The sequence below is a fragment of the Eubalaena glacialis genome, chromosome 6 (assembly GCF_028564815.1).
Source record: "Eubalaena glacialis isolate mEubGla1 chromosome 6, mEubGla1.1.hap2.+ XY, whole genome shotgun sequence".
Lineage (NCBI taxonomy): Eukaryota > Metazoa > Chordata > Mammalia > Artiodactyla > Balaenidae > Eubalaena > Eubalaena glacialis.
This window is the reverse complement of record NC_083721.1, coordinates 2,638,906-2,708,300: the sequence shown is the minus strand read 5'-3', so window position 1 is coordinate 2,708,300 and position 69,395 is coordinate 2,638,906. Positions and strand designations below refer to the sequence as shown.

Genomic DNA, 69,395 nt, shown 5'->3' with positions numbered 1-69,395 from the left:
GGGCTGGAGGGGAGCCTGGTGGAGTCCTCCCTGCCCCATGAATAATTCATGCCATGGAGGATTCCCAGGCCTGGCGCCAGCCCCTCCACCAGCCCAGCCCCAGTTCTGAAGGCCAAGTAACAGCCAAGGGGAGGGGGAGGCAGGGGGAGGCAGGGGGAGGCAGGGGGAGGCAGGGGGAGGCAGGGGGAGGCAGGGGGAGAGGGGACCGAGCAGATAGTGTCTCGAGGAGGACACCGAGGGTCAGGGTGGCCCCTGGTCTGACCTGGTTGGGGGTGGACGGACTGCTATGCCAGTGGATCTCCATGGCAACTGGCCAAGATGCCACTGATGAAGAGTGAGGACCCCAAGGCTGTCTGGACCCTCCCGGGTAAGAGGCCCTTGGCTCACGGCACGCAGCCGGAACCCCGCTCAGGGACTCTAGAACTGGGCACTGCCCTTGTTCAGGGCAGACTGGTTGCGTTTCCTGTGCGTGAAAGGCTGTGCTGGGGGCAGCGGGGGCCGCCCATAGCCCCCAGACCCCTGCCTGGGTCTCCAGCAGACGCGGCCCAGGGCTGAGCCGCAAGCCGAGGCCCCGCCCACCACCCAGGATGCCCTCCTCAGATTTTTTTTCTGTTTTTCCTGTTCTTGGCTGCTTTCATTGTCTCAAGTCGACTGCCTCATTTATAAAGTCTAAACTATGGAGACAGGGAAAACTCAGTGATTGACAGGGGTTGGGGGGCGGAAGGGATGAACAGCGGGAGCACAGAGGATTTCCAGGGCAGGGGAACTACTCTGTATGACCCTTCAGTGGTGGATGCCGGTCCAAACCCACTGAATGCACAACACCAGGAGTGAACCCTGATGTACGCTCAGGACTTTGGGTGAGGCTGACGTGTCCGTGCAGGACCGTCGGTTGTGACGAAGGCCCCACTCTGGTGGGGATGCTGACAGTGGGAGGCTGTGTGTATGTAGGGGCAGCGGAAATGGGAAATCTCTGTACTCTCTGCACAGTTTTTCTGGGAACCTAGAATTGCTCTAAAAAATAAAGTCTCTTTTAAAAAAAGCATATGCCTGAAAGTTCTTCATCTTTCCCCAAAATTCAAATGTATGTTCATTAACAAAATACTGTGTGTTTATTTTAATTTTTCAATCTTCGCAAACATCCCTCTAGCGATTGTATGATTTGTTCTCATTCTGTTCAAGACAGCGAAAAGCATCTCAGGGGCGGGTGTCCCTCCCTGCCCCTCCCTGCCCCTCCCTGCCCCTCATGACCTCCAGGGAGAGAGAGGCCCGGGGAGAGCACAGGAGGGGTTCCCCCAAGCCTAGAAGAAGTGCCCCAAGCCTCCACCTGGCTCAGCTTCCTGGAGACTCTCCCCAGCACCCTCTTCTCTCACTCCACTTTCCATCCTTCCAGAAGCTTCCCTGACTCTGCCCCACCACCCAGGGCCTGGCAGAGGCAGGTCCAGGTTTTCTGGGCCTGATGCTTACACATTTTAAGGCATGACTTTAAGAAAAAGAATACAAAATTATATCCACGTGATGTAGGCGCAAAAGTGACTATTTAGAATGAGAAAACAATCACAGCAAAGGACAAATTTTAAATGCCACACTGAGGACAAAATCCAAAAATATGACAAACTTTCATCAGTTAATCGACAGATCTGTATAATTCCCTTTTTTTCTACATTTTCAACTGGATCCTGTGATTGTCTTTTCGTGTGACAAGGACATTATAATATTTCCTATAAAGAGAGTAAAAAGATAATTCAGTCTTTCCTATCACATGGTTGATCAGAATTTTTTTCTAACTAGTAGAAAAGTTTCTTTACTGATGATGTCAAGCATGTTTTTAGCATCATCAAATTTAGGAAAACCTCTGCCGAGGTGTTCTGTCCTGTCTTTATATGAGCTGTCAGATTTGGAGGAACATTCCATAGACAAGCTCTGGCTGTGTTCCCAAGCCCTGTCTCTCCTGTGCTGTGCACAGACTTCTGGGACCCAGAACCGCCGGACGTGCTGGGGTCCAGATCCGACCTCTGACCCTGCAGCCTGTGTGTCATGGCCACTGCGGCTGGGACACCAGGGGTAGAAAGCTGACAACTGAGGTGTACCCTGCAGACCATCAGTACAGACATCCCACTACACCCCAGCAAGGCGTGGCCCCAGCTCTGCCCCCCATACACCTGGGCCTCCTGCAAGGCTCCAGAGAGGACACGCCTGGGGTGGGGAGGGGTCCAGAGTGGAGGAGTGAGGTCATAACCGATTGTCCTGGAGCATCTCACACCTGCAAACTTTATGCCAACCCGGGAGGGCCCAGGGCCCACACTTCCCCTGTCCAAGGCCCTGCCTGTGCCTCATTCGGGGAGCATCGCCCAGAAACAGCACCTGCCGCTAAGGGAGGCTCCCTGGATGTGCGGACAGGCCAGCGGGAAACCGCCACCAGTGGGCAAAGGCTTTGTTCTCTTCAGCTCCAGCGGATTTTGCTCCCAGCTCTTCAAGGAAAGCCCAGCCCGGGTCTGCAGGTGGTGCATAGTAGGTGTGTCTGGATCTGGAGACCGTGGTCCGCGGGCAGTGGATGGGTCCCCTCCCCGGCCTCCCTTGAATGAGGGTGACAGTCGCCCATGCAGAGCGTGAGAGGCACCCCCTGGAGAGCAGTGCCCCCCACCGCACAGCAGGGTGAGCAGGGAGAGATGGGAGCGGGCGTTGAGTGGGGCTGTGCCATGGGGCCTGTCACACGCAGCTCGGGGACAGCGTCTGGGCCGGGAAAGGAGGAGTCAAGGCGGGGTCCCTGAGTGCAGGAAGGGACGACCAGCCGAGGGCGCCCTGCGCTCTGCCCGCATCCTCCTGAAGGCTAATGGCTAATGGGATTGAGAGGCAGGGAGGCCAGCCCAGGCGTCAGCAGCGAGGTGACCGGGCGTCCGGGTGGTGAGAGCCCTGGGCTTCCGTCCCCGTGACTTTGCCGGGTCGGGGGGAGGGAGAGGAGGGACCAGGATGCGCTTCTGCTTCTAGAACAACAGTGGAGGGGGGGAGGGGCCTTCATCAGTCACAACAGGCAAGGCCAGGCTGAGGTAACAAGCAGCCCCGAGGTCTCCGAAGCTTAAGGCCTCCCGATTTCTGTCTCCCTCCTGGGACACACCCATCACGGTGGACACTCCCGGAACACGGGGTCACCACGGCAGGAAGACAAGGGAGACTTGGAGGTGGGGTGCAGGGCCCCTAAAGGCCGCTGCCCACCCCCCCCCAGGAAGTCTCATGTCACCCGGCTCAGTTCCACGGGCCAGACAGGTTGCATGGCCAGGCGGAAGGGGACCCACTCCTGCCCAGTGTGGACGGAGAGCCCGGAGCATCTGGGGGCTGCTTCAGGAAGGCGGCTGGGTGGGTGCGACCTGAGTCTGTTTGGGGTACGGGGGCGGCGCTGAGGCGCTGAGTGGACCAACCCCATGGAGGCCGGGCTGAGCTGCGGACCCGCTGGTCTGGGGGTGATGGTCGCCCAAGAAGGGGAACAGGTCCCAGAGGGGTTCGCTCCTGGCCCCGACAGCGACAGCCCCAGCCACACGGAGGGGCAGCGCCATCCAGAAAAAAGAGCAGAAAGTGCCCCCGGGGCCAGGCTTGCCCTGCGTCCCCCTCTTACTGGGTGTCCCACAGGGAGCGAAATAATTCCAGTGATCTCTTAATTGGGGTTTAAGGCCAGTTTTAAAATAGCTGTTTATCCCACGAGCTGGAAAACAATTGCTTTTCCTCACGTTGCAGCCACTTCACACACTTACCTCATGTCCACCTGAGGCCTGGGGAGCAGGGCTCCGGGCCACCCCTCCCTGCCCCAGCCCAGCTCCCTAAGCTCTGCTCCTGGTCTCCCCACCACCCAGGACCTCCCCCCTCACTCACACACCGTCTCCTGCCTGACACACCTCTCCCCTTCCTCCCCTGACAAGTATTGCGTGTTCCTCCAGACACATCACCAATGTCACCTCCTCCGGGAAGTCTGCTGAGCCTGCCGCACCAGACTCAGCTCCGTTATCTTCCACCAGAGGTGCTGGCAGGCCTCACAGTGCCACCACAGCTCCCCCTGTACCCCATGGGCCTCCACAGCCTAAGGCCAGGCCTGTCCCACCCACCCTGAATCCCCAGACCTGGTCCACATCCTCAAGTTAAGTGGTCACCATGAGGTGACCTGGCAGGGCTCCACAAAGGGACAAGACCTGTGACAACTGATAAGGCCGATGTAGAGGTTTGGGGCCCCCTTTGGACACCAAACCCCCAGCAGAGAGCCTGGCCTCTGGCCGCCACGTGCACTTGGACAGTTAGTTTCCTTGGGCGCCTCCCAGGGCCGTGTCCGCCCCAGTCAGGGCACCCCTCCCACACACAGGCCGGGCCTCGGGGCGCTGGTATTGGGGTGAGGGTGGGCGGGGCAGGAGGTGGGGAGCACTGAGGCAGCCTAGGAGGGAGCTGTTTCTATGGTGACGACAGCCCCTCCTGCTCTGGGGGCCTTGCCAGGCTGGGGGACCAGGGCAGGGCGTGCATGAATGCAAAAGCTCTCTTTTCCAGAAAACGCACCCAAATGTTCAAGGCTGACCCTCTGGGCGATCGGATCTTGCGTTGTATTCATTTTCTTCGTTTTGGCGAATCTGAGACTGTCAGATTTTCTCAGCCACCTTTGCCTTGGGGAAGGTATCTGTCAGGGTCTTGTCTTGGCCGCTTCGGGCCCTGTGGGCTCGCCCCTCACCCAGCCCGGTCCCGCCTCAGCCCCCGTCCCAGGACAGCAGGGTCCTTCTTCCAGACAGAGCCCTCACCCTTGAGGAGGGGCCGAGGAGGCGGCCGCCAGGGACCAGGGCGCTGTCCCCTTTTTCGATGAGCCCCCCAAAGTCTCCGCCTCCTGGAAGCCCAGCTTCTTCATTTGTAAAATGTGAGCTGATCTTCCCCCGCCCTGTCCCAGGCTTGCTACGAGGATTAAATCCTGCTGTTCTGGGACACGACGGTGCTGTCTGGTGTAAGGACCCCAGCAGCAGCAATGATGAGGGCTTCACAAGCTCCAGGAAGCACAGTGGCAGGAGGCCCACCGGAGGGCACAGGCTGGCATGAGGGGACAGCACCTGCTGTGTGCAGGGTCCAGGGGAGCTGAGCCCCACCAGCCTCCTCCATCTTCCTTGTTAGCAGATTTCCAGTGCAAACAATGGGAGGCGACCCAGCCTGAGTCTTACGCACGACAGGTCTAGGCCGGCCATGGTAACCCCACCTCCCTTTGGCAGTAACTGGAGGAGGGGTGGGCCCAGAACTCAGTTCTGGCTGAGTCATAAGGGAAAGTCATCAGGGGATGTCAGTGTCTGGGAATGGTCTCCTCTGATAAAAGGAGCTACTCAAGGAGAAACTCTTCTTTCCTTTCTGTTGTGTGAGGATGTGATACTTGGAGCTGTGGCAGCCGTTTTGTGATCAGTAGGGAAAACCAGAAGAATTGCTGAGAAATGGCTCCAATGCTGAGCTGCCGAGGTAACCAACCCTGGAACCTCTCACCCCAGGCTTGTCAACTGAACCATGCTGACTCAAATATTCTGTTGTTTGTAGCCACAGGCCTTCTAAGGGACACTGTGCATTAGAAGGTACTTGGAAAGCACTGTGATGGAGGTCTGAGAGGAATACAGCCAGAGGTCAGGGCAGGCAGTGAGCTGTGGCTATGGTATCGTCTCCTCAGTGGGCGTGAGAGTGAATCCCACACGACCTGACTTCTCTGGTCCTCTCCATCCCCCGAGCTGTGTTCTGGGTGAATTTCCAGACTGCCTTCACCAAGTGCCTCTCCAACTGTATCCCAGGCTGGTGCTTATCCCACTGATTGAGGGTTTGGTGTCCATGGTGGCATCCATGATGGCTTGATGGCTTACACTTAGCAGACCATGCTGGGTGCTTTCCTTGTGTCAACCCCCTTCTCCCCACCCCACGGAGGAGGAGATGTGAGCTGCAGGGAGGGGGCGAGACCGCTCAGGTCACATTGCAGGGAAGTGCCGTCCATCTGCCACCTGACGCCCAGAGACCAGGGCCTGCTTCTAGAGACCCTCTGAAAGATGCTTTCTTCCATTCTCCTGGTCTCCACTCAGACCTGCCCACTCTTGTTCCACGGCTCCTGTCTGTTTCAGATGGGCCTTTTTCCTTCCCTTTGCCTCTCTGGGGACCTGAATCGTGAGTATAGACACAGCCAGTCAGATTGGCCTGCTCGATCCATTTCCTGGAGAGCAAGTACTCCATCACGCTCATTTTCCTCCAGTGCTTTGAAAACACTGTGTGTGTGTGGCAGGGGGGCGGGGGCTGGGCGAGGAAGAAGGGCATTTTCTTTTTTCTTTCCCTCCTCATGTATTAGGTTTCCGTGGCTGCAATAACAAAGTACATCATCATTTGTCACCATCATCCCAGAGCTGAGGTGATAAGTGCCTGGATTCAGGTTGTAGCAGCAAAACTGGGCAAAAAGGGACAAATTTGAGAGATAGTATGACAGAATAATGTACAGACTTAGAGAGGAAATAAATGCTGAGGAGGAAAAAGAAAAGGGGAGTTGGAGATGGCCATGTGGTACCCAGATTAGGTGACTGGGGAAAAGAGAGAAGATTCAGGGGCGGCATCCACAGAGGCTGGAGGCCTGGGAAAGTGGGGCGGGGCAGAGCGGGGCGTGGGATGTGAACGTGGGCAGGAGAGGCTGGAGCCACAAGGGTGACCGAGGGACTGTTGATGGGGAAGAGCAGAGGGTCAGGAACGGAGACTCTGTGCTCAAGATTAGGCCGAGGATTTGAGTCAGAGAAAGATTCAGAGGAGGAGAAAAGCAGGAAACGGGAAACCAGAAGAGGAGACCTGGAGTTTTGTTCTTTTGTTGTTTTGGGGTCGATGTTGATTTGTTGTTGTTTTTAGGATAAAGAAGGCCTTCACCTGAGTCAACCAAAGTGATCAGCCCCTCATTTTTCTAACAGAGGAAAGAGGGGGCCCCCTCTGGGGGAAAGTAATCTTTACTCCAGTGTCTGCAGTTCTTTTAAATACAATGTGCAGAAGACAATCAGAAATTATGTGACACGAAAAGAAGGAGAAAAATGTGACCCTCCATCAAGAGAAATTTGGAGATAGAAACTGAGTCGTACACAGCTCAGATGTGAAAGTTATTGAACAAGGACTTTAAAATAGCTATTAATATTAAATTATTATTGTTAAAGAATTTGGAGGAACATATAAAATAAATTAAGAGATGGAGAATTTCAACAGAGAAGTGGAAACTGAAAGAGAACCACTGGGCATCCTACAACTGAGAGCTCAGGGTATGAACTGAGGGATTTGTTGCATGGGCTACACAGCAGGCTGCACACAGCAGAATAAAGGAGAGTAAGACAAAGAAAAGCCCAGACCGGGGCTTAAGCAAGAAAGATGAATGAACACAGGGCCATCACATCATCTATGTGTTCGATTTATGTGAATTCAAACAATATATTTTGGGCAAACACAGGTCAATAGAAATTATCCGAAGTGAAACAGAGAGAGAAAAGAAATGAGGGGAAAAAGAACAGACTTTTAGAGACATGTGACATAATAACAAATAGTCTATCACACAGACATGTAATTGAAGTCCCAGAAGGAGAAGAGAGTGAGGCTGGGACATAATAAATATTTGAAGAGAATTTTTCAAAATTGATAAAAGATATCACCCCAAAGACTTAAGAAGCCTAGATAATCCCAAGGAGGATAAAGACAAAGAAAACCACACCCAGACACATCCAAGTGAAGCTGCTAAAAACTAAAGATACAGAGAAAACCCTGGAAGCAGCTAGAGAAAAATGACACATCGCCTCAGAGGAATCACAATTAGGAACGAGGGAACCCAGGGACAATCAATCCAACATCAAAGTACTGATGGAGGGAGCTTCTAACCTAGGATTCCACACCCAGTGACAACACCCTTCCAAAATGAACGCAAAACAAAGATATTTTCAGACAAACAAAACTGAAAGAATTTATCACCAGTAGCCCCACACAACAAAAACAGGACCAAAGGAAGTTCTTCAGGCTGAAGGAAAGTGTTCCCAGATGTGAACACAGACCTTCAGAAAAGAAGAGAGGGCACCAGAAAAGTCCAGAAAGTAGGAGGAAAGGATGAAACAGGAAGTGGGACAAATGGAAAAACAATAGCAGACGAAGACTTGAACCCAACTATAACAAGTCATTACATTACATGTAAATGGACTAAACATTCCACTGAAAAGACAGAGCTCATCAGACTGGATAAGAAAATCACGACTCCACCATAAGCTGTTACCAAGGGACACAGTTTAACTATCAGGACATGAATAGATGGAAATTTTTTAAAAAGGGAGAGATAAACCATGCAAACTCTAGCCATAAGAAAGCTGATAATACAAGACAAAGTGGACACGCCTCCTCCTCCTCTCCCAGGCCTGCTGGGGGCTTTCTGGTGCTGGGCTCTGCTCTCTCCGAGTGGACAGCCTTGCTGGGGAAACTGCAGGCTAGGGGCCGGCTCTTCAGGACAAACGGCGGCCTGATGCCCCGACAGCTGGCCCCTGGCCGCACGTGCAGGCTGCCTTCCATCCGGGTGAGCGGTGTTCTCTGGACAACCCTGAGCCGGGTCAGCCACGCAGAAAGCTGGGATGTGTGTGTGTGTGGGGGGGGGGTGGTTCCCTGGGGACCCCACAGGCTCAGTCCGCCGCCTCGGGCACCAGGGTGCCTGCTTGTTGCTGTGTCCTCGTGGAGACCACCTGCCTGCCTGCGTGCTTCCTTTCCGTCTGCCACCTGGGCCGTCCCAGGACTCAGGGTTGGGGAGAACATGCAGGTGCGATGGGGAGAAAGTGACGCCTGTGCTCTGCACACCTGGGATCAGATCCGTTCGTGGACCAGCTTCCAAACACAGTGTTCGTACTGACACTCAGAACGTGACTCAGGGAGACATGGGCACCAGAAAACAGGGCAGAGGCGTGTTCTTCATCTCCGACAGGCAGGGAGGGAGCTTCAAAAGCAGACGGGGCTGTCCTGATTCTAGAGGAGTCCAGACCCTTGGCAGGGCCAGGTGGGATGAGGCGCCGCTGTGGCCGTGCTGGGGCCCCTGACCCTCTTCGGGGAGGACTCACCCCAGCCCTCAGGCTTTTCCTGCCTCAGAAGCCCCCAGCCATCACTGCCCCGGGCAGCGGCCAGCAGGGGACAAGCAGGCTTGTCGTGGCTGCTCTGTGTCCCTCTGGGCTGCCCTCCTGTCCTCTAGGTCAGGCCCCTGAAGTATACTGTTTACAGGCGCTGACACAGGGCTCCAGTGGGGAACAAACCCTCGGGGGTTCAGTCTCTGCGGGAGACGGCCCTATGCAGATGACCAAGGGGACCCAGGCTCTCGTTGGTCCCAGTCTTGCTCTCAGAGCCCACCTCAGCCCTGTGTGTCCCATCACCCAAGGATGGAAACCAGACCCCGGGACAGGCCTTAAGGGGAGGTGCTAAAAACTCACTAATCAAGATGGGTACTATTCCAGGGCAATACTTTTTTTTAAACTGAAGCATAGCTGATTTACAATGCTGTGTTAATTTCTGCTGCACGGCAAAGTGATTCAGTTATACGTACATATATATACACCTTATTTTTTTAATATATATTCTTTACCATTACGGTTTATCATAAGATACTGTGCTCTACAGTAGGACCTTGTTGTTTATCCATCCTATATATACTAGTTTGCATCTGCTGGCCCCAAACTCCCACTCCATCCCTCCCCCAACCCCCTCCCCCTTAGCAACCACAAGTCTGTTCTCTATGCCTGTGAGTCTGTTTCTGTTCCGTAGATAGGTTCATTTGTGTCATATTTCAGATTCCACATATAAGTGGTACCATATGGTATTTGTCTTTCTCCTTCTGACTTACTTCACTTAGTATGATAATCTCTAGTTGCATCCATGTTGCTGCAAATGGCATTATTCCATTCTTTTTTATGGCTGAGTAATAGTCCATTGTATATATGTACCACATCTTCTTTATCCATTCCTCTGTCGATGGACATTTAGGTTTTTTCCATGTCTTGGCTATTGTGAATAGTGCTGGTATGAACATTGGGGTGCATGTATCTTTTCGAATTATAGTTTTGTCTGGGTGTATGCCCAGGAGTGAGATTGCTGGATCATATGGTGACTTTATTTTTAGTTTTCTGAGGAACCTCCCTACAGTTTTCCATAGTGGCTGCACCAACTTACATTCCCCCCAACAGCGTAGGAGGGTTTAGGACAACACTTTTAAAAATCAAAATGTTCATGATGAACAAAACATTCAAGCTTTTAAACAAAGGCAGGCTCCAGCCCTGGCCCAGGTCGCCGGGGCCCCCGGCTGGTGCTGCCCCGGATTCCACGGGGACCAGCCCAGGTGTGTGAGCTGGCAGTTCAGGGCTCTGACACTGGGACGGGGAATCCCTGCCAGGAAGAGACTTGGCTTCCTGGGCTTCCTGCGGAGGGAAAACACTATTCCAGAGATGCAGCGAGGAAATCCCTGCTCCCGGGGAATTTCCCAGAGTGTGGGCGGGTGAATCCAACCTCCACACAATGGGAAGGCGGCCAGGGCGTCCCTGGAGCCCTCAGACCTCTCTCTCCAGGGGCTCCTGGATCCCCGAGACCATGTTTCCCACACACAGAGGAGAGGCTGAGTGGGTGACTATTGAACTGAGCAGGGTTTTCTAACACGCTGCCCTGCGATAATTATTTATGGAGGTTGACCACTAGTAATGAGAACATAAAAAGCATTGGCATCTGAATGCATTTTATTAAAAGTTCTTACCGGTTGCCGATGCTACTGAGGATAAATCTGAGGGAAAAGTGAAAGTTGCTTCCAGATTTCTCCAACTGGGAAAGGCCTGGGAAAGTCCTTTCTGATGGCCATTGGCTGTGTCTTTATGGCGGCTGCGGGTGGGATCCAGGTGTGGGCCTGACAGGAAATAGATGTTACCATCAAATTGGGACATTTGAGGAGCGTTTAATAAAGGGACAACTTGCAAAAGTGTAGACAAGCCTTAGGAAGCAAGACAGGGATGGGCAGTGTCCACCCCTAGACCTGGGGGAGGGGAGGAGCAGGGCTGACCTTGTGGGACTTTGCTGGCCACGGGTTCTGACTTGGGGGCCAGCAATGTGATAACAGTGAGAAGGGCCTCAGGGGCAGGGAGAGCCTGCCCACCCACTCTTCCACCAGTCAATCCTGCTGCCAAGTTCAGTGCTTCAGCCTGGGGCACCAGAGCAGGAAGAGCCAAGACCTGGAGGCCGAGAGGCTCCCCACAATTTCCCCAGAGCCCACACTCTCCCCTTGCTCTGGCCACACAGCCCCTATGGGCAGGAGTGGCCAGTCACTAAAGATTGTACCCACCCATACGCCACCAGGCATTGTGCGAGGGGCCGGGGGTACAGAGACACCTAAAATGCACAACCCTTCTGCCAGGAACGCATCCATTCTGCTGGGGGTGTGGACACTGCCCAGTCTCCTCCCCTCTGCCAGGCACAAACCTCTCTTTTCTATGGGGCTGACCCTACTGAATAGACAGACAGACACCTACCCCACCCTCTAGCCACAGTGGTTGGTTCTGGGATGCTCACGTGACCCAAGTCACATCATACGAACCCCCTCTGGGACTTATCTACAGAGTGATGGGAGAAAAATCAGCCTGTTCCCACCGGGGCTGCTAATTCAGTAGGAGGCAAATGTGGCATTGCCAAAGGCCACCTCCACTCCGTGGGGAGAGAGTTGACACCCAGAGTGAAGTCAGCCAAAAACAAGCAAAACCAAGACATGAAGAGAGAGGCAGAGCCTTGAGGCCATCATTTGGGGTCCCGGATCCAGCCATGCCTAAAGCGGCTCCCAGGTGATATAGTTAATGTAAGCTAATAAATCTCCTTTTTACTTACATTCATTTGAATTGGGATTCTGCACCAAGAGTGTTCTACCTAAAACAGAGAGACCAGGAACACCAGGTTAACATACTAGGCACTCAGGCAGGCATGTGCACAGGTACCGTGGAAACAAGGGAAGGGCAGGGCTGGATCTTGAAGGACACACGCAGCTACCCAGGCAAAGGCCTGTAGAGCATCCCAATGAGGGAGCTGCATGAAATCAGAGAGGATGGGGGCAGGGGCTACACACGATTCCAGATGTCCGTGAAGGGCCAGGTACAGGCAAGGAATGGCAGGTGTTGAGGCCGGGTGCCGCAGAGCAGTGAGGTGGGCAGTCTGTGGATGGCACCACCCCTTTCTATCCTGGATCAGTGAGGTGATTAAGTATACTCACAGCAACCAAACAAAATTTGCAAATAAATTGTTGGCCTGCATTTTCTTCCGGCAGCATGGCTGAATTCCTGGACCATAGCATCTCTTCCTAAAACCCCCGTGTTCCTCCCGTTCAATCCTGCCCAGCGGAAACGACAATTCCTCACCCAACCCCCCCAGTTTAACCACAAATGGATCTCTCCTCCCCTCTCCCTCCACCACTCTGTCTCCCCTCCACCACCTTGCATCAGGGGGCCCATTAAAGGTCTTTGGGCAGCACCCTCAGCCCCCAGGCTGGGAACGCTCGACCGCAGGCCCCCGTGGGCTTCACAGGTGTGACCCACACAGGTGCCCAGGCCCCTCACCTGCTGTTGCTGCCTTGATTGTCTCGGTCGTTTTGGACAACGGCTGCCTCGTTTTCCCTCTGTACTGGGCACCACAAGTAGTGTCGCCGGCTGACTCCCCCCTCCCCCGACCCTCCGCCCCCGCAGTGCCACCTTGCATCTCAAGCCAGACCTCGCCTAGGGAGCCCGAGCGTACGGAATGTGGGCTCCAGGCCTGAGCCACCACCCTGCCCTGGGTCCAGGGGCTGGTTCACACCCAGGGACACCCAGGGACAGCGGAAGGCCTTGCCTCAGAGCCCCGGGAAGGCTGAGAGGGGCTCCCGGCGCCCAGAGCCAGGCCAGGAGCTTGTCACGGCCCTTAGTTTAGGGTGGATGCAGTGACAGAGTGGGCCTTGCCTGGACAAGCCAGTTGGATGTTCTTGACCCAGGGTCACGAGCAGAGTACAGCCAGAGTGAGGAAGGACGCTTCTCAAGGGCTCTACTGCTTGCATGAGTCACCCCGAAAGCACTTGTCCCAGGTGCCTCCCTGCCAACCCCAATCCATCCCCACCTGGACTAGACCTCAGGTGAGAAGGCCGGGAGGGAGCTCCTGCAGGAGCTGTTCTGGAGGCTTCCAGACCTCCTGAGTGGGTTGGGTTGGGGCCTTCGCTGAGCCGGGGCCAAGGGGAAGGGGGGCACCTCCACCACAGCAGCCCCAGGGGGCTGAGACCACTCTTCCAGGTCCCAAGACAGGGACCCTGGGAGGGGCCTCCCAGCAGGGAGGGCCTCAGGGACCAACAGGCCACCGCCTCTGACATCCAGAAGGATCTTGTCCAAGGGAATTCAGTGCCAAGGCTGCTGGGTCTCTGCATTTGGCTCTGAGTCTACTCCCCAAAATAAGCAAAGAGATGTCACCTAAGTTTCAAAGTCAAGGATGAAATGCCCCCGAAGGGGACCCATGTTTACGCAATACTTAGAGTAACATGTGTGCAGAAAATCAGGCGAGCTCACACCCGGCAAGTGACTCAGCTCTGCGCCGAGGCCAAGGCCGGCTCCACAGGACAGGGAGGCGTGAGCGGGTGGCCAAAACCCCAGCTGCCGGGTCGAGGGGGAGATTCTCAGAGCCCCACACTGGACGGAGCTGGCCCTGCGCACACCGGCTGCCCTGCTTGCCGCCAGCGCCAGCCCAGGCCCTCCCACGAGGGCCTTCTTTGAGGCAGGTCTTTATAGTAATATTTGACAACAAACTAAGGCTCCAGGGAACCCAGTTTGCAGTAAACTTCCACTTCCTTCTGCCTGGTGCGCAGGGTTCCAGTGGACCAGGAAAGGGAAAACCCGCTTTGTGTTTTCTGGAGCAAAGGTGGTGCTGGCCTCAGCGGTCACGTGTGACACAGACCTTCGCCCGGCTCGGCCTGCAGCCCCTCCAAGAAACTTTGCACTCTTGTGACCATGTTGCATTTTCCCCGTGACAGCAGAGGTCTCAGACTCAGGCGCACACACCTGCGAGCACACGTGGACGCACGCACACACGCACACGTGCTCATGCACACGCACAGGCAGGCAGCTTTCTGTACACGGAGCCTTCCTTCGTCTCGGGCACGCGCAGCCCTGCCTGGCTGGTGGTTGGCACGGGTGACGTCAGCAGCTCGGGGTCTCACGAGCGGTCCTGACCATGGGGCGCGGTGGGGCGAGGGGGCAGGCGCCCTTGCTGAGGGCGGGACCCCTGGCCCAGCAGCAGAGGGTCTCTGAGGCGCTGAGGATTCTGGGCTGTGGTAGCCGGGCAGCCCCACGCCAGCCACGGGGCCAGAGGCACAGGGCCTGCTGACCATGGCCTCCCCGTGCCCTTTTCCCGGGGGCTCTGCTCCCTCGTCCTGCTCTGCAGGGTGGGCGCTGCTCCCCCTGGGTCCTTCTCCCCTGACAGTCACCTCTCCCTGCGGTCACCCCTCCCCTGAGGTCTCCTATCTCCAAGGTCACCTCTCCTGTGGTTACCTCTCCCCTGTGGTGACTTTTCCCCTTGAGGCCACCTCTCCCCGTGGTCACTTCTCCCCCTGTGGTGACTTCTCCCCCCGAGGCCACCTCTCCCCGTGGTCACTGCTCCCCCTGTGGTGACTTCTCCCCCCGAGGTCACCTCTCCTCCTGCAGTCATGCTGACCAACATGAGACGCCCTTCTCCTGCCAGGACCTCGCCCGCCCAGCCCGCAGGGTCAACAGCGCTGTCCCCGGACTCTCGGGCACCTGACCTGGAGTCACAGCGGCCAGTGCCAGCTGATGAGCCCGCCTCTGCCTGAGTCACTGAACCTCCCAAACCTCAGCTTCCTCCCCGGCAGCACGGGGTCCAAACATTTGCTTTCAAGCCTGTTTTGGTGACCAAGTCAGAACAAGTAGGAACACGGTTTCTGTGCCCGTGTGCGCCCAGGTCCGTGCACGTGAGAGCCAAGGTGTGCAAACGCACACATAACAGAGTGGCCCGCTGGGTTAAATCCTACACAGCCTCTGCCACCCTATCCTGTCCCCTGGCCTTCTCAGAAAAGGCGGTTGAGCGTGCGCCTCCCACTCAAGGTGAAGCGAGAGGATTCGGGGGGGCCAGGAGAAGTGGTGAGCCCCGGGGGCGCAGGCACAGCCCAGAGCCCTCCTTCCGCTTTCTGCAGCCGAACCCTGGGACCAGCTTCCTCATCTGGGCACCGGGGACACGAGTGGCCATGAGGGTGAGTGACCGTGAGTGGCAGCCGGCACAGCAGCCCTGCACGGGGTCCTGCACCCTGCTCACCGCGGGGCTGCAGAGCCCGCTGACCATACCCAGCACTGGGCTTGTCACCCGCAGGCGGGGACGCCGGCGCCATCCCTGAGGATCCCGGCTATGGTGGCCCTGCTTCGGCTCCTCCTCTGGCCTCAGTTTCCTGCCAGCTCCCCACAGGCCTTTCTGGGGGCATCTCCTGCTGTCCCCTGGCCTGTGGACACGGGTCCACGCCCCTGCCACCTCTGGAGAGGTGTCTCCAGCCGTCCTGAGCTCGGGGAAGACTCTCCTTACGGAGGGATCACTGTGTCCCTGAGAGCAGACAGGGCCCCTGAGGCACCAGGGCCACAATGCTGCGTCACACTTCTGTCACCTCTGCCCGAGTCCCACCCCGTGTGAACTGTGGGAGCAGGAGTGGGATGTAATCCTGGCCCCCCCCCCCCGGGCAGCATTGCTACCCTGCAGGCCTTCACTTGCTGCTCTGGAGGGGCCCTACCCCAAAGGGGGAGCCTGGAAGCCGCGGGCAGCGGAGGCGGGTGATCAGAGGGTGCTGCCCGACAGTTTCCGCGCGCCTCCGGGGTTCTGCCTGCAAGTGGGCAGGGGGCCCAGTGCTCCTCCCTGGGGGCCCCTGAGGTTCTAGAACCAAGACCAGCCCAGCGCCCGCTGCCCGCCTCGCCACCTTGTGACTTTCTGTCCTGCACTGGCTCGGCTGCCTGGGGCCGCCCACTTCCCTCTGTGCTTTCATTTCCCTTTTTCCCACCGGCCCCCGGCCCAGGACCGGCCCTCACCCAGGACAGCAGCAGATCCAGGCTTGGGGGGCGGGGCTCAGAGTGGGCCTGGGGCACCCAGGGGCAGCGGGGAGTTTGGGGACTCGGCGTCCTTCTTAAATTCATGGAGGGAGAGGCACCAGCTGCCCCAGAGGGGACAGGACTCAGGGCCGTCGTCGGGGCCCACAAGTCTGGCTGTAGGGAGCAGCCCTGGAGCAAGGCCAGGGAGACAGCAGGGCGCATGCCTCCCGCCCGCGGCATCCCTCCCTCAGCCTCCCCACCAGGAGGCCGCCCTGCTCTTGCCATCCCCAGGCCACCCCAACACGTCTGCTGGGGTCCCCACCGCCCTGCTCCCAGCCCGGGCAGACCAAGACGAGCACCCCCAGCAACCTGGGCCCCCGTGCCGAGAGGCGGGATGGGGCTCTGTGGCCAGGACAGGCGGGGCGCGTGCGGGGGGAGCCCCTCTGCAGCCCCCTGCTCACAAGCCCCACAGCAGCCCTGCTCTAGCCACTGGCCGCGGTGCTGGCCCCTTCCGCAGCTGTGGCGGGGCAGACCCTGTGCCGGGCTCTTCCATCTCCTGGGCCGGCCGGCACTCCCCACCCTACCCAGTGGCCCTCGCCCGGCCTGAGCCTGCCCTGGGTCTGCCCTGCTGGCGGCTCCCTCGGGCCCCGAGCCCTGGGCCCTGGAAGCAAGCCTGCCCCGAGTTCCCCTGCAAGCTCGGGGGAGCCATTTTCCTGATAAAACCGGGCCTCACAGGCAGCCGGCTCTGTTCACCCAGCAGCAACTCAGGGAGGGGACAGTGTCGTTCGGTCCAGGAGGAAGGGGCGCCCTGTGTCCCCTGCTCGGGTCCGGGCTTCGGACCCACGGCCCGGGCCCACTTGACCCCCTCCCACAGGAAAGCACGTGACAGAGCTGGGCTGGCATCTCACTCCCCCCTCCCCGAGATGCAGGCTGAGAGAAGCCGGCGCTCCCGGGAGGAGGGCAGGAGGTCGGCAGGGAAGGGGCGGCTGGGTTCTGTCCCCTCTGTTTTCGCGTCCGCCTTTGCCCGCCCCAGTAGGACAGCGTGTCCATCTACAGACGCCCCTGCTCATGACACAGTGTGTGTGTCAAGCAGAGACACCAGTGTTTGGTAGGAGGAGGGGCCATTTCCTTGGGAAAATGCTTCTCCACCACATGCCTCTCGGCCCCCGCAGCTCTGGGCAGGGTGGCCGTGATGGGCAGCGCGTCCCCGACCTCCGGCCGGCCCCCGAACCTCCCTGCACCTCTGCGGCAGGGCTGGGAGCCGCGGGCTCTTTGAATTCCCGGTGGCCGACGGCACGCCGTACCCATGAGAGGTGATAATCACCGCCTGACTCAGACAGGCGAAGACTATCGGGCTGTCATGCCTATTTCAGGAAAATTAATTACACCCCATATGGAGAGGAAACTCACCCATTAAATGTCTTCAATGCACCGGCCCGGAATCCACCGCACAGCCTGCCCGCAGCTCTGGGCGCGGACAGGGTAGACAGAGCCGCCGGGGGCCCCAGGCGTGGGGCAGGGGTTCCAGCGTGGTGGCCAGCAGGGCTCCAGACCCTTCCAGCTGGGCCCTTACCCCATCACCCATCTACCACTGATATGGAGAGCTTCGACCGTTGCCCAGAGAGTCCCCCTGGGAATCTGAGTCTTTGGGCCGGCTCACTGCTGGGGGGCCATGGGCGGGACAGGCTCAAGAACCCGGCTGGCCCCATGTGCCCGGGGGGGCTCCTCACCCCCGAGGCTGAGGGTGACCCACGCACAGGGGAGGTGGCCCCTGTGCCCCTTTGGACAGCCCCCCATCCCCCTCTTTTTCCCACTTGTTCTTCAGGGTCTTCTGATTGTCCAGTGAGAGGAGATGGACAGCAGGACCCTCCGAGGACCAGGCTGGGAGCCAGGCTCAGCTGGCCCCGGGCTCCACCACCAGCCCCACGCCTAAGGTCCCGCCTTCCCCACCCACAGGAGTTGATAGTCGGCAGTGCCTGCGAAGGTCAGGGAGAAGCTCCACGGTGATAAACAGCTGCAGCTTGCATCACCTGGAGTCCCTGTGCCGCATCGTCCGTGCCTGCCCTCCCTGCTCCTCGGGCAGCCAGGGCACAGGGAAGAAGGGGCCGGAGGGCTACAGCCCAGCTTAGCCGGGGAGTCGGCGCCTCTACCCACTGCAGGCCTGCGTGCGCAGGTCAAGTCCAACAGGTGGAACCGTGCTTGGAGCTCGTGCAAAGACAGACCCACTGGTCCCAGCTGAGTCTTTATCTCCGCATCCAGCAGTGAAGCCTCGTGTTCGCAAGTGGTGTCTGAACTTTTGTCGCTATTGTTGCTGTTACCATAAGAAGAAATCTTATAAGAACAGTGTTGTACAAAACATGATAAAAGTGGTGGCGTGGCTGTGTGTCCACAGTCTGACCAACGGGAGGCGGACCAAGGGAACATGTGCCGCACCCCTCCCCATGTGGAGACAGGTGGTGTGATTAAAATGCAGTCGCGGGGCTTCGCTGCTGGCGCAGTGGTTCAGAATCCGCCTGCCAATGCAGGGGGCACGGGTTTGAGCCCTAGTCCGGGAAGATCCCACATGCTGCGGAGCAACTAAGCCCATGCGCCACAACTACTGAGCCTGCGCTCTAGAGCCCGCGAGCCACAACTACTGAAGCCCGTGTGCCTAGAGCCCGTGCTCCACAAAGAGAAGCCACTGCAATGAGAAGCCCGCGCACTGCAGTGAAGAGTAGCCTCCACTTGCCGCAACTACAGAAAGCCCACACACAGCAACGAAGACCCAACGCAGCCAAAAATAAATTAATTAATTAAATAAATTTTAAAAAAATACATATATATATATATAAATGCAGTCGATGCAGAAGACATCTGAAGAGGTCATGACAAGGAGCGAAGAAGAGAGGAGACAGACTGGAGTGAACAGTGGGTGGCAGGCAGACACACCCGAGTCACTAGTTACAGTAAATGTTAAATGAGCCAAACACAATGATTAAAAAGCAGATACACTCAGGCTAGATAAAAATCCAGGACCCAACTACATGCTGTCTACAGGAAACCCACTTTAAAAGTGGGCTAAAAGTATAAAAATGGTAAAAGATGTACCATGCAACCACAAACCCAAGAAAGCTAGAATCCCCATATGGAAGTAGACCTCAGGACAAGGAAGATTAACAAGATAATGAGGGACAGCTCATAATGATAAAAGGGTCAATTCATCAAGACACAACAATCCTGAAAATGCAGGTACCGGGTAGAGAGAGCTTCACAACACATTATTGTAAGACTGAAAGAACAGAAGAAAGAGACAAATCCACACTATAATCCACGTGACCTCAACACTCCTCTCTTAGCGTGAATAGAAAAGAAGACAGAAAATCAGTAGAATGGAGAATTCAACAGCAGCATTGCCCACCTTGACCCAACTGACGTTTATAATACACTCCACCCAACAAGGGCAGGACTCACCTGGAACATTCACCAAGATAAACCGTTCTCTGGGCCACAAAACAAGTCTTGATGAAATGGAAGGCATTGCTGCAGAGCCTACAGACAATAAAAGGATACTAACTTAACGGAACTTAAAGAAAGAGAAATAAAACCAACAACTCATTTGAAATGGACAAAGCCTTGAAAGACATAAACTCCCAAAGCTCACTCAAAGATGAAACAGAAAACCTGACTAGTTCTAAACCTATAAATGAAATTGAACTTGTAATTTAAAACTTGCCCACAAAGCAACTCCAGCCCCAAATGCCTTCACCGATGAATTCCAGCAAACATTTAAGGAAGACATAATGCCAATTCTACACAAATAAATAGATTTGATACAATTTATAGAAATTGACAAGCTAATTCTAAAATTTATACGGAAATGCAAAGGACCTAGAAAAGCAAAAGTAATTTAGAGAAAGAAGAACAAAATTAGAAGACTTAACATTACCTAATTTTATCAAGACTCAAGCTATAATAATAAAAATAATCAAGGCAGCATGGTATTGCCATCAGATATACATGTAGATCAATGGAACAGAGTCCAGAAGTAGGTCCTTAAATTTATGACAAATGTGACCAATTAATTCAATGGGGCAAAGGAGAGTCTTTTCAATAAATGGTGCTGGAAAAATTGGATATCCATAGAGAAAAAATACACTTCGACTGCCATCCGAAAACATAGGCAAAAATCATCTCAAAGTGGATTATAGATGTGGACAGAAAAGTTGAAAGTATAAAACCTCTAGAAGGGAGCAAGGGCATCTTCTTAACTTTGGGGTAGACAGAGCTTTCTTAGGACACAAAAAGCACTGACCATAAAAGATAAAATGATAAGTCAGACTTCATAAAAATTAAAACCTTCAACTCCACTCTTCAAATGAAAGGCAAGCCACAGATGGGAGAAATATTCTCTGTGTGAGTGTGTGTGTACATACATATACATATATGCATATATGTAGATACACATATATATGTGTATTTGTGTGTATATGTACATAGACACATATACATCTATACACACATGTGACAAAAACTTATATGCAGAATATATAAACAACTCCCACAACTTAATGAGAAGAATTCAAACAACCCATTTAAAAATTGGCAGACCTGAATAAACTTGAAAAATAGAACAGCCGATAAGCACATAAAGAGTTGTTAAACATCACCAGTCATCAGGAAAATGCAAAATAAAATCAGAATAGCTGACCTATTAGAATGGCTAAAGTTTTAAAGATTGACGCTACCAAGTGCTGACGAGGATGCAGAGCACCCATAAATTATGGGTGGGAATGTAAACTGGTGCAGTCACTTTGGGTGACAGTCTGACTGCTTCTTATAAAGCTAATAGCTATCATACGATACATACAGACATCGCTTCTACCTGTTACCCAAGAGAAACAAAACCTATCCCCACAAAGACTCACACACAAACACTCATCATTTGCAGCATCATTTGTAATAGCCCCAAACTGGGAACAACCCGAGTGTCCATCGACTGGTGAATGGATAAACACACTCTCCTCTGGCCCATCCATACCGTGGAACTCTACCTGGCAGTGAAAGAGCTGAACTAGTGATGCCCACAACACCTGGACGGGTCTGCAGGTAATTCTGCCAACTGAAAGCAGCCAAATGGAGAACACACACCGTATGACCCATTCGTGGGAAATTCTAGGAAGTGCAGAATAACCCACAGAGACGAGAGCTGGACCCAGGAGAGGGCCCGGGGGCTCTCCAGGTGATGAAAACGTGTGTACTGATTTTGGTGGCCGTCACACCGTCTGTGCCTTGCGGAAGCTCATTGATTACATGACAGGTGCGTTTCACTGTGTGTCAATCACAGCTGACTGGCTCTGGGGGCACCTTGTTTCTGGGGCTCTGCAGCCCCTGTGCTCCTCACCGTCTTCAAACCTCAATCCAGTGGCACCTGGAGCCCCGGGCTTTTCACATAACCCTTTGCTGCTGGAGGTGGGCACACTCGGTGAAGGAGGAAAGATACCTTCCCCTCCGATTGAACCCAAAACCCCCCAAACCTGCTGGGGAAGTGCAGCTGGCCTGGAGCTCGTGGGCCTCATCCCAGCACACGGTCTCTCAAGGACAACGGGGGTAGCGCTGTCCCCGGGGCCTCCTGAGTGATGTGTCTATTTTTTACAGAAATCACCTTCAAATAAATGAAATGATGATAATTAAAGAGTGAGTCAGACCGAGACCTAGGAGTTCCCCTGAGGGGAGGGATTGAACATGCTCACTCTTTCTCTCCCCACCCCTCCCCCATCCCACCTCTCTCCCTCCCCACCTCTCCCCCTTCCCACCCCTCCCCCTTCCCACCTCTCCCCCTCCCCCTCCACTGCCCTCCCAGCCTCACAGTAATCAGCTCAGATTCCAGGCCCCTCTGGTTTCCGCCCTCTCCTCTCACCATGGACAGTAGCCCACAGAGCCAGACCTGGAAAACCTCAGGTGGGCCCGCTAAGACATCTCCACCCTGGATACCCTCTTCAGGATGCCCTCTCAAGGTCAAAGTTCGTGCCACAGGCTGGCGGTGCCCCTCCCCCGCCTCCCGTGCACATCTGAAACTCCCTGCTGTTATTCTGGAAGGAAAACTAATAGGCCAACACTTTTCCTTCCACCCCCAAGCGAGCCAGTTCCTCTTAGGTCAGGTTCAGTCCCCGCCTCCGAGGGAGATGAGCCCCGGCTCCCCAGCCAGGAACTTCCCTCACTCTCCGACCGACCCCGCCGTCCCTGCTGTCCATGCCCCCTCCTCCCCCACAGAAGCCGCTCTCACTCTGAGGTGCCCAGAAAGGCTTCCTCCTAAAGCAGGGCAGGCTCTGGCACACACTGTCCCGTGGCCCAGCCGGGAGGGTGCCCCCAGCTCTGGGCAGCAAGAGTCACACCGACCACGGCAGCTGGCGCCTTCAGGGTGAGGCCTCCTACCTCTGCGGGAGGCTTCAGCATTTTCAACACCAGCGTGGGGATGAAAGGGGGCCAAGCCTGCGCCTCCCGGCCCCCTGGCCCTTCCTCCCTGATGGACACGTGCCCTCTGGCTGCGGCGACCCTGCAGGGACCCTGCGGGGCACTGCTGTGTTCCTGGGCGCTCCCGGTGTGCCTGGAGCTGTGCTAAGTGTTTCCCGGGGTGGTTAGTGGTCACACCCACCTAAGGGGCATCGTGAGGCGCGATGTCCTGAACACGAGAAAGCCGACCAGAGCGCTGCCCACACGCAGATGTGCAGTCGTGTGCTAAGGGACGTACCAGAGCCTGGCTCGGCCCCGCCGCACCCCACGCCCCACGCCCCACCGGGAACGCACCCATCCACAGCGTCAACTCCTCGCAAAACACCCGAGAAGGTGGGATCGTCCCAGGTGCAGAAATGCTGAGAGAGCAAGACGCGGTGGCGGGGCCTTGAGAAGACCCTTAACGCACCGTGAGCCTCGCCGAGTCCCACAGCCACTGGCCTCCTGTTCTGGGGGACGGGAAAGTATTCGTGAGCAGATCTGTAAGCCCAGGACAGAGTTCCGATATCCCGTGGGTCTACGTGGGGCTCCCTGCACCGGGCTCCAATCTCCAACCTGGGAATTCTAGGAAGTGTTACATAACGAGAACAATACCACCACCACCACCAATAATAATAATGGCACGCCGCACCATCCGTTCAGAGGAAGCAAGCCAGCTCGAGAACAGGGGCTCACTCAGCTGCCGGCTCTTTGCCGAGGGGCCGCGCGAGCCCGCCTGTGCCCGGGCCCGTGGGAGTGGGAGTCGGATGAGATATGAGGTCCCCACAAGGAGCTGAGCGTCTGGTTGGGAGCCAAGACACGGGCATGTCAAGTTATTAACACGGCACAAACACGAAAGCCAAATACGTCAAGAGGTCCAGACGCATTTTGCTTGAGTTCTTCCTGGTTTATAAGACTCTCCGTCCCAAACAGTAAACTGGATTTTCTGGATCTCCCTTTAGTCTTCTCGACAGCAAGCCACAGGGCCTGAGTTCAGTGGCCGAGCCGGCCCCCTCCTAGGTGGGGGGACAGAGGTGCCAGGGCGCAGAGCCAGCTCCGTAGGCCACGCCTCAGGGAGGCCCGAGCAGGGGAGTCCATTTGGCGTCGCTGAGCTCTCCTGGGGGCACGTCTGACCCGCCCTCCTGCCGGAAGCCAGCCTCACGGCTCAGTCAGTCACTGTGAACCTAGCTCCCCATCTAAGATGCTAAAACTCTTCTTCAGCAAGCCTCCAAACTGCTGAGACTCCCCAGAAAACAGGGAGCCTTTTGCTGGGGGGAATCCTTCCCACGGCCGTGAGGACCCCCGCCGCTCAGTCCCTGTGGGCTGTCGGAAGGGCTCGGCATTTAAGCAACATGCACCGTTATTCCCGGAATGTGTGGAAACAGACTCTGAGCTTCCGCGGGATTCCGCGTGGATCTAACCCTACGGCCGTCTCACTCGCTTGCTCGCTCCTGGCCCCCTGGAGCCCCTACTCTCCACGGGGAGGCTGCTGTCCACCTCTCAAACTGTCCCCCCGAAAGAATCTTTCTTCTTTTCATTTTGGTTAAATACACATAAAATTTACAATCTTAACCATTTTTAAGTGTACATTTCGGTGGCCTTGGGTACATTCACGTTGTTGTGTAACCATAGTTGTGTAACCACCATCTGTCTCTAGAACTTTCCCTCTTCCCCAGACTGAAACTCTGCCCCCATTAAACACTCACTCCCCAGCCCCCCTGCCAGCCCCTGGCCCCCACCGTCCTGCTTTCTGTCTCTACGAATCTGGTTCCTCCAGGGACCTCACGTAAGCGGATCATACAATATTTGTCCTTTTGTAACTGGCTTATGTCACGGAGCATAACGTCCTCAAGGTTCATCCGTGTTGTAGCAGGTGTTGGAATGTCCTTCCATTTTAAGGCTGAATAATATTCCATTGTGTGGATGGACCACATTCTATTTATCCATCTATCCACCGGTGGATACTGGGTGGCTTCGACATTTTGGCTATTGTGAATATGCTGCCATGAACATGGGTGTACAGGTATCTGTTTGAGACCCTACTTTCAGTTCTTTTGGGTCTATGCCCAGAATTGGGATTGCTGGATGACACAGTCCTTATTTAACTATTTAAGGAACTGCAATACTGTTTTCCACAGCAGCTGCACCATCGTACTTTCCCACAAGCAATGCACAAGGGGTCCAATTTCTGCATCCTTGCAAACACTTTTGTTTTTTTGATAATGACCATCTTAATGAGTATGAAAGGGTTCAAGAATTTTTTAATCAAAAAAGATTTGCCAGGCATCAAAATGAAGAGAACCCTTTGGTCTTCTGGCAGCCCCATCTGCCCTATTGCTAGAAGGTGGTGATGTCAACTTGAAAAGACCAGGAAATAGTTTGGCTGTGAGATTCTTCCAAAGCCTTGATTTATAGGTGGATTCAGAGGACATTATGGGTGAAGAGTGAAGCGTGAATGGTGCCCTGGGAGGGGACGAACCAGCTGAAAACACACCTGGGTGTCAAGACATCCAGCCGATTAGCAGAGCTGCCACCTGGGCAGGGGTCTGAGCAAGAGCGGGCCCCCCCACCCCTCCCAGCCGGGGCCACCGAGCGCCCGGCCCTCCTAGCGGGTCAGGGCTCAGGCCTGCAGCTCGGCTGAGCGCAGGAGCTGGCACTTGGCGCTCTTCTCCAAGACCTGAAACTCATCGAACCTAGAGGAAGCGGCTCGGAAGGAAGGAGCCCCCCACAGAGAAGCCGGGGAAGGAGTCAAGGTTTCTTCCCCAAATGTTTTATTTAAATATTAAATTAAAAAACATACATCCACTAATCATTTGGCATACATTTCTCATGTGAACATAAGAAATAAAATAATTAATTCAGTTATGGTAAAAAACCCAAACTATGTACATCTTCATTGGATGGCGTGGTGCCTTGGGACAGGCTCCCGCGTCCAGTCCGCGGGACAGCGCTGCTGAGAAACCCGCAGCACACGCGTCGCAAACACCAGACACGACACGACACACATCTGACGGTGACGGGAGGAAACCGCTGAGAGTAAAGTGCTTGTCGTGGTTCTGAGGCCTTTGATCAATGGCGTTAGAACAGATGCGTTAAGGAGGGAAGCGGCCTCGGGGGAGTCGACGGTGCCTCCAGAAGGTGGAGGCCGAGGCTGGCGCCCCAGGGCCTCCGGCGCTCTCCTGGCCCAAACCTTCCTAGTCACGGGAGGCTTTGGTGACTTCTTGGCAGCCAGGTGCAAGGACAGTCCTTTGTCCCGCTCCTGGACACAGCTACAGAGCAGCGGCGGCGGGGCCGGCGGGAGATGGCCACACGCACAGACCTGGGCCGCCTCCCCGGCCTCTGGGGAGCCGGCAATCTTTGGCTTCTACACGTGCCACCTTCCTGGTTCGGCATCACCTGGGCCTAACGCTGCAGGCTGCGAGAGCCGACATGAGCTGAAGGCACCTGCGTTGGTAAAGGGACGGCACTGACTGGCCACAGGGATGGGGAGGAGCGGTCCTCCTGCTCAGCCCAGCAGCCTCCGACGGACCGAGCCACCACCTGAGTTCACCTGCCAGGTGAGCGTGCGCCTGGTCTGCTTCCTGCCGGCCCCGCCTCCACACGGACCTGGTGCCAGAGCTTTGTTCCGTTACCAGAGAGGGAAGTTCAAACCAGGAACACAAAAACGTAGTAAAAAGTATAAAAAATAAGTAGTGTATGTTTGTCTCCTATGTATATACATGTACAGTATTCGCTTTAAAAAAAGAACAAAGCTTGAACAGCACTGACCTCTCACTTCATTTTCCTAAAACGAAGGCCCACCAAGCGCAGGGCCTGGGCAAGGTGGGCCGTCCCCCGACCGCAAGCGGCCCATCCCTGTCCCAGCATCACAGAATCGCCATATTGCACGATCCCCCCTCCACCCCAAGTCAGTTGTTCTTTTTGGACCCTGATAATGAAATGCATAAAAACTTAATTAGCAGCGGAAATAAGAGGTGCAGGAGGAAGAGACTTCCCCAGCTCCCTCGAAGGTGCCCTGGGGCTCCAGGCCGAGTGACCGGGGCAGGGGGCGGGGAGCCTCCACCTCGCGGTCACCGCACCCCACCCAGGTTCCTCTTTGCAGCCCCTCCGAAGAATCCTGGAAAACCAACTCCCGAGCAGTTTATAAAACGTCTCCTCTAAAATAAGAAAAACTATCCTCTGGGTTCTGATTTTAGGGGAGAGAATTCCATGAATTTATAGATTATCTTCTCTTGGGCTGGACGTTAGAGCTTTTCAAGAACTGATACGTAAAGCAGAAAGTTCACAGTTTTCAAGTGAAGCATAAGTGTTTCAGGAAGTGGAGAATTGTGAACTAAAAAAAAACCCACTAACACATGCACGCGCACACACAGGCAATGGGGACGCACGGCTCACACCACGGTTTCCTGGGGGCAATCGGCGACCCCCTCCCCCCCCACCCGTGACCCCGACCACAGCGCTGCCAGCTCCACCCGCTGCCCTCCTCCCGCTTCCATCCACCCGCCCCAATGACAGGCCCCTGGATTATTATTTTTCTTCAAAAAGTTTCCAGTCCCTACTTGGAGTTACAGTTGCTCAGTGCAAGGGGGGAAAAAAAAAAATCAAACAAAAAATAAACTAAAAAGCCAAAACACCAAACGTATTGCTTGTTTTCCTTCTGAACAGTTCTTGGCTTTGAGTCCGGAAACGTCTTCACATACTCTGAAATTATTGCTTCGAGAAGTCACAGCCCGGCTGGGCCCCTCACTGCACCAAGACGAAGGTGCCCAGCGGGCCGGAGGTCAGGTCCTCCATCTCACAGTCTCCCTGGGGCAGCCCCGCGGGCTCCAGGCTCGGGGACAGCGTGGCGAAGCGTGGCTGGGGGGCCGCGGCGGCAGGGCCGGGGGCCGTGGAGCTGCTGATGCGCAGGTGGGCGTCCAGGAGCTGGGCGGCCGACGCCACCGGGGAGCCCCCGGCCTGCAGCAGGGGGGGCGGCAGCAGCGGGCCGGGCCCCAGCCCCAGCTCCTTCTGCAGTCCCGACACGAGGAGGGTGCCGTCACAGGGGGCGAGGACCAGGGGGGCCGGGGGGTGCTGGGCGGCCGGCTGGCAGCCGGGTGGGGCCGCCGGGTGGTGCTGTAACTGGAGCAACCTGGCCAGGCCGAGGGACAGGGAGGGCAGGTCAGTGCCGGCCGGCGCGCGGCTGCCCCCGCCACCCGGCCAGGCTCCCACACGATCGGGTTTCCACCCGCCAGGGCTGGAGGGCCCGCCCCGTGGAAGTACGGGCTGGAGCTGCTCGGAACACGCCACTCTGTGCGTGACTCATCCCCTGAGCAATTCCTGGCATTTCATTCCCCGTCTTGCTTTCGTAGCAGCTCAGGGATGCCAACCAGACGTGACATTCTTACCCGCCGCCCCCTCCCCCCCCCACTGCGGGCCGATGCTCCCCACCCCCGCCCCCAGCTACTGGGAAGGAGCCGCACAGTTCTCCCCCAGCCTGGGCAGGGCGGCGCTTGTCTGGCTATGTGCAGAAGCGGGAGCGCAGGGGGTAAGGCCGCTCAGAAAATCCCAAGCCCCACGAGCCCTGCCCAGGCCCCGGCGCCAGTGCCAAGCGGGCGTCTTACCTCTGCTGGTGCAACACGTCCTCCAGCAGGCTCCTGCCCTCCCGGCCGCCGGCCCCGCCGCCGTGCAGGCCCGGGCTCTGTGCGGGCAGCTGGAAGGCGCTCAGGCCGCCCCTCGAGGTCCGGCTGGAGGAGGAGGGCTGGCACACCTGGCGAGCCAGCCCCTTGATCTTGTTCAGCCCCAGAAAGCCTTTGGTCCTCGCGTTCTTCCGCAGCTGCTGCCGAAAGGCTTTCAGCCCTGGGGACGGGCAAGGTCAACAGGTATACGGACCCGTCCACCAGCCCTGGCCTGACGGCCCGTCGCTTGCTGGGGCTTCCAGAGAGTGGGGAGGAGTATGGGGGGTGCCGAGGGGCGTGAACGTGGTGGGATGAGGGGACCCGCACGCCTTCCTACAGGGTCAAGGGGCCCTCTGGTCACCCCATCACTTCATGACAGCCCCTCTCCTGGGGCTGGGACATCAGTCTCTTTTGGGGTTTGGTTTGGGACAGCAGTTCCAGCCCTGAAGCAGCACACGTCTGGGCAGACAGTGGATCCTTCGTGGAAGGAGGGCGCGAGCAGTGCGGGGGCCTCGGGAGGGGGCTGGGGCCCCACACGCCCTGGGAGGTGCCAGGAGAGCCCGGCCACCAAGTACGGGCTGCCTTTGTGGCGGGTGCCTCCCTGGCCATCCTCCTCCAAGTCAGGAGCTGATGCCCGCCATCCAAGCATCTCTTGGGCTTTTAGGACCAGCTACTAGAGGCCGTGTGAGCTCGTCCTAGAAGCCAGGGCGTCTAGAATCCGGGCAGCAGCTTCGGCCTGCCCAGGGAGCACAGCTGCTCCACCAGGACCAGCTAGAAGAGGGGGTTGCCACCTGCCATTAAGGACAAAGTGATGCCCCCCGGGGTGCGCACGGGTCTCCTGGGGAAGGCAGAAGTGGGCGCGAAAGGGGAAGTCACCTTGAGTGAGAGAGGTGTCTGACGCCCTCCGGCCCTCCTGGAAGCTGACGGGGAGCAGGGCGGCTCCTCCCAGGGCCCCCTGCGCCTGCAGCACAGGGGTGGCGGACTGGGTCCCCAGGAGTGGCGAGGCCAGTCTGAGCGGGGAGCAGGCACTCAGAAGCCCCTGAGCAACCAGGTGTCCACTGAGCCCAGCCAGGCCGTCACCCGCAGAGGTCAGGCAGCTGTCGGAGCTGGTGCCTTCGGAAGGACTGGCCGCGGAGGGCGAGACGACGATACCTGCAGAGCAGTAGGTGCTGCCGAGGCCAGACGCACCCGGGGACGCCCGACACCCTTCACAGCAAGTCCAAGTGCTCTGGCTCCAGAGCTTCGCGCCTGCTGCGGTGTCTCCCCGACCCTCAGACGGCCCGTGGCCCACTGACGGGGCAGACAGCTGTGCCCTCCCCACCCCTAGCCTCAACTCTGGGGGTAGGAAGTCTGTGACGGCCAGATGCCCCCAGAGTCCAGGGAGCCTCGACGGCCAGCACCACGGGGCTGGGCGTGCGGCTACAGCCAACAGGTGGCGCTTGGACCCGGGACTCAGAGGGGCCTGGGCCGAGGACCTGCCCTGCTGGCCCCCGAGGGCAGCTAAACCCCACGCTGTCCCTGCCACTCGAGGGCCACCTGCGAGGTCTAAGTATGGTTCACGTGGCCTCGGGCGATTCAGGAATGGCAGACCTGAAGACGCTGCCCGTCACAGCCCACCCGCCGGGCATGGCCCTGAGCCACGGGGACGCTTACATGGAGGGATGCGCGGGGAGAAGCAGGTGGAGACCTCGGCTAGCGTGTGCCTCCGCCCGGTGCTGCCAGGCGGGAGCTCCCCTGTCTCCTGCTCCTCGTCCAGGCCCGGGCCCCGCCTGGCCTCCTCGCGGATGGCCGTGTCCAGCAGGCTGCTGGGGGAGACGGAGCGCCGCCGGCACACCCCGCGGCAACCGGTGTCCACGGGGAAGAGCAAGGGCTGCGGGGACACACACAGGCCGGTGACCCCAGCGCTCTGTGAGGCCCGGCCCAGGGCGTCACCACCACTGGGAAGCAGACCGGCCCACCCCGGACACCGCCTGCGAGGCGCTCGCACACCTGCAGCGAGCTGTGGAGGTCACAGTCAATCTCAGCCTGCAGGACGGACTGCCCCAAGGCCTGGGGCTGCGCGCAGAGCAGGGCAGAGCGGAAAGCGTCGCCGGGGGGGCCTTCCTGAGGCACCTGGGGGCCAGCAGATGAGGACAGAGGCCGTGAGGGACAGAGGCAGGGCACGACTGCGAGCGACACAGCGTCACGGAACAGACCGGCTGGCTTCCCTGAGTTAACAGGCGTCAGCCGCCAGCTGCGGGCTCAGGACACGTGAGTAGCCCCCTCCAGGGCCTCACCGTGTGGGGTGACCAGGGGGATCGGCCAAGTGGTGGCGCCAGGGGCCGTGAAGGAACAGGGGGTGGTCGGGCGGGGCCTGACCCCCAGCAGAGCGGCTGGCACCCCCCCCCCCCCCGCTTCACCACACGGGACCCCCCGCCAAGTGCCTAACGGGAGGGGGCAGATGACCTGGGGGCTCAGCCCGCGTGCCCTCCCAGGCATGTCCGAGCAGGGGATTCCTAACTTGGGGACACAGTCCAAGGCAGAGACACGGGGCTGGGTAGCGAAGGCGCTGCCCCTCACCTCAAATCCGCTGAGGTCTGAGCTCCGGGGCCTCTGCTGCCAGGCGTGGCCGGGGCGGGCCGGCGGCTGGGCGAGCCGGAGCTCCTTCAGCCGCTCCAGGAGCAGGTAATAAATGGCCGCGAAGTGGTTGTAGCTGCTGTTCTGCAGCGACTGGGGGCAGAGGAGCGGGGTCAGAGCGCAGCCGGCGGGGGGAGCTCCCTGAAGAGCCAGCTCCCGCGCTATGCTGGGGTGGCCGAGAATGCCCTTGCCCGTGGGCGAGCCGCCCGTCCATCAGCCGCACGCCCGGGAAGGCGCACCCTCCCCATGGCAGGCCAGGCCGGCGGCGCACCTCCACGGTCCTCTGTCGGTCCACGCCCAGCGTCTGCATGATGCCCAGCGCCTGCTCATCATAGCTGCCCAGGCTGGAGGCGTAGCCAAGCAAGGAGAAGACTGGGCAGGTCGGCTGCCGCAGGGCGGGGTCGGCCTGCATCCACCTGTGCTGCCAGATCTGGCTGATGGTGATGCGCTTGGTGGGGTCCACCGCCAGCATGCGGCGGATCAGCGTCTCACAGTCTGGGGGGCAAGGGAGGCGCACTGAGCCCGCAAGGGCCTCCCGCACGCGCGTGCCCACCGCCCACCTGGGTCCCTGCAGGGGACGTGGCTCCCCCGCACGTGGCGAGCAGACAAGTGACCATCCCAAAGAACACTGAGGCCGGGAGCCATGGCCTGGGTGTCACAGACCTGCCGCCAAGGAGGGCCACGGGTCGAGGGATCAGGTCTCTGGGGAACGTGGTCCTAGTGTCCACCAGACCGAGCACCACCTAGACTCCCCCACCCTGCTGTGACCAAGCATGTGAGGAAGCAGCTGTCCAACACCTTCCAGAGTGGAAGAGAAAGACACAGTGTGGGAGGGGTGAGACTCAGGGGACGGGGCCGGCACCCCGAGTGCTGTCGCTGGGCCCCCAGCCGGCTTCGGAGCAGCCTGCATAGGCATCAGCCGGCCCTATGAGTAGGGCACAGAAAAAGCAGCCAGTGGGTTGGGATTCTCTCGCAGGCATCTAGTAAACACCCCACAGTGACATGGGACTGGCTCCCAGGCCCGATGGCAGACTCAGAAGACGGTCAAGCAGGCATTTCAGGAAATAAATTCCTCCTCCTCCCCCCAAAGTCTCATCCTGGTTACCCAACAGCTCGGGCAGCAGGCTGGTGACCGCACCCGCCCAGAAGAGGCCGGGCACTCACCTACCTCGAGACATGAAGAAGGGGATGCGGAACCGGCCCTCCAGCACCCGCTGCCGCAAGGCCGGCAGGCTAGGCCCGTCGAAGGGAAGAGACCCGCAGACGAGGACGTACAGCACGACGCCCAGGCTCTGAGGAGGACCAGACTTGAGTCAGCGCCTGTGCCCCGGCACCGGTGCCCCCTGAGCACCCGCACCCCCCAGGCACTGCACCAGTGGCTCCTACCCAGATGTCCAGCTGGGGGCCTTCATACTCCTTCCCCTCGAAGACCTCCGGGGCTGCGTACGGGGGGCTCCCACACCACGTGGACAGAGGCTCCCCTGGCTTATAGAAATTCCCAAACCCGAAATCTGAGAGACAAGGAAACAGGCGATGAAGTTGCGGTGCAAACGGCAGGGCCGCGGTTTCAAAGGCTCGTGCAATACGGCACGGGGCCCCTCGCCGGCATGCACCTCCCTCCTGCTGGGCGCACTCCTGGGCCCCTCACCTGCCAGCTTGATGTCCATGTTGCCGTCCAGCAACAGGTTCTCGGTCTTGAGGTCCCGGTGGACGATGTTATGGCTGTGGCAGTACTCCACAGCTGACAGAATCTGCCAGAACTTCTTGCGGGCTTCACTCTCGCTCAGGTGCCCGGTGGAGGTCAAGTAATCTGAGGAGGGACAAAAGGAAGCTATAGCCCCAAATCCAAAGGTCTGGCCGTCGCCTAGGGCACAATGAAAGGATGCTGGGGAGACCCAAACACTGGAGGGGCCATCAGGACATTTCTTTCCAACAGATACTAAGAATCAGCATGGCTTACCAAACATTTCTCCATTTTTTGCAAATTCGGTGACAATGTAAAGCATATCCTTTGTTTCCATAACCTAAAAAAATAAAGACCTAACGTTTAACCACATAAAGGGAACATACCAACAGTATAAATAATCTACTTGAACCCCAGTAAATTTTTAACTTCTCCAGAACGAGCATGTTTGTTATTTTAAAAAAGGAAAGAAAAGAAAATCTTCTGCAATAAAGAGACAAAGGGGATCCCTATTCAGAAAAAGTTTTTTGAAAATCAGAGGTGAGTTCCTCACTAACCTATCCATCCTGATACACCTCTGCTTCCCAAAAATATCTACTTGTATTGGAACTCTCCTCTATGGTATTTTTAACTCACTTTGCCTCACCCAAAGTGAAGGCTCTGCAGGCCCCAGCAGTAAAAGAGATGGCGAGAGTTCTGTGAGGCCTTTCTTCTAGAAGCCTAGCAGGCAACAGATTATCCAAGCCATGGCCGGCACGAGCTGAATAATAGATAACAGATTCCCCGCCCCACTCGCGTTACTGACCTGCTACAGTAGGGCTGTGAGAGGCCAGCTTCGCCAGGTAAGCTACTAAAGACTCCTCTCCATACAGCAAACTCCTCGGCGTGTGTGTCAATAGCAACAGCCAATGTCAAACACGCCTTAAAGGTTCGTTCACTGATCGAGAATTTTATTTCACATTGAAAAACAATTTTAAGATTTTAAAACATAACCAATTAAGAAACGAGGTCAAATTCAAATCTTTGGTACTGAAAGAACTAAAACAAACTCGTGTCTGTGTATTTTAAAATATTTCAGAGGGAGACAGAGAGAATACATCTTTACAGAAAAAGATCTCTTCAGGGTTCAAAATATAGTTATTCCTTTAAAAAGGCACTTTAAAGACAACTGCCTTGAGCCACAAATCTAACAAGAAAAGCGAACACAATGCAGTTTCGCTACACTTGTAACTGCCCTAGCCCTGCACGTGTGTGGCAGAGTGACATGTTGTAAGTTTATCCCTTTCCTCAATTTAAAAAAGAGAGGGAGGAAGAATTAAGAGTTAACGTGTTTGAAGTTTTAAAAAAAACCTCGAGGAAAGAGCTGAAGCGTCTCACAGAGGTTCTGGGGACTGGGCCAGCTGGATGAAAATGAGACACTAGTGTCAAAACCAGAGCCATAACAATCGCTGCTACCCACTGAACCCTGCCTCCAAACAGTTAAAGCAGCTCATGGAATGATGAGAAAATTCACCCCCAGAAAAGACCTCTACCGTGTGGCTAACTGGGCTCCTCCCGCACAGGGTCAGCGGAGGACAGGAAGATGAGGAGAGCTCTGGCTCATCCCCGCTGTCAAAGTCAAAGACAGACAGGCTTCAGCCCACTCCTGTGGAAACAGGCTGGACACATTGCTCAGGCACTGACATCAGTGACCATGCAGGAAACATCTTATCTCGGCCTGACTCAAAAATGACAACAGAAACAAAACACGAACTGGGGTGCACGTGACTCGATCTCGGCACTTAACGATGCTGAGTAAACTGTCATTAGGGGAACACGAGCCCCATGACTCCACCTCATCCTTCACCGTAACCCAGTGCAGCAGCCTCCCCGGGGGGTCATCTCAACCTCAGTCCTCTCCCCTGCCACACTGTACAGCTTCGCCTTGCCAAGGGCACACACACATCCCCACACCGTCCCATATTCATCTCGGATCCACGGGGTTTCGTGAGGATCGTCAAAAGGAACTTACACACCCAACACAACTGGGATTAATATCAAACACCTGCAAAGAACTTATCCTTCTGCAAGTAGACCCGAGTTCATTTTGCAGAAGCACCTGGCTAAGTAAGAGATTCCTTTGCTGTCCTAATTAAATCAGCACTTAGTTTCCAAAGATACAATTTATTAGTTTCAAGGGAAGAACAAAAAGTCACAAAGCAAACCAACAGACGGACAGGGCGAGGCATGTTCTTAAAGCGGATTAGATGGCAAGTTCCTTTTGCTCTCACCGCAGCAAAGGCATCTCATCTCTCCGTTTTTGATGGAAGGGTTGAAACGGGACAGACAAATGCTCACTGCCGCCTTTGCGCAGATAAGTTTACGAAAACTGGTAAGAGCAGCTGGTTTTAAAGATTAATAATTATCTGCAAAGGCAGAAGAGTCTAGTTTCACTCAAATTCGTCCCTTCACACTAAATGGTTGACTTACGGCAACGTAGAGATCTAGCTGTTTGTTTTCATAGTAAATTTAACAACCGACCTCCACGCATTCAAAACTGGAATGAGTAACACTACCAAACAAAACTTTAATGAAGCAAATCTGAATTATGATCCAAGAGCAAGAAAATAATTGCACAGCTTACAAAAGTCAATCTGTTCACCTTATACAATCAACCCCCTGACTCCTACAAACACCCAAAAAGAGGGACAACCTTCAGAGACTTAAGTTGTTGAAAATAAAAAAAATGATACACTTTGCCAGAAGTAACAGTGGAAGGCAAACTTGAGTCCTTACCTGATAAAGCTTTATGATATGAGGATGATTCAGAAGCTTCATGATCTGAACTTCACGATATATTTTTTCCAAATTGCTTGAATCTAATCGTGTCTTGTCAATTATTTTTATTGCAACCTACAAATTTTTAATAGGTAAAGGATATTTTGTTTGAAAAAGAAAAACCCTCTCATTTAAGCTAATTTACACATTTCATTTTCTGTAGATTAATTTCTAAAACACTTTATGTCCCCAAAGGTCACAAAAAGTTAGGGAGGAAAATAACGAAAGTAACCATTAATATTACTTAAAAAGTCAAAAATCAATAAATGTCCTAAGTCTCTGCAGGCTCACTTTACAGGGCTCCAGCTGCACTCCTAGGTTATTTGGTCATTATCCTCCTGGCTGTCCCCCAATGTTTGTACAAATTATGCATAATCATAACATAAAGCATTTATTTCCTCTTCCAAACTAAAAACTGTCAGCGTTTAGACCTTAGGACGAAGGACCCCACAAGCAGGGATTCCACCAGCTTCCTCTGCTCCGGGGAGGGGGGGGTGTCCACCCGCAGAGGGTGCACCCCCGGAGGGTCCACCCCGGGGTCCCGCCGCCCCACGCACCTGCGTTTTGGTAACTCGATGCCGGGCCAGCTTCACCACCGCGAAATTGCCCTTGCCCAGGGTCCGCTCGATGTCGTAAAAGCCCACCCGGAGGGGTTTCTGCTGTCCCTGGCCCGAGCCCGCGGGGGCCGCGCTCAACTCCGACATGATCACCATGGCTCCGGGCCGCACCTGCGGGCGGGGGGCGCGCTCAGCTCGGCGCCGGCCGGCCCGAGCCCAGGACCCCCGGCCCGCCGGGCGCGCGGACCCGCTGCCACCCGCCCCCGCCGGCGACCGGCTCCACAGCGACCCCGGATTCCGGGAGCCCCGCGGGGCGTGCGCCCCGCTCCCACGCCCGCCGCCCGCGCTCGGCTCGGCTCGGGCTCCCGGTCCCAAGCCCTGCGGGGCGCGTGGATCGCCGCTCGCGCTCGGCTCCGTCCCGAAACCCGGACCCCCGCTCCCACGCCCCACCACGCCCTCCGCCTCACCACAAAGCGGAGCCCGGCGGCGGCGCCCCGGCCCGCGACCCCCGCGCGCGCACCTGCGGGGCCGCGGAGCCCGCAGCCCCGAGCCCAACGGCGGCCGCCTGCCCGCGCCTCACCTCCGCCGCCCTCGGAGCGCCGAGGTCGGGACGCCGCTCGCTCCGCGGTCCCCGCCGCCCGCTCGGCCTCTCGCGCTGCCCGGCCGCCCGCTGCTCGGCCGCCTACCGCCCGGGCCGCGCCGCATGTCAGCTCTGAGCCGAGCGCCGGGCTCTCTGGCCGCACGCGCCGCCAGCCCCGCCCACCGGTCCCGCCCCGGTCCACCCGGCCCCGCCCTCACCACGCCCCCACGCCGCCGGCCCCGCCCACGCCGCCGCCGCCGGATTGATACATCCCCATTGACGTCCTTTTGACGCCGGAGCGACGCGCGGCCGAGCGCCAGGCGGAGGGAGAGCGCGAGATCGGGCCGTTGCCAAGAGACTGGCGGCTCTGACGCGCGCGCTGATGAGGCCGTCGCCACGGCGACCGCGGGGTGGTGACGTCAAGGTCGCCGGCCGCCCGAGGCCCGCCCGCCAGCGCCCGCGTTCCCGCCGGCGCGCGCCCGCTACCGGACGCCGCGGGCGCTGCGGGCGGCTTAACCCTTCCGTCCCCGGGTGCAGCCTTTCCTTCTGCACGCGCGCGCACGGCCGCTTTCGCCCGGGTCCCCGTCGTCTCGCACCCTGACAACAGGCTTGGTTCTAGCGCGGTTCCGAAACCCCCTGAAGTGCAGCACAGGTGCGGCTGCGTCCTCTTCAGCCTTCTACTCCAGGTTCCTCATTATCAGGGTACGGGTTTCATGTGTCCCCCAGTTTCCGTTGGAAGTGCTCGGCCTTGGCGCCTCTGTTAGGGGAAGTACCACGTGGGGCCCGGGAAACCTCACAGACTGGCAGAATGGGCCATACGGGCTGCAGGTGACAGCAGGCCAGCTCCCACACCCCAAATTGGCCACCCAGGCCCAGAGGGGAGCTGCCACCCACCAGGGACCCTCCGGAGCGTGGCAGCTGCATACATAGAGGACCTGGGCAGCCCACTTCGATTACGCTTGCTCCGTAGGAGCCTCAATTGTTTAGCAAGTTAGAAACGTCCACACAGGAAACCTGGCCGGCATCTCTGTAACCTACGCCAGCGCGGGGCGTCGGGACGGCCCGAGCGCTGTGAGCCCCCAGGCCGGGCGCAGGTAGTTCTGCGTCCTCCCGCCTGGCCTGGCCCCGCCCCACCCAGGACGGGCCGGGGGAGGGGTCACGTCTGCGGTCAGAAGCCAGCAGGTGACTGGAGGCGGCTCTTTGCTGTGGAGCTCCTCACTGTGATGGAGGAAGGGCCCAGTGGGCTGATTTCCGGGATGACCGGAGGTCTAGGTCCAGGTGGGAATGGACCCCACGCAGCAAGGCCTTCCGGTTCTTGGGACCAGAGTATTCGGAAACCCAGTTAGCAGCACCCTCATAAAGGTCGGGCCTTTGACTCGACTCGTCCGGATGACGAAAGCGCCCTGTCCCTTGGGGAGGGGGAGCGCCTCCCAAGAGGGCCAACAGGCGGGGTCAACAGTGGGCGAGGACCTCACCCCTGGCGAGGCTGGACACTGCAGTTCCCGTGGCCTCCGTTTCTTTTGTCGGCTGCCGGGTCCACCATGCTGTTTTCCCCAGCTGCGGGGGCGCGAGGGGTGGGGACCTGTGCCCTCGGGACCGGGGTGCCCGCAGCCTGGTCCCCGCTTGAGGGTATGAAAATGGCAGAGGGTGACAATTTCCGGTGGCATCACCGCTCACTGCATGTTCCTTTATGCCTCACCAGGAAAGAAGACGTTTTCTAAGAGAAGACAGAGGGTATGGAGAATGGTATTTCTTAAATGTTAGGAAGGCAGCACTTTTGAAATTTAAATTCTGCGTCTAGCTGCAATCATTTTTACCTTGTGTTAAATAAAAGTACCACTTCAGAGGAGGGGCTGGGAGCAAGAGTTAAGGGAAATGGATACAGAACTTAGACACCTTCTCAGGAGGCTGCCTGGCGAGGGCGCCTCGTGGAGCTGGGATGCCCTTCTCCTGGTGACCGATTGCAGGCCTGGGCAAATATTGCCCATCACCCCCTCCCTGGGCAGTTGTTTGTGGGTTTAGTTTGTTCTGAAAGGCCTTTCAAGGACATAAATAGTCCCAGAGTTTTCTTTCGTCTTTCAAAAGTGCCTTCGTTATCTGTCCCAAGTTTATCCATAGAGATTTTGGAGGAATATTTTTTACTTCCTTCAAGCTGAGTAGTTTACAACTGCTTTCCTCTCCTTCTGGGCGTCCCAGCACCCCGCTAATCTCTTCCTAGGAGAATGAGGCGCAGAGTGAAGAGACTAGGGACCTGAATGCGCTCACCTGCTGTCTCTCGTTCTGTGACTTAAGAGCTTTTCTCAGGCTCATCCAGGTGACATCCAGCAAGCCGGCTCCTCCAGCCCCTCACCCACCCAGCCCCAGATCCAGCCAGAGTCTTTGGAAAGGTCGTAGATGTTTGCAAACACCTGGCTGGCTGTTTGGAAACATTTTGTCAGTGCTGAATAGAAACTGCAGGCAAAAGAGCCGAAGCTGCCTCCCCAGAGAAGGTCCCTGGACCCAGGCTCACTTGACCCCGCTCCCAGCCCTTCCTGAGGGTCCCACATCTGAACAGCCCTGCACGGGCCGTGGCCATTCCCCAGCCCCTGGGCAGCGAGCCTGCTCTTTGGACAATGCAGACAGGGCAGAGGAAAAGGCAGACCTCAGAAGGGCTGTCATCCCACAGTGGGGTTCCTCCTGGCACCCCTGTGAACTTGCTGCTGCTGAGCCTCTGTTTCCAAGGGCCTTTAGTTGTTGCTTGTCTCCTCAGCCCCTGGAGGCTGTAATTCCTTCCAGAATTCTTGCTTTCTTTTCGTGTTTCTAGTCTTCCATGCTTTGTACACAATATGAGGAAAAGAAAATACTGTGTGCTTCTACAGACGTAAGAAAGTGACTTGAGGAATTCTCCACCTAACCTAGTGGAAGAAATACTCTCAAAGTCTGCAAGAATGGTACCATAGACATAGATATAGATATCATTGCAGATTCGGGAGAAACAGTAAGTCAGATTTCTTTTCCATTTGGAATTTCTTAAGCCTGTCTGATAACTGCAGTGCTTCTGGAATTCATCTTACTGTTTCTAGATCTTGAGCCTGCAGACCCCATCAACAGGTCTCTTTAACATTCACAGGTGTGCCCAGCTTGTCCCCGGTGGGTGTCCTAAACCTGCTCCCCTCCGTGACTAAAGGTGGGGGGACGCCAGCGTCCCTCTCCAGGTGGCTTTCCCCTGGTCACCGAGAGTACGACAAGGCACTTTTCTTTCTCGACCCCCTTCTCCTAGGTACTCAAGGCCCTTGTCTGTCCTCCTGGCTTTGTTTCCCTTGGTTTTGTGTGGTTTATTGAAGGCATTAGCCCAATGATGGCAGGCCTCAGAGAAAAAGATCAGCCGCCAGCAGCATCCGTGGGCCTCAAGGGCGGCCCTGGTCCCTTCTGCTGCCTGCTGCGTCTGTAGAGCTTGACACAGACACACTTACAGACACGTGTGCACTGCATCTGGGAGTTACGGCCCCTGGCCTGGGGTCCAGCAGGCGGGAGGAGAAGCCAGCTGTTCACAGGCCAACTCAGGAGCTTGGGGGAAGCAGCCGTCCAACGCTGCCAAGCGTGTCAGCCTCCCACAGCTCCCCCTCCTACGCGTGGGATGCGTTTGCTCCGTGACGGCCGTGGTGATGGCCGTATTCCTCAGTCCAGGCTCTCCGCAGGCTGGGAGAGAAGGAATCCCGGTCCTGGGATGTTGGGCCTGGGCTGGAGGTGTCGGGGATCTGGAGAGGCAGCCATGGGACGGGCAGGGCGGATTTCCAACACTCTGGGTTTCATAGGCACACCAGCAGGAGCTTCCTATTCACGGACCAGCTGGCCCCAGGACCCCAAGTTCTAGGCTTTCTCCTGCCATCTCTGTTCCTGTCACCACTGAGGAACCGGTGTGGCTAATGGGCTGGTCACGGTTGATACTGCGCCTGAGGCCTCGACAGGCCTTGGGGTGTCTGTCTCCCTGGCCCGTGTTCTGAGCCCTGTCCCAAGGAAGCCGGGGGTGGGCTGCAGAGGGCGAGGTAGGCGGCAGAGAGCCAGCAAGGGCCAGACGGAGGTATCGCATTTATTGGGTGGGGGGGCTCGTGAGAAAAGCAACATCCAGATTCCTGGCAGGGGTGGTCACGTGTCGTGACAGCACACCCACAGGAACCCGCTGTCCTCTGGTGGAGGGAAGGGCATTCAGGAATGCCGGAGGTCTCCGCCGTTGTACCTGCGGCATCGGCCAATCAGGAAGAGGAGTCCCACTCCCCCACATTGCGGAGCAGACGCCTCTGGGACACACGGGGGACGAGGACCAGGAGCCCAGCGTGGGGCCGGGTGTGGGCCTCCTTCCTGCAGGGGCCGCACAGAGCACCCCGATTCCTTCTGGGAGATGTCAGACTTCTAAGGGGTGGTTCTCAGCTACTTGTCTCTGGGGCACCCACTGGCGTCAAGCACGGTGTACTGGCCTTTGTGTTACACTTCACTCATCCCCCAAATCTGTGAATTTCTACCCTTTGCAAGAACCGTGCTGGGCGCTGCCAGGAGCACAGGTGAGCTTTGTGACAGGCTGGTAGGGACCGCGGGAAAGGAAGGGCCAGGTCAGAGAGAGGCGAGGCGGCCAGGCATGCCAGAGCCGAGGGAGTCACCCACCAGCGCCCACCCAGGCTCGTGAAGCGCCTACCGTGTGCCGTGCACTCTCTGGGGCCGTGAGCACAATGGGAGGAGAACAGACGAGATGCCTTCCCCTGAGGGCCACCATCCGGCTAAGGAGACAGACAATAAAGACCAGACGTGTGGGGGGCTGGGGGGGGGCGATGCGTAAGAAGCTTTCAGAAGGCAGCCGCCGGGAGGAGGAAAAGAAGTCAGAGTGATGGAACAGAGTGGTTTGGCCGGAAAGTGGCCGTACACGGGGGGCTCCTTCTGTTTCTACCAGAGAGAAGGCAGAGGGTGTGGACCCAAGGGCGGGAGGCCGAGAGGACCAGCTGATGGGGGGAGGAGAGGAGAGAGGAGATCGGACCAGCTCCAAGACGGAAAGGCAAAATGGCGGAAGTACTGGAATTGTTGAAGGTCCATTCACAAACGATTGCCCAAACGGTTGTGTGATTTTTCTCTGGAGGTGCTCAGATGAGGACGGGTGTGGCATAAGTGGGTATGTGGGCTTAACCGGGGTTGAGGCACTGCGGGGCGAGGATGATGATGGGGAGAGAGGTGAGGATGAGGGGGAAAGGAGTTTGGGATGATGCCTGGCAGTGAGTCCGGTCTGGAGTGTGGCTTCCAAGCTGGGGAGGAGGGATGAGGACAGGAAGTGGGGGGGCGTCCCTGGCGACAGGTCCTGACGGCTCTGAAAGTCTAAGCAGTCTGCCCATTCTGGACCTTGGGGGAGAAGTGAAGGATCCCCCCGTTCCGGGAGCAGGTTCGCAGGGTGAGCCAAGAGAGGGATGGGCAATGACGGAAAGGCCAGGGCCCCAGCTCTCCCTGTGGCTTCTAGATGGATCCCGGTCAATTTCAGCGGCATCAAGTGAGAACCAGATCAATGCTCCCTGAGCAGACTGGTCTTTTCTGATAAAGACTTTGGTTTTTTCTAAATATAAACATCAATAGAAAACTCAGTAGAAAATTTAGAAAATATAGAGATATGTAAAGACAAAACCAAAAAACACTGACAATGCTGCTGACAGTTTGATATTTTTCCATGCAGTCTTTTTATAAAAGTAGTATCGAGATCCTTCCGTGTATGATGTACCTCCTGCCTTTTTCGCCAGCCGTGCAGAGGAAGCCTCTTGCCAGGTCATTAAACCACCATCAGAGTCACGCCTGGAATTCCACGATGGAGGAGGCTGTACCGTCCCCGATTTAACCCCCTGTTGTCCTCCTCCCCCATGCCAACATCTTGGTCACTCTGACAAGCCTTTCTGCTCACATTCTCCAGGAGACTTCCTTGGAGATGCCATGGCTGTCTGAGAGGCATCCGGGGTCCAGATTGGACACCTGGCCCAGCCTGCTCAGGACAGCACAGCCCGAGGGAGGAGGGTGGTACCTGGTGGCCAAGAGCAGACTCTCAGAAACCAAGGGGCTCCCAGACGGCCCTGGGGACCCACAGGCTCAGGCCACCACAGCAGGGCTTGGGGGCCTTGGACAAGGGAGAGGCCTCATCCCCCGGTTGCCAAGGTGACGCGGAAGCCTCTGATTGCCCAGGAGGACCCGTGGCTCGGCATCGGGCTTTTTTGGTACAGCCTGTAAAGGTGTTTTCGTTCTTTCTGACCTGGTTTTCATGGATTTTGGTATTGTTATGTTGTTTGTTTAAAAAGAAAACACATGGACTTACGTCATGAAGAGGCAAAGACGTCATTGGCATCAACTAATAAAAATGACCATAAACTCGTCCCCAGACCGAGCACCCGTAATGACACCTGACAGGTACAGTGTGACGCCTAATGAGCCGTGCGAAGGTACAGGACGTGGACAAGGTGGGACGAGGTCCCGTGGCGTTAGCACACCACTGTCAAGCTCGCATCTGCTCGGTGGTTCCTGCTAAACCAGAAAACCAAACTTTGGTGGGAAAAAAGCGCCATTTTCGTGTACGCCATAGCTCAGTCCAAAACCCCTCAGAACGGGTGAGAGTTTTAAATCGGGCAGAGCCTTTCAGGGTGCCTGGACCAGGAAGAAGGTCCAACCAGCCCTGCCTCAGGGCCAGGAATCTCTGGGTCACCCTAAGGCCTCAAAGGAGGTTTCCAGAACCTTCTTCTCATAGATAAACCACAGACCAGAAGTCAGCAGGCAGGGTTTGAAGACCTGGGCCACCAGCATTGGAACCGCCAAAGTCTCAGATCCCCAAACCAGCTGGGTTTGCTTCCGTTTTCTCAGAATGGGTGTGCAGGTGCACGAGGATGCCACGGGCCACCTCCTGGTTTCCCTCGGCAACATCTGACAGCGGACATGAGATGGTCTATGATGATGTGATGTATTGGGATCATGTAGAATCCGAAAGAAGTTTAAGCACCTAAAAAAATAGAGGAAGGGCTAGAGGCTTGGGCATTCCCAGCCCACTTCAGCATTTGTTCCCCTTGGACAGAGGGACTCCCAAGCGCTCTCAGGGCGAGTCCGCCTCTGTCCAGGCCTGCAGGTATACCAGAGTCCCAGGCTGACTTGGGACCTGGTTGAAGCCTCTTTCCTTGTTGCCCATGGTGACACGCAGAGCTGGCTGCAGGACCGGGGACCAGTCAGCGTCACGGCATCAGGTCAGTGGCAGGAGCTGGGCTCTGTCAACTCTGACGATTTTATTTTATTTATCTTATTTTTATTTACTTATTTATTTTGGCCACGCAGCGTGGCATGCAGGATCTTAGTTCCCCGACCAGGGATTGAACCTGGGCCCCCTGTAGTGGAAGCGTGGAGTCTTAACCACTGGACCGCCAGGGAAGTCCCAGCTCTGACAATTTTGTATCTTGTTTTTTCTGTTTATATAAAGGGAATTTCTTTGTGTCATATTATTTAATTTATTTATTTTTTATTTTTGGCTGTGTTGGGTCTTCGTTTCTGTGCGAGGGCTTTCTCTAGTTGCGGCAAGCGGGGGCCACTCTTCATCGCGGTGCGCAGGCCTCTCACTATCTTGTCCTCTCTTGTTGTGGAGCACAAGCTCCAGACGCGCAGGCTCAGCAGTTGTGGCTCACGGGCCTAGTTGCTCCACGGCATGTGGGATCTTCCCAGACCAGGGCTCGAACCCGTGTCCGCTGCATTAGCAGGCAGATTCTCAACCACTGCGCCACCAGGGAAGCCCATGTCATATTATTTAAAGACGTTATTTTTAACGTTTAATATTCCATTATGTCTAATATTTATTTCACACTTCCATTTATTTAACATTTCACCTATTCAAACAACAGAAATCCATTCTCCCACAGTCTGGAGGCCAGAAGGCTGAGATCAAGGTGTGGGCAGGGCCGGGCTCCCTCCTGAGGCTCGAGGGGAGGGTCCTTCTCGCCTCTCCCAGCTCCTGTCAGCTCTCAGCAACGCTTGTCATTCCTTGGCTAGCCACAGGTTTTTCTCTTCTGCTTGGTGGCATCGTCACGCCTGGAGAACATGGCCTGACAAAACCCTCTGATGTGACATTATTATGCAATGATCCCGTAGAGCAAGGGTGCCACAGCAGTGACACAACCCAAAGGCAGTGTTTGGCCTCTAGGAAAAAAAATCCACAAAGATAAATATAAGAAAAATATGTGTAAGAAAGATGTAAAGGACTAAATATCCTTACTATGTAAAGAATTCTCAGAGTAAATAAAAAAAGCATTCACCCTACTAGGGGACATCTTTTGATTTTGCCCACCCAGTCCCGTGTCTCCTCCATCTGCTAACAGCTGCCAGGAACCAGCCCTCTCCCACCCTTGTCCATGAGATTTGAGGGAGGTGGCCTCTACTTCCACTCCAGAGGTGGAACTTGACACACACCTGGCCGGCGAAGGGGCTCCTGGGGTCTCTGGCTGGAGCTATGTGGAGGAGAGGCAAGCTTTCCCTGTGGGCTGTTAAACTGGTAAGATGTTAGCCATCGCTGCTGCAGTGGGGTGAGCTAGCTGCCTGAGAACAAAGCCACACGGCGGGGGGTGAGGGGGAGAGCTGAGATGCTGGTGTAGACCCATCACGCCCATCCCTTTCCCCAGGTGTCTCTTCTTCTTACAAGGACACCAGTCAGATTGGGTCAGGGGCCCACCCATTCCGGGATGACCTCATCTCAGCTAATTCTGTCCGAAACGACCCTAATTCCAAATGAGGTGACATTCTTAGGTGCTGGGGATTATGACTTTTGGCGGGTACACAACTCATACAACGGTGTGCCTTCGTTTTAAGGTGCAATTCTGGAATGGTCTTACTCCGACTGATTCTGTTTTCGTGCTTATCGGCCTTTGTATTTCTTCTGCGAGTCAGATCTTCTATTTTCTGTTAATGGGTCTCCGCCAAGGCTCCCTTGGTTGTGAATGACAGAAATGCAACCTGAACTGCTTGAAGCTAAAAAAGAAAGTCCGTGGTTGACGTCAGTGAAGGCTTCAGGGCACGTTAGGGTTCAGGCTGAGCTGGACCCTGGTCCTCGTTCGGCGTTTCTCTGCTCTCTTCCGTCTTTTCACCAGCATCTCAGCTCTCCCCCTCACCCCCCGCCGTGTGGCTTTGTTCTCAGGCAGCTAGCTCACCCCACTGCAGCAGCGATGGCTAACATCTTACCAGTTTAACAGCCCACGGGGAAAGCTTGCCTCTCCCCTGCATAGCTCCAGCCAGAGACCCCAGGAGCCCCTTCGCCGGCCAGGTGTGTGTCAAGTTCCACCTCTGGAGTGGAAGTAGAGGTCACCTCCCTCAAATCTCACGGACAAGGGTGGGAGAGGGCTGGTTCCTGGCAGCTGTTAGCAGATGGAGGAGACACGGGACTGGGTGGGCAAAATCAAAAGATGTCCCCTAGTAGGGTGAATGCTTTTCTTATTTACTCTGAGAATTCTTTACATAGTAAGGATATTTAGTCCTTTACATCTTTCTTACACATATTTTTCTTATATTTATCTTTGTGGATTTTTTTTCCTAGAGGCCAAACACTGCCTTTGGGTTGTGTCACTGCTGTGGCACCCTTGCTCTACGGGATCATTGCATAATAATGTCACATCAGAGGGTTTTGTCAGGCACGTTCTCCAGGTGTGACGATGCCACCAAGCAGAAGAGAAAAACCTGTGGCTAGTACGTCAGTAAATGAGTTGGCATCTGAAAGCTTATCTTCACAGTGCGGACGTCACAGGTGAAGGCTCAAGCAGAGAGACTGTGGCAGCGCCTAGTGAAAGACCGGCTGTGCCCGTAGAAGTGACCGCGGTTGTGCAATAAAAGGCAGAGGGCACCAAGGGCCCTGCTCCGGGTGTAGGCCTCCAGTCCTCCTCCCTCGGCCTCAAAAATGTGATAAGGATTGTGACTTTGAACTTGTTAACCTGGGATCGGGTTATGCACTGCAGGTGAGCAGAGCGGATGCCCTGACCCTCCCAGAGGCTGCACTGCCCGCCTGGGAGGAGCTCACAGGTGCCCCACCCCACCCAGGGAGGGGCCCCGGCCCCACCCTCTCTCCTCTTCTCCTTCCCAAGGTGTAGACCCTAAAGCACCGGGAGGACGTCCCCGTTAATGCCGCTGCTTTTCCCCCTTCACCATCGGGGGTCCCGGGTCACATTGTCACTATCTTTAAGTTCAAGGGCGACAGCACCGCTAGGTTCCTGATAAGAGGGCTGTACAGCTGTGGGCCCGGGGAGGACACTGCTGGCGGGAAGGAGCATACAGGGGCCGGGCTTGCGGCAGGGAGAGCAAGGAGGGCTGTGGGATGGTCACGGGGCACCTGTGTCCCCCCACCTGGGGAAGGCCTCCCTGGAGAGCGTGCAGGGTCCCCAGGGCCACCCCTCCACATGCAGACTGGCTCTGGCTACAGGGGCCCGAGCCCATCCCCATCACAGCCCCCTGCCCAGGGCTGACAGAGCAGCACGAGGGGGGTGACTTGGAGGCGCCCTGGGGTGGGGGAGGGGGACGGGGTGTGAGCGATGGGGAGAGGGTCACGTTAGATGCGAGCACCCCCCAAAAAGCAGGCACTGTGTTAGGGTTCTCGGGAGAAACAGACCAATAGGTAGGTAGGTAGGCAGGTAGACAGACAGGTAGACAGACAGATCTACTATGAGGAGTTGGCTTCCAACCGCAGGCTGGGGGCCCAGGAGAGCCTGCGGTGCAGTTCAGCCCAAGCATGAAGGCCTGAGAGCCAGGAGCCCTGATATCTGAGTCCCGCTCTGAGCCCAAGGGCGGGAGAAGGTGGGACTTCCCAACTCAGCGTCGGGCAAAGAGCCATGTCCGCTTCCTGGGTCTCAAGGCGGGAAGCCCGGCCCCTCCTGCTGCTGACGGCCCCTTCTGTCTAAATCCTCAGGCCTCAGGAAGAGGAGCGGGCTTGGCCACGGTCAGGAGTAGCCCAGGGCCAGCTGCCCGGGGCGGGCTGGGGCCACGGAGCTGGGCAGGGCCAGGGGAGAGGGGGGTCACACAGAGGCTGCCCACACACACGCCCTGACCCCTCCTACTGCCCCTCCAGGGCTGCTTTGGGGGGGTCACCAATTTCTGGGGGGGCAAAGCAGGACAGGGCGGGGCTGGGCATTACGGGGAGCAGGGAGGCTCACCCGCACCGTGTGGTCTGTCCTGGGGCCTGCACCCCGGGGAGGGAGGGACTGAGGGTCACAGAGCAGCTATGCGGGGTCCCCACGTTTGGGACTTGGGGACAAGCCTGCCTTCCTGGAATTCTATTGTATTCAGTACACGTGATTTAATTTTCTTCCTTTATAGGCTTTTCAAGTAACTTCACAAATCGGAAAACCGCTCGCAGCCCTTCGCGGTCAATCTGGTGGAGACAGACCCAGCACCTCGCCCCCAGCACACGCTCACGCTCTTCCCCACCCGCGCGCGCGCGCACACACGCACCTCCACACACAGGTACATGCGGGCCCCTCCCCTGTCCCTCCCCCTGCACGGCCCCGCCCAGCCACCCAGCGCGCCCCGCACCCGGGCCTCCCTTCCCACTTCCCTCCTGGCCGGCTCCCGGCCGGTGTGACAGAAGTGGTGCCAGCGTACACTCCGCTGAACCCTGTGTAAACACGCATGCTGCAATGCGTACAGAAGGCCACCCCTCGGGCCTGCTGGACATGCTTCCTGCCAGAAAGACCGTGGACCTGAGGCCCATTAGGACGAGGTCAGCCAACTTACCAGCCTTCGGCCAGCTGGCCTGGCCCGCACTGTGCCCTGGCTGCAGGAAGGGGGCTAGGCCTGGCCCCCGCAGGGGGGGAGGTCTTGGCCTTGCAAGTGCAGAAGGGCCCTCGGGGAGCACAGCAGGCCAGCCCAGGCCCAGAGACACTCCCACGGCAGCCAAGGGACACGGGCGCCCAGGAGGGAGACGCGGGGTGGCCTCGGCAGGCGGGCAGGCTGGGCCCAGGGGGCAGGTCTGCGGGGCCCAGGCTGGAGGTAGGAGGAGAAACGGGGCCTGAAGAGCCAACAGGAAGTAGGTCAGGGGTGAAAGGAGGGGCCAGAGGGGCCTCTTGCGCAGGCCTCCCCAGCGGAGCCCCGACCCGACCGTCTCCCTGGACCAACTGCGCGTCTGCAGCACAAACAGCAATGGTGCAGCAGGCACGGTTTCTTTTTTTTTTTTTTAAATAGCCATTTCAAAAATACACAGAAATTTAGGTTTTATTTATTTATTTATTTTTTAATTATTATTTATTTATTTATTTATTTATTTATGGCTGTGTTGGGTCTTCATTTCTGTGCGAGGGCTTTCTCTAGTTGCGGCAAGCGGGGGCCACTCTTCATCGCGGTGCGTGGGCCTCTCACTATCGCGGCCTCTCTTGTTGCGGAGCACAGGCTCCAGACGCGCAGGCTCAGTAATTGTGGCTCACGGGCCTAGTTGCTCCGCGGCATGTGGGATCTTCCCAGACCAGGGCTCGAACCCGTGTCCCCTGCATTGGCAGGCAGACTCTCAACCACTGCGCCACCAGGGAAGCCCACGGTTTCTTTTAAATTGACCCTAAATCATGGGATGGCCGAGCAGCTGCCATATGTGTGCCTGGACCTCCCCTCGTGTAGAGGACCACGAGGGAGCCCGCGGACTCGGAAGATGGTCCACGAGAGGACGTGGAGTGAGGGGAGGGCGTCGGGGGGCCGGACGCCCAGCGTCCCCGGGGGCGGCAAGGCAGGGTTCCCCCGGGGACGCCCATCTGCGGGGCAGCCACTGAGACCCAAGGCCCGCTGGCTCCCAGCCCCTCGGTCCCTTGTCCAGGCTCCAGTCGAGGACCACCGGCTCTTAGAGCTCCCGCTGCACCCCAAAGCCCGCTGTGGTCTGGCACTGCTCAGCTTCCTGGGAGCTGCAGGCCGGCTGCTTCTCCCGGGGTCGCTCAGTTCGTGCTCATGTTACGCAGGGACGGGCCTGTCTCTGACCTTGTCCCAGCTCTGGAGGCGCTCACCACGCCCTCCTGAACACGGCCTTGAACCAGAGTCAGGAGAGCGAGTCCCTGGCTCCAGGGCGAAGGGGATGGCAGAGATGGCTCATCGCAGGCTTTGGGGCCACGCCCTTCCGCCCCTGCCTGAGGGCGTTCTCAGGGTATGGACGGGTTCCTCTGAAACCCCAAGAGCAAAGTTCAACCCACAGGGCTGGGAGCTGGCGGACAGACACCGGCTTCCTCGCCCAGAGGCATGCCAGATGCCACCACTTACTAGCATCTTCCCTCCCCTCTCCCACCCCCACCTCCTCACTGGGCTTCCTGGGGTCGCCTCCACGTAAACGACCTTCACCCAAATCCTTGCCTCAGGTCAGCCTTTGGAGGAACTTGAGTTTGGACCAGGGTGACGCTCTGAGCAAGCTCAGGGGCCCAGGGTGGGCAAGCCAGCACGTAGAGCGAAGGCTGGGTCCTCCGCTTGCCTGGCTCAGCCGGTGAGGAAACAGAAAGGAGGGCTTGCTCAGAGCCGGTGGGCGGGGAGGCGGGTAGCAGAGGCAGGGTGAGTCCTTTATCCACAGACGTCGGCACTGGGCGCTGCGCCACAGCCAAGCCTCCTGACGCCCTGGGGCATCACCCTGCGTTTGCTCCTTTCCTTTCTCGGCGCTGAGCCCGAGAGCCCGAGAGTCCCCTCCCTCCGTACTCAGATGGGGGTTGGAAATAACCTCAGCTGCAACGAATGGCTGATTTAATCAGGGAAAGAAGGTAGAACCTGTTAGAACGCTCCTGGTAATGATTACTCACCTGCAGGTGAAGGCGGCTTTGACCTTGCGGGAGCTCCACCAAGGGCATCTCCACGCTAGAGTCACTGGGTACCCTGCCTGAGCCTCAGCCTGGGCCAAGCAGAGCACACTTGGAAAATCCAGAGAGCGTGCAGGCACCTCCCCCAGTGTGACCATCCAGAGGCTTCCCCGGGGAACCAACTTTAGGAACTGATGTATTTAAAATCCAAATTGAAATAAAATGCAAGTTACTGAGAAATTATTTTCTTTGCATAGTGGTTCCCCAAAGGATTCCTTAAGCCGTGGGATTTTGGGGGTGTTTCTAACTGCAGCATAACTGAGGGCATCCTGCCTGATATGGTCCTCCGCTAAAAATGGGGGTGACACGCCAGCCCTCCCACCTCACCAGGGTGATTGGAGGACCACATTCAAGGAGGGGCACTGTTGTAGCCATAATGTGCTGTGATGGGTGGGTTAGGGTCCTGGGGCCGCCACCGCAAGCACAGCAGACCAGGCGGCTCGGACAGCAGAAGCTTATCTACCTTCTCACAGTCCTGAGGACAGAAGCCCGGGGTGCAGGTGTGGGCAGAGCTGCTTCTTCCTGAGGTGTAGATGCTGCTTCTCCTGGTGTCCTCACGTGGCTGTCCCTCTGTGCGTGTCTGTGTCCTAATCTCCCCTTCTCACAAGGACACCTGTCAGGTTGGATTAGGGTCACCCCAGTGACCTCATTTAACCTTAAGCACCCCTCTAAAGGCTGCGTCTCCAAGTACAGCCGTGTCCTGTGGAGCTGGGAGTTAGGGCTCCAACACACGAATGCAGGGGGACATGTGCCCACGACAGTGGCATACAGGGGGCCTTCAGCAGGGTGGCTGCTGGAAACGAACTCTTCTGTCGCTCGAAAGTCATGCTGTATCTTGTTTTAAGTGAAAAGGGAAGACTCAGCACTGCTCCTCAGGGCCAAGGCTGCAACGAGCACAGGAGAAACCAGTGCTCAGCTACCCCGCCCCTCGGGGTCTAATCACACGCGGCACCGGGATGCGGGTCCATGTCCTGCAGCACGTGCAGTGGCCGCGCACCGGCGTCCCCGCGAGCTGCTCAGTCATCCCTCTCGCCGGTGGGGCAGAGGACGGGGCTGGAGCCCCGCGAGGAGCACGGAGCCCGCACCCCAGGCCCCTCGAACCACCGCAAGGGATGTGCTCCATCTCTCTGAAGGGCCTGCTCTGATTGCTGCAAAGCTGCGTCCCTCGGCTCAAGTGGCGCTAACGAGGGTCCCGCCGGGCTGTCTGCAGCCGCAGCACAGCCAGTCCTCTGAGCTTGTTTTCATGTCCAAATAGAGAAAGATACAGCTTGCAGCCCCGACCAGCCTGAGCACCTGCTCGGGTGCCCCTCTCGTCGCCTTCTACCCAGACCCTCCCTCTGGAAAGGAAAACTCAGGCAGCGGCAGTCCTCGGGCCCCGAGAGTGTGGTGGGGACGCAGCGTGGCTCACGGAGCCCCCGGAGGTGGCATCTGTCAGCCCCTGGGGCTCCCTCCACCTGCAGCCCCACCTGCATCCCCGCTGCTGAGCAGGAGGGAGGCGCCTGGGGGTGTCCAGGCCCAGGCAAGCTCCCCACGGTTCCCGGGGCTGTGTGTCGATTCTGAAAGCTGTTCTTTCCGCTCTTGGACGGGCTGTGGGATGAGTCAGTGGAGGACAGTGCGGGGCCTCAGGGCCGGGGTGGCCAGGCCTGGTGGGAGCCCAAGCGGTCACAGGGAGTTCCCCTGAGGTGCGCCTGCGGTCCCCGCCTCCTCCAGACTCCGGCCTGCTACCCCGAGCCGGCTCTGTCTGCACGGAGGTTAGGAAGAGCACCAAGTCCCACTTCGAGGGACGCGGGCAGCACTGAGAGGACACGCTCGCTGCATTTCCAGAAAGTTCTTTCCAAGTGCAGAGTGATGTGTAAACCCTGGGGATTTGCTCTGACTCTATGAGTTTTCTCATTGATTACCTGGCAGTCAGGGGCTAACGTCAGCAAGGTCCCTCAGATTTGGTGGAAGGAATCCAGTTGACTCTTTCCTCCTGTGCTGTTCCCTACCCCAAATCTGAAAAACGACCAAAGCAGAACCAGACCTGGGTTCGGCACAGAACATCCTTTCAACATGACCCTCCTGCACTGGGCTGCACAAGCTCGAGGCCAGGCCTGGATCTGGCCGTGGTTAGGATGCGTGGCATAGGGGAGCAGCCTGGTGTATCCCAGGGAGGCTCAGGGCGGTCCAGGCAGCCCACTGTGACCCAGGGTGACCCAGGGTGGCTCAAGGTGGCTGTGGGCGGGCCGCTGTGGACCAGGGCGGCCAAGATGGGCCTGACTCAGCGCTGCCCCTCACTCAGGGCTGCCCCTCCTGCAGGCTCAGGCTACTCTTCTCCCCTTGTCCTGGGCAGCCCTCATCCACACTCTGGCCTTGGTCCAGGCAGGTGCCCATGAGCCCTGTCACCTGCGCTCCCAGCCTCCCCTGCACGGCGGGGTCCTGACCTGCAGGAGCGCCCAGCGGGCAGCCAGCACTTACTTACTACCCAGCTCAGGGCCCAGCACTCCAGCCCCTCTGCACCTCATTCACCCCACAAACCCGAGGGCTCTTAATGTCATTTCTACTTTGCAGATGAGGCAACAGAGGCTCAGAGGGGCCCGGGAATTTGCCTGCAGCTGAGGGGTGGGTGGGTGGGTGCGGTGAAGCTGGGGTTCACACCCGTGATGGCATCTGACTGCGGCCCACACACCGCCGACAGCTTCCAGGCATGGCCGTCTGTCTCTCAGAGACCCTCCATCAGAGGGCATGGTGGTGGCACGGGACCACTCTTCTCTGAAACCTGCTCCAGAGCTGAAACGATGGCTAGCACCAGAGACAGACTCAGACAAGACCTGTTGGCCGTTACTGCCCTCGGGCTGGCTGTCAGGGGCTCTGCCAGGTCAGCCCACTGGGATCCAGGCCGGGGCCCGCCACTGACCCCCACGCACGTCCCCACCCACGCATGTCCCTCCCCACGCACGTCCCTCCCCACGGCCCAGCTTCCTTGTCCGCTGCAGAGTCCCCAGGCCCCTCCAGCCCCGGCATCCTGAGCCCTCAGAAGTCCCAGCTCTGCAAGCAGCAGCCAGAGAGGAGCCTGACGGAGAATGGAGGGGCTGACCGTCAGCCAGGAGGCTGGTGGGACCCATGGGGCACGGCCCCAAACTCTGGGGATGCCCAGTGGGACCCAAGGCCCCTGAGGTGGGTTTCTCCGTGTCCCTCATGTCCTGGGCAGGCTGGCCGTGGGGCCTGACCCCTCCCATCAAGAGCCTCCTCATCAAAGATGCACCGAGAGCCCTTTGGGGGGCAGGAACGAGCCAGATGGGCCCTAGCTGAGTGCCATGCGGGGCACCGGGGACAGGGGTGAAGTCCTTGCAAGGCGTGAAGGCACAGGATCAGCACGTGACTTGGAAATGAGACTCTGCCCCCCCGCCCCCCCCCTCCCTGAGCAGGACAAGAGGAGGACCGGCCCTCCCATGACTCTTGTTGGAAAACAAAATTCAGCAGAATTTGAAGATCTAATCGGCTTTGTTCAAGGATTCAGGGATCAGCACCCCATCTAGTAAACGGAAGGGCTTGAGGGGCTGTACAAAGTGGAAGGTTTTATAGGCAGAAGGAGGGCGGAGCAAGAAGGAATTAATAAAAGGAAAGAAAGGATAGTTTCGGGCCAGGCCCCAGTCTGCTGGAACCCTGCCAACCGGCCCACCCTCAGCCCACTGAACTACCTCACCTGTTCCTCCCATTTCCCCACCCCGGCTACCTGACCGGCCCTGGTGCTTCCCCACCAGGCCCTGCGTGGTGTGCCATGCCCCCTTGTCTTGGGATCTGTGGGAAACAAAGTCTTTCTAATAGCAGTCGGCTCCTGATGTGTTGGCCTCACTATACCAGAGAATAATGAAACCTTCCTATAAAAACACCTCCTGCACAGGCCTGGTGACTTCCTACACCAGGGGCAGCCTTCCCCATTGACTGACCTGCTCAACCCTTGACCCCAATGGACAGAGGTGTGAGCTACGTGGCCCCAGAGGCCCCTGCAGGTGGGGATCTGGTGCCTTTGCTGGCCCCCCTGCCCCTGGGCCCCACTGCCCACGTACCACCTCGTTGGGGGGAAGGCTCAGCCACCATACAGCAGCTGAGGCAAAACCAGGGCTCTTGAGGGGGCAGCTTGGGGTGTCCACAGAGAGGAGCCGGCCATGGGGGGGACTGTTCATGAATACCCCTACCCCTCAGGTCTGCTCACATCCCTGGAGCCACCGCCTGAGCACCCCTAGATACTGCAGAGGGAAGGGGAGCCCCAGGACCGGCCCCTGGACCATCCCCTGGACCAGCAAGACTCGGGCAGCATCATTTGTGCCAGCCCGGCCTCCTTCGTGCTTGCGGTCAGAACCTCAGTCTGGGATGGGGCGCTGGTGATTCTTCATTTCCACCCTCCTTCCAGGGTTCCCATCCTACCTCTGCTTCTATTCCAGCACATTCTGCTGGAACGGCTGCTGAAGCCACACAGCCAACGCTTCCGTTGTCCATGATCCTGTAATCCCTTCGGAATATGCCGCCCCTGGACCAAGCAGGCCTGCCAAGCCTGAGCGTCCCCACCTGTCATCCTCCTGCCCCCTCCACCCCCGGCAGTCGGTGACTCAGCATCACTAATCCCCGCAGCTCTGTCCCCCGAGAGCGACTTGGTTCTCTGCCGGGGCTGGAATCCAGCCGCTGCATCTTCAGATTCCATGTTGCTGTAACCACCTCCACCTGCAGGCTGCTTCCCTCCTCCCTCCCTGACCTCCAGGGTCCTCAATGCCCTGGTCAGGGGCAGACTCTGTTGCCTCCGGGAATCCCCAGGGCTGAAGAGGATTCTGCCCCCCGCCTCCCTGCCTGCCCCTGCTGGCTGTTCCCCACCACATTGCCCAGCAGACACTTGGGGACTGTCTCCTGGGATGTACCCAACAGGGAGAGCAGTAATGACCAATGGAAACTACAGGAAGCCCAGGCCTCCGCTGCCCAAGTGAGGCTGCTCCTGGGAGAGATGGCGTCAACCCTCTGCTCAGGCCTCCTTGGGGCAGGACAAGGATGGGGTGTCTCCTTTCCAGAAAAACAGACCTGGGGTCTCCCTTTCTAAGGGTTTTCCAAAACCCTCAGGAGCAAAGATGGTCCTGCCGTGGAGCAGACGGCCCCGGCAGGAGGGGTCCAGATTCCCAGCCAGAGTCACGATGGGTCACGACAGTGTCCGCAGTGCATGCCTGACCCCAGCAGAGAAGAGGTCAGCCCACCCCAACCAGGGCCCGGTCAATGTTTGAGCAAACAGACATCAGAAGGGGCAGTGCTGGAAACGGGCTGGCGCAGACCAGGCTCTGCCCTGCTGGTGCCTTCCTGGATGGCCTGGAAAGACGCTCCTCGCCAAGCTCGGAGGGAGGGAGGGAGGGAGGGAGGGCCACTGGCACCCGTCTGAGTGGAGGTGTTCCTTCCGCAGAACCTGACCCCTGGGGGGCTCTGGGCAGAGCCTGGTTCCATGGGTCAGCTGGTTCCGGGTTTGGATCTTGACAGGCCCCCTGGGTAGGAGGCCCTGCAGCCTGGGACCCCTCGCTATCAGTTACTGGGAGAGCATGCCTTGCCCTCCTCATCCTCATCCTCTGGGTGTCCGAGATTTTGAGCTTTATGCAAATTGAAGCCTATGTCATGAAGCCTCCTGCAATTAGCTCTTTTTCACTCAATACAAGCAGACCTGGAAATACTGAGGGTTTGGTTCCAGACAACCACAATGAAGCAAGTCACACGAATTTTTTGTTTTGTGTTCTGTTTACACTATATCGTAGTTTATTCAATGTGAAATGGCATTATGTCTAAAAAAAGTGCATACCTTAAATGAAAAATATCTTCTTGCTAAAAAATGGTAACCGATATCTGAGCCTTCAGCCAGCCATAAGCTTTTTGCAACAGGAACATCAAAGATCACTGATCACAGATCACATAACAAATATAATAAAAATGAAAAAGTTTGAAATATTGTGAGAATTATCAAAGTGTGACCCAGAGATGTGAAGCGAGCAAATGCTGCTGGAAAAATGGTGCCGATAGACTTGTTCAACTCAGGGTTGCCACAGACCTTCTATTTGTAAAAACAAAACAAAACAAAAAAACAAACCCACAGTATCTACAAATCACAATAAAGCAAAACGAGGTATGGCTGTACTGTGTTTCTAAGATGACCCACATTGTTGCATGTAACTAGGGGGCATTCTTTTTCAGTGCTGTGTACTATTCTACTATCACACAATCGCATATGGCATCACCGGTGATGAGCAGAGAACCTGGAACATTCTTACACGTGTGTCCTGGTACGTGCGTGGCTATACGTACCCAACTCAGGACACGTCTCTCTCCTGCTTCCATTGTTCAACCAACTGGGCAGAGCTGGTGCCACGGACAGGGAAGGCAGGGTGTGGGGCGTGGCAGAGCACACCTGGTGATGATAGGTGTCTAAATCAACTAGTGTACATTTCTCGAGGTTATTTGTCGGTTTCTTGATCATTGTAGCTTCATCCTCAAGAGAAGGGGTCCTTCCAGGTAGAACACACCTGCATCTTGACAGCCCCTCCCATACCTGTCTCTCTGAGTGTGGGTGGGTGGAGGTCAGAGGGCCTGAGCAGCGGGTCTGGCCATGGCCAGGCGGTCCACCTCCCTTGAGGCTGTAAAATGGGCATGGGGGTGCTCAGAGGTGAAGGCCTGGTGCCTGGACCTCTCCAGACATCCAGAGAAGGGCCCACTATCGTTTGTCAACCCACTGCAGACCGACGCTTTTGCAAAATACGGGGAAAAGGAATGCCTAGAAATTTGAAATAAAGAAGCCAAGGTATACAAACTGCCAGGCCAGTGTTCTTACTGCTGTGTCCACAGCCGTGGAGCCACTCGTGGGATGGTCATCAACGTCTGTGAGCACCGCTGGTGTCGCTGCTGGTCCTGCTGTGGAGCAGTGACAAGCGGTTCTCAGGCTTGGAGGCCACCTTTGCACAGCTGTGCTGCCCGGGCGCGGCTGGACGTCTGCTGCTCACAGCCCAGCCTCATCTGTGAGGGAGGAGACAAGCCAGCACCAGCTCCGGCTTCCAGAGCTCCGTGGGCGCCCACATCTGTGTGTGTTGCTGTGGTTCCTTGGGGGTGGGGAGCTGCAGAGGGCGTGAGCCGAGGGGCCGGGCCCGCCACGCCCAGACATCAGGAACTGGCACCTGGGGCTGGATCCAGACCACCGATGGTATGCTGTTTGGGGCGTATCATTTTGGGGGTTGAGTTTTTTCAAATCACCTACAGTAATGGGTTGAACAGTGTGCCCCTCAAATTCATGTTAGCTCGGAACTTCAGAATGCAGCCTTATTTGGAAATGACATCTTTGCAGGTGTCACCAAGCTGAGATGAGGTCATACTCGAGTAGGGTGGGCCCTACTCCAACGACTGGTGTTCTTACAGGAAGAGGGAAATTTGGACACAGAGGAGAAGCCACGTCACGACGGAGGCAGGGATTGGAGGGTTGCAGCCACGAGCCAACGAACCCCGAGGATGGCCGGCAACGCCAGAAGCTGGACGAGGCAGGAAGGATCCTCCCCTTGAGGCTTTGGAGAAAGCACGGCCCTGCCCACACCTTGATTTCAGACTTGCAGCCCCCAGAACTGGAGAGAATACTTTCTCGTGCTTTAAGTCTCCAGTGTGTGGTACTTGTTACAGTGGCCCCGCGAGACTCACACACAAACACTCGGCTGTCGGGAAGCATCCCGTCGGCGGTGGTTTCTGCATCTTCCGAGCTCGTCTGAGGCCCTCTTGGCACGTGGCCACCACTCGCTGGAGCTGACGGTGGGCGGCTGCCACTTTAGTGGGGAACCCACACTGTCCCCAAAGTCCCCCCCACCCCCGGACACCCGGCCACTCGGGCACTACCGCCTGCAGGGCCTGGGCCCGGGGCTGGCCACCCCCTCATGACCACAGGAGACCCCGGAGGGAGGGTGGGGGCCGCTCTGGGGTTCGGCCCCTCCCTGCTCTGGCCATGCAGGAACGCCGCCTCCAGGCCAGCCTCCCAGCGCTGAAGGAACCCTCTGGAAAACCTCTCCACCAAGCTCCTCTTACGCCTGACGATGGGTGGTCTATGATTTCCAACAAGACAACATTCCCACAAACCCGCCAGACAGGCTGAAATTCAAAAGGCTGACAGTACCAAGCGGTGCTGCTGGAAGCCCCTCGTCCTGCTGCGGTGTGGGGTGGTGAATGGACTCCCCACTTGAGACAGGTCCCCCAAGACCCAGGGATCCCACTGCTAATTACACACCCAGCGGACACCAGTGTGACATCCTAGACGGTGCGTGCAGGAACGTTCAGGGTCGTCTTGGTCCTCCAGGCTTATTCAAAAACGGGGACCACCCGCGCTGACAGAGGGAGAAAGGCATGGCAGTCTGGTCACTGGTGATACAGCCCCACAAAGAAAGAACTGACCACCGCTGCCCAGAGCTGTGCGGAGTGTGTGAGCGGTCACGGTGCTGCGTGAAGGAGCGCTTCTTTGTGTGAAGTTCAAGAAGGGGAGGACGGGGTCTGATGGAGGTCAGAGGTAAGGAGAGCGGTTATCCCTGGGAGTAGTGACTGGGAGGGGACACGGGAGCACGAGGGGCTCTCAGGGGGTGCTGGGAGTGTGCTCGATGTCAACCCCGTCACAGGGATGGTGGTTGCATAGGTGTAGACACATGAAAATGCATGAGCTGGGCCCTTAGGATTGTGCCTCTTCTAGTGTGTAAGTTACACCTCGACTTCAAAACGCGTTTTTTAAAAAGTCGTCCTAGGAGTCTGCTTTTGCCAGAGTCAAAACCTACCTGGAAGACCGCTGGCATGGAGCTGGGGAGCAGAGTCTCCAGGACCTGCCAGGGAGCCCCCTGGTCTTACCCTGGGATTCTCTCTGAGAGACTTAAGTGAGCCAGCGGGTGTCGGGGGGACGGAGCCCTGGCGGCCTTGCTTCTGAGCCTCCCCTTCGGCTCCGCTGAAGCAGGGGCAGAGCTGGTCTGCCCCGTGTGACAAGTGTCAGCTGCGCGTGTGGTGCTGACGGCTCAGGGCTCCAGGGACCAGACGTGCAGGCTGTGCCTTCAGGGTGCCCACAATCCCTGGAGGACAGTGACCAAAGAGGTGGACTCAGGACCACGGGAGGCCCCCAAAGCCCTGGTGACCTTCTGCCTGGGCAGGAGAATGAGGAAGTTCCCAGGGCAAGGTGATGGGGACAAGCAGAAGTTCCCGGGGCAAAGAAGTGGAGGGATGTGGGGAGGGGGCGCTTCTGAGCGTGAGGCCAGAGTGAGATGACTGGGAGGCAGGAAAGTCCTGGGATGCTCGAGGGATTATGGAAGAGAGGGGCCAGGTGTGAAGGACCCCACCCACCCTGGGCCCTCTCCCCATGGGGGTGCCCAGATCAGCCAGAAGCTCTGCTGTGCACCCACCACGTGAGACCCCGCACAGCTCCTGGCCTCTGAGACTCAGTTTCACCATCTGCAAAACTGGAGAAACAGTGGTACCTACCTCCAAGTTGGAGTGAAATTTAAATAATGAGGCCACGCCAAGCATTTACGTCGTGCCAGTAGGTCAGGGGTGACCTCCTTTTACAGACAGGGAAATGATGTTTGTATGAGGTTCAGGAACAGAAGAACTGAATCGGTGGTGGTGATGGGGGTCACTGAATGACACGAAACTGACCCATCTGATTCCTGGGCAGATGAAGCCTCATCTTCAATAGGACCGCTTGGGGTTTTCTCTGTGTTAACAGCCCCAGTGTCTGTGCTCTGATCGCAGGCCCCCTGGGAGCTAGGGCCACTTGATGAGCACCTTCTGTGCGGGAGGACAGGCCAGCCTGGGCTTATCTTCCCTGTGGGTCGGATGCCTTTCTAAATCAGGGCTTTCCAGGCAGCCTGGGGCTCCTTGAGTGGTCAAACATGGCCTGGTTACGCCAGCCTTGTCGTCAGCTCTGGGCTCCATCACCTGCCACGGACCGCAGTGTCCCTGGAGCCATCTGCGGTGAGAAGGGTCACGCTGGTCCCCACGCACGCCGGGTCTGCACGACCTAAAGAGCTGCTGGAAGCTGCCCCCTCTGAGCACTTAGAGCTTGGCTGGGGGCTGACCTTGGCTTTGGGAATGCACCCCCAGCACTAAGGGAGCGGACAGCACTGTCAGCTTCAGCAATTTACCAACCTGCCCTCCCCACTTAAAATTCACCTCCACTCCCTGGTAAAGAGAAACACTTCTGAAATCAAGGAAGATTCTAGCTGGAAAAGGCGGGTGATGCGTCTCAAGGGCTCCAAGCAGCGCAGACCCAGGTGTCACCAGTCTGAGGGGGGCCAGCCTTGAGAGGCACCCCTGCAGCAGCCAGGATTACATGGCAGGGAATGGGCCAGGTCCACCAGGAGGGGTGAGGCTGAGGGAGCAGCGGGGCCATCCCTGCTTTCACGCCCTGGTGGTCCTGATGTCCACAGCCCCTTCCTCTCTCAAGGCGTTCTAGTTTGGGTGATAAACCACAGAACCCTGACTGATGGTGCCACCCTCTGTATGCCAGGGGCGCAGAGGGGCTGCACCTGGGTCCTCCTGGGGGAGAAGAGGTAATGCTGGGACCAGCCCCCCGGCCCGGGCTGGCTGTCAGGGGCCTCCATCCCAGCAGGGAGGTCCACGCATGGCAAGGACACCCTGGGCGCCCAGGGGCTTAAGGAAAATGGAAAGTGGGTCCCTTATGTGAGCTTGGCACCCCCAGTCCCAATGAAGAGTTCAAAATACGCCCATCCAGGTTCGCCCCCTCCATGAGCTCCCCGACACGGCTTCCAGAAGGCCATTTGAGGGCTATGTCCCCGGGCAGAGCTCAGGACCCCTCGGCATGAGGCCTGGCTCTCGTGGGGCCTCAGCACACAGTGAGGGCTCATGAAGGGTCACCATGATGGTGACAGCAAGGTCCTGACCCTGAAGAAATCCCCTCGTATGCGGAGGGACAGGGCTGCACCCTGGTGTCTCCCGAGCCCTGAGACCTTGGTGTGTCTGCCCCCCTTCCCGTGTCTGGTCTCCACCGCTTGTTCTCGGCCCCCTCTGTGACTTTCGTGACCCCCGGCTGCCACTGAGGGGCGCATTTGCTCCCCGGGCTGACCCATACCCCTGCAGCGGGGGATGGGTGTCAGGCATTCGGATTCACATCAAGGTGGGAGGAGTGACGTCCCCCCCTCCCACCCCTGGTCCATCACAGTCAGCACTGGGGGCCTGCCGAGCGGCCCAGTGGCGTTCAAAGACGTCCGTCCATCCGTCTGTCCAGAGCACCCCTCCAGCTCCCCACACCCAGCTCACCCCCCGCACCCTGCGGAGTGAAGGTCCCCGGGAGCCAGCCGCTCCCCTGCCCGCTCCGCCCTGCGCAAATGTGCTCCCGGCCCCCACGTCCTCCCCTTCTTTGCCGTCTGCCCGTGGGTCTGGGGCCTGCGCTCTAGGCCACACTCAGGGCTCCACACCCCCCTGGCTCCCTTATGACCGCTGTACAGCTGGACGGAGGTGGGGAGAGAACCTGCTGCTCCGGAAAGCCCGGGGGACCCACCCCCTGCAGAGCCTCGACAAGCTTTGGGGCTGCGGGGGCCCCCAAGAGCCTGACGGTCTGCCAGCCAATGACCTCTCTTAGGGGCTCAGAGGTGGACACAAGCTACAGGGCCGACCCAAGATGTCAGCTCAGCAGAGGGGAGTTCAGGGGTCGAGGGGGGTTCCCATCTTGCCAGACGTCCCAGCGCCTGACAAGAAATGCAAAGCCTCCCTGTGAACCTTGCAGGTCAGGCCACTGCAGCCAGACAATAGGCGTTCATAGCGCCTCTGATGACCTCCTCCACGAGCTCACCCGTCGGCGGCGATTCTTCCATCGGGGCTTCCCAGCGGGGGACACGCGGCTCCTGAGAATCGCCCCTAGAGCCCGGTATCCGCTGATCACTCAGCCCATGTGGGAGTAGCACAGTGGCACGTCCGTGGGCCCGAGGTCCCGAGGCAGGTTCCCGTGGAGAACTGAGAGCCTAAGTGTTGGGCCCTGGGGACACCGTCTGGCTGTGGGCCCTGGGCAGGATCCCTGGAAAAGGAGGCTGGGGGCAGGGCACGGCACAAGGGTCCTGGGGCCACCGAGACAAAGCCCCCAGACCCCCCTCCCCTTAAACGACAGACAGTGGGTCTCTCTCAGTCTGGAGGCCGGAGTCCGAGATCCCACGGCGGCCGGGCTGGTCCTTCTGAGGCTGTGACGGAGAACGTGCCCCAGGCTCTCTCTAGCCTCTGGTGTCCACTGGCTGTCTTGGGTTCCTTGGTTTGGGGGATCCCAGCTCCACCCTGAGAAGATGGGGGCTCGGGGCCTCCACGCGATGCCAGCTGTTCAGGGCAGGATCCCCCCCACTTACCCCGAGACCCCACCTTGGTGACCGTGGACTTGGCCCCATTGGAGCCCTGGCTGTGCTGGCCACAGAACAGGGCTTGTGGCCAAACTGTTGCCCCTCCAAGCCGAGCGAGGGGCAGGAGAGCATGGTGACAGAGGGATGACAGGGTCCGAGGAAAGCCGTGGCCAGCCGGGTCAGCCCTCAGGACCGTGGCCTGGAGCTCTCATCCTCGTCCTCACCTGTGGAGGTCAGAGTTGCTCAGAAATCCAGAGGGGAGGGACTTCCCTGGCGGTCCAGAGGTTAGGACTCCGCGCTTCCAATGCAGGGTATGGGGTTCAACCCCTGGTCGGGGAACTAAGATCCCGCAAGCCACGAGGCTCGACAAAAGAAAGAAAAGAAGGGAGGGAGGGAAGAAGGAAGAAATCTAGAGGGGAGGGGGCTGAGGAAAAACCAGGGAAACAGGAGCACTGCCTGGGCCGCGGAGGCCGGGCAGAGAGCAGGTCATGTGAGTGCAGCGTTCTCAGCTGCGTTTCTCTGCGGCCACGTCTACGAGAAGCCAACTGGACGGAAGCAGGGATGGGGCTCATTCAGTGACCACTGTCGGGGGAGCGTGGAGGGGGACGGAAGCAGGGCTGTCCAGGGTCACCGCCGTGGGCTGTCTGGGGAGGAGAGGTCCTCTCCCTGGCCCCCCTCTCACCCTCCACAGACAAGGCAGCTGCCAGGAAGGCCTGAGCCCCACAAACACTGAGGGTGAGGCCTCCAGGGAGGACACTACCCACCCCAGGGAGCCCTGAGAGGCCCGTTCGGGCTTCTTATTTTAGTTTGGGGGTTTTTTTTCCTTTCAAACCAAAGCATCTGAGACCAATGACTGTAAGATGTCCATCAGGAAGACCACGGCCTGGAGCCGGACCCCAAAGGGGTCTTGGGAAGTGCCCGTAAGAATCAGTGACCCCAGGAAGCAGCGAGGACATCCAAGGTCCTGTCTCCCTAAAAGCCGCGTCCAGTGCCCTGCCGCCTAGTGTTTCCTTCCCACGAAGAGACCTCTGTCCCAGAGCGGGCCGTGTTCTCTTAGAATCCACCCAGATTTTGTAGTTCCAAGTTTAGACTTAGCCTTGAGAGTCTCGAAACCACAGGAGGATACGACCGAGTGAATCTGAACTCTAATTCTTTTAATCTTCTGAGTGTGTCTTAAATGGGGGAACCCAAAAGTCCTTTCTCAAAGGAAAAAAATAAAGGATCATTTTTACATTTACAAGATTTTTTAACTGAAACAACAAATGAACTGAATTTGTTTCTCATTCTAAAAGGCACGCTTTCCCGTGAGCCCCTGAGCACACAGGGCGGTGACGGGCAGGCGAAAACCAGGACACTCAGGACAGAGGGGCCTGCGGGCTTCAGGGTCATGGGCGGGGGAGAGGGGTCCGCATGCAGCCTCCACCCTCCTCGTGCTGCTTCGTGCCTGACCGCCAGGTCACAAGGCGTCCACACTTCCCTTTGCAAACAAGTGCTGTCCCTGGCGGCTGGCTCACCAGCCCCCGGGGTCCTCCTGGACCCTCCCACACCCGTCTCTCTGTTCATGCAGTTTGCTTCATTCCCTGGGTCGTAGAAGGCATTCGTGGACCCACTTCTCAGATGGGGACACTGAGGTGCGGACAAGGCTTTTGCTGGACCCCAGGTCACATGACCAGTTAGGCGCCAAGTGGGGATGCCTTCCCCCTCCCCCTCCCACACCCCTTCCCCCGTGTCCCCTCCCAAGTCTCCGGGAGGCGTTGTCCTCCACTGTGGCCCTGGCTCCGCCTCGCTGCCGGCTCCATGACCATCCTCACCCCCCCATGCTCTGCAACGACCTTCTAAGTGAAGGCCACTGTTTAAATATTAAATAGTCCTTGGAACGCCTGGGCTCCCATTAAGACCCTGAATCAAAAGAGAAAAAGAAACACTTTAAAGATCGCTGAAGCTTGAAAAGCTGAATTATCGATGTCTGTGCTCCGAGGCTGCATCCACGTCGCCATCTCCTTGGCCTCGGGCGCCCGGCTGCAGGGCGGCTCTGGGGTCCGCGGGGCACACAGGGCAGGAGTGTGCACGGTAGGGGAGGGGGCACTAGCCAGGCCCGAGGTGATGGGCTGGGGGTCCCGGTGCGCAGTGGTGGGACTGGACGAGGAGACCCCAGGACCCTGTCGCGGCCGTGCCTCCTCGGTCACCAGGGGGAGCCCAGGCCAGGACAGTGACCGAGCATCAGCCCCCCACCTCCAGCCCTCAGTGCAGCAGGAGCCGCAGGGCCAACTGTGCAAGCTCCCCAGCCGGGGAGGGCGGGAGGTGCCCCGCTTGTTACAAGCAACCTCCAGCTACCACTCCCGCCACAGACCTCACGCTTTCAGTACAGAAAGAGACCTTCCTTTGTGAGCACCGTTAACAGGCCCCGCGGGACTGAGCAGGGCAGGGTCCTGTGCCCCTACCTGCCCGGGGGGCTTCTCCCTTGGATGCTGTCCTAGGAAGGCCCCCAAAGTGACAGCCCCGGAGACGGGCGAGCTCCCTGCAGACACCCACCCCGTGTCCATCTATGTAAGGGGTGTGAGCAGCCACAGGGCCACTCTGCCACGCGCTGTGACACATCGCGGCGGAGGACGTGAGGCCCAGCCGCCAGCTGGGAGGCCTCGGGGTCACGGTCACCGGGGGGGCCCGGCCCAGAGGTCTCCCCGTTCCTCGGACCCCGTCACTCCCAAGCCCACAGCACCCAGCGTCCTGGACACACCTGGCGTGTTGCAGCTGGGCATTCTGTGCCCCGTGAGTGGTCTTTGCTCTGGCGCCTCTCCTTCCATCAGCTCGGAGCCCAGGGGCACGTGGCCTGTACCCTGGATCACTGCCTCTATCGTCCCGCCCCGTCTCGTCCACTCCCCTCCGCACCTCCCAGAAAGCTGTCCCTTTCCCCAGACCTGCCCCGTGAGCTCCTGGCACTGCTTCCGGGGCGCCCCTGCCCCCCTTCCCGGGCACAGGGCTGCCGATGCCAGGGCCTCTCAGCCGTGGAAGGAGGCGTCCAGGCCACGGCCTTGGGTAGACGCCGTCTGGGTGTGGGCACCAAGGACACTTCCCGTGGCCCTGACTCTGCCGTCCACCTCCCCTCCCCCAGCCCGGAGCTGCCCCACGTGAGCCTGGGCTCATCTGGGTGCCAAGGCCGAGCTCCACTGCGGGGACACGTCCGTGGTGGCCTGGTCGCGCTCCGGCCGGCCCGCCCGTCCTCTCCCTGGCCGCAAGCAGAAGGGTCCTCCTCACCCTCCCGGCCTTAAGTAACTCGTCCAGGGTCGCAGGACGGCCAAGACTCCCGTGTCCACATGGGAGGGGCGTGACCGCCCACGGCTTTACGCGGAGCGGGAAGCGCGGGGTTTATGAAGCACCTCGGTTGGCGTGGAGAGGGGTCTTCACTTCAGAAAACACTGGGCTCACCATGGGAATCCTGAACACCCTGGGGAGGACCCCACCTCGGGGATGCAAACGTGGAGGAGGTGGGGTGTCCGGAGTCACCCTGCTCCTCAGCGTCCCTGCTTGGGGCAGGGGGACAGGCCCAGCGACCCCCAGTCCCTGGGGCTAGGAGACCCCTTGCACCCAGGGACCTGGGGGCTCTGCAGTGGCTCCCACCTGGGTCCCGGCCTTGCCCCTCATGATCACGGGTGACCTAGGGGAGCTCCGGAACCCCACGACCTTTCAGATTTTACCCCCCAAATTCTGCCTAGCTGTGTGGCCTAGAGCAAGTCACCCCACCTCTGTGTTCTCATCTATGAAATGGGCAGAGGAAAGCCATCCCTGGGGGCTGGTTGGAAAAGCAGCTGTGAAAAGGTATAGCCGGATGGATGCCTGAGAAAGAAGCGGACAGACAGACGGACACAGCACAGCCGGTCTCCTAGCAGAAGTTCAGGACGTGCCAAGAGCACGAGGCCATGGGAGGTGGGGGCCCCTGACCACAGCCGTGCACATCGTTCATTCTGAGGTCACCCCACCATCTGTGGAACACAGCGCACCTCCCGGTGCTGGGAGGGTGAGCGAGCTTAGCGGTCCGCCCACACGGAGAGCTGGCCCTGTGCGGAACATCACACAACCGTCTCACTTAGACCCATTCCCCCGCGGAGGCCAGGCCATGATCCCTCACCTTGACAGATGGGGAAACCAAGGCACAGAGCATTCAATGACTCCCCACCAGAGACATATGTGTGAAGTGGCCAAGCAGCATTTGGACGTGGGCAGCGTGGCCTCCCGCCAGCCCTGCTACCCACGGCACCTGGACGTCCAGAGCTCAGCCCCTGATGATTAGTGACATTTGTCGCGCATCTTTTCATGTACCTGTTGGCCATTTGTGTGTCTTCTTTGGAGAAATGTTCATTCAAGTCTTTAGCCCATTTTTCAAGCAAGTTATTAGCTATTTTTGTGACTGAGTTTAGGAATCCCTTATATCTTTTGAATATTAACCAGTGATCAGGTCTGCAGATATGTTCTCCCATTCTGTAGGTTGCTTTTTCACTGTTGATTGTTTCCTTTGCTGTGCAGAAGCTTTTTAGTTTGTTGCAATCCTGCTTGACTAATCGTGTTCCTGTTGCTTGTGCTTTTAGTGTCAAATCATTGCCAAGACCAATGTCATAAAGCTTTTCCCCTATGTTTTCTTCTAGGAGTTTCACAGTTTCACATCTTACGTTTAAGCCTTTAACCCATTTTGATTTTTGTGTCTGGTGTAACATAAGTGTTCAACTTCATTCATTTGCGTGTGGATATCCAGTTTTCCCAACACCGTTTGTTGGAGAGACTGTCCTTTCCCCATTGTGTGTTCTTGGCTCCCTTGCCAAAGACCAGTTAACTGTGTATGTGTGGATTTATTTCTGGATTCTCTATTCTGTTCCATTAGTCTATATGTCTGTATTTTTATGTCAATACCGTACTGTTTTAATTACTGTGGTTTGTAACATATTTTGAAATCAGGGAAATGCAAAGTAAAACCACAATGAGATATCACCTCATACCTGTTAGGATGGATATCATCAAAAAGACGACAAGTGTTGGTGAGGATGCAGGGAAACCGGAACCCTTGTTTGTGCACTGCTGGTGAAAATGCAAAATGTCACAGTCATTATGGAAAACACAATGGAGGTTCTACAAAAAATTAAAACTAGAACTACCAAATCATCCAGCAGTCCAGCTTCTGGGTATTTATCCAAAAGAATTGAACTCAGGATCTGGAAGAGATATCTTCACTCCCCTGTTCATAGCAGCACTATTCACAACAGCCAAGACGGGGAAACAACCTGAATAAGTGTCCATCCGCAGATGAGCAGATAAAGAAAATGTGGTCTATACATACAATGGAATATTATTCAGCCTTTAAAAGGATGGAAATGCTGTCCTATGTGGCAACATGGAGGAATCTGGAGGACGTTATGCTGAGTGAAACAAGCCAGCACAGGACAAATAACGTATGATTAAGTAAATAATGTATGATTCCACCTCCATGAGGAATCTAAAATAACAAACTCATAGAAGCAGAAAGCAGGAGGTGGTTGTTAGGGGCTGGGGCAGGGGAAATGGGGAGTTTCTGTTGGATGGGTACACAGTTTCAGTTATGCAAGATGAATAAGCTCTCGAACTCTGTTTACAGCGTTGTGTCCATAAATCCTAATACTGTATTGTGCCCTTAAAGATCTGTTAAGAGGGTAGATCTCATGTTAAATGTTCTTACAGAAAAAAAAAAAAGGAAAGTGGGACAGAGGCAGCAACCCCACGCCCAAAAACAGCTCAGTGGGGGTCCCAGCTGGGGCAGGCATCATTTTATTTAGAAAATCTTGCCCAGGGGAGCAGGGAAAGATTTCCCAGCCTCACCTTCTTCTTTTTTTAAAAAAAATTATTTTATTATTTTTATTGTTATTTATTTTTATTTTTTGGCCGTGCCGCACGGCATTTGGGATCTTTGTTCCCTGACCAGGGATCCAACCCACGCCCCCTGCGTTGGAAGCGCGGAGTCTTAACCACTGGACCGCCAGGGAAGTCCCCGGCCTCACATTCTGAACAAATATGTAATAATGTCCTTTTCTTATTGTGACATTTAGTGTTAGGTTTGGGGTCACTGGGGGCCCCCCGCTTCCGGTGCGGGGCTGGTCAAGGGAGGGGGTGAGGGTGGAATGGGAGGTCTTCTGAGAGCCGACAGCATCCCTGGGCCCCTGGGCCCCAGGCTGGGCTGCCCTGGCACAGCGGGGGCTGCCAGCTGAACTCCGGTGTGGCTGGCAGTGCTGGGGTGTGTCCCAGGAGCAGCGGCCTGGCATGTCTCCCACCCCCTGGGACCCCCGGGCAAGCCCAGAGCCGATCTCAGCGTGACCCTCTCCTCGGCTTCAGGAAACGCTTCCCCACATCTGACTGGAGGCCCCTTTACCTCGCAAACCCCGCTTCTCTTGCCCTCACGTCAGCTCCTGGGGTGACAGCTGAGCGGCTCAGCCACATAGCGAGGGCACACAGGCCCTCTCCTGGGGGCTGGGAACATTGCCGAAGGGAGCTCCCGACCTGACTTTGTCCGCAGGGCATTGCAGCTGAATGCCCTTGATTTCCTCAGCCCTCTGCTTCCCTGAGGGCTGCTCACAGGCAGGGCCAGCGCGGGGTCTGGTCCCTGCAGGCGCAGGCCCTCCCTACCTCCATGGGCGGCGAGACAAGGGCAGAAGCGGCTGCCCCAGCAAGGACCACGTCCCCCAGAGCCTCCGCCTAACCACAGGCGGCCACTCCCAGAAGCAGCTCCCTGTGTGTGGCGCGGCCGAGACCCCGGGGCAGGTGGGCGG

The 69,395-nt window shown here is 57.4% G+C and overlaps 1 protein-coding gene and 2 long non-coding RNA genes across 4 annotated transcripts; 1 reads left to right on the top strand and 2 right to left on the bottom strand.

The window, feature by feature from the left end:
- Positions 1-10,840: 10,840 nt before the first annotated feature.
- On the bottom strand, positions 10,841-22,558 carry LOC133093106 (uncharacterized). Its single transcript, XR_009701225.1, has 3 exons — positions 22,485-22,558; positions 11,872-11,910; positions 10,841-10,903 (listed from the first exon to the last, which is right to left on the bottom strand). It is a non-coding gene; the product is annotated as an uncharacterized LOC133093106 (long non-coding RNA).
- A 2,731-nt stretch (positions 22,559-25,289) lies between these two features.
- Positions 25,290-36,594, bottom strand: SIK1 (salt inducible kinase 1). 2 transcript variants are annotated; one of them, XM_061193856.1, is made up of 14 exons: positions 36,450-36,594; positions 35,870-36,040; positions 35,271-35,387; positions 32,772-32,835; positions 32,460-32,621; positions 32,198-32,322; positions 31,980-32,103; positions 31,083-31,306; positions 30,755-30,904; positions 30,185-30,307; positions 29,849-30,065; positions 29,072-29,347; positions 28,142-28,376; positions 25,290-27,669 (listed from the first exon to the last, which is right to left on the bottom strand). In XM_061193856.1, the coding sequence occupies exons 2-14, from the start codon at positions 36,023-36,025 to the stop codon at positions 27,285-27,287; spliced, it is 2,358 nt and encodes a 785-aa protein (XP_061049839.1). In that variant the 5' UTR covers positions 36,026-36,040; positions 36,450-36,594; the 3' UTR covers positions 25,290-27,284. The 2 variants fall into 2 exon arrangements, with proteins under 2 accessions (XP_061049839.1, XP_061049841.1); XM_061193858.1 differs by lacking the exon at positions 30,185-30,307.
- Positions 36,595-47,360: 10,766 nt separating this feature from the next.
- LOC133093105 (uncharacterized) lies at positions 47,361-50,388 on the top strand. The gene is made up of 3 exons (XR_009701224.1): positions 47,361-47,391; positions 47,769-47,915; positions 50,216-50,388. It is a non-coding gene; the product is annotated as an uncharacterized LOC133093105 (long non-coding RNA).
- The last annotated feature ends 19,007 nt before the right edge of the window (positions 50,389-69,395 follow it).

Coding starts and splice junctions, on each gene's coding strand:
- SIK1 (XM_061193856.1), bottom strand. CDS start 36,025: ATGGTGATCATGTCGGAGTTGAGCGCGGCCCCCGCGGGCTCGGGCCAG. Junction 30,308..30,754: donor CAGACCTCAGCGGATTTGAG/GTGAGGGGCAGC, acceptor GCTGGCCCCCAG/GTGCCTCAGGAAGGCCCCCC. Junction 28,377..29,071: donor AGACACCTCTCTCACTCAAG/GTGACTTCCCCT, acceptor GCCCGTCCCCAG/GGCTGAAAGCCTTTCGGCAG.